At 43.5% G+C, this 72,089-nt stretch overlaps 2 protein-coding genes across 3 annotated transcripts; one reads left to right on the top strand and one right to left on the bottom strand.

The window, feature by feature from the left end:
* Positions 1-17,363: 17,363 nt before the first annotated feature.
* tmem74 (transmembrane protein 74) lies at positions 17,364-19,431 on the bottom strand. 2 transcript variants are annotated; one of them, XM_086217359.1, is made up of 2 exons: positions 19,211-19,431; positions 17,364-18,613 (listed from the first exon to the last, which is right to left on the bottom strand). In XM_086217359.1, exon 2 carries the CDS (start codon positions 18,551-18,553, stop codon positions 17,711-17,713), a length of 843 nt encoding a protein of 280 aa, XP_086073485.1. In that variant the 5' UTR covers positions 18,554-18,613; positions 19,211-19,431; the 3' UTR covers positions 17,364-17,710. The 2 variants fall into 2 exon arrangements, with proteins under 2 accessions (XP_086073485.1, XP_086073486.1); XM_086217360.1 differs by having other exon boundaries at positions 19,219-19,431.
* A 12,769-nt stretch (positions 19,432-32,200) lies between these two features.
* On the top strand, positions 32,201-44,372 carry trhra (thyrotropin-releasing hormone receptor a). The gene is made up of 2 exons (XM_086218937.1): positions 32,201-33,206; positions 41,096-44,372. Exons 1-2 carry the CDS (start codon positions 32,400-32,402, stop codon positions 41,519-41,521), a joined length of 1,233 nt encoding a protein of 410 aa, XP_086075063.1. The 5' UTR covers positions 32,201-32,399; the 3' UTR covers positions 41,522-44,372.
* Positions 44,373-72,089: the final 27,717 nt, after the last annotated feature.

Below are 72,089 nucleotides of genomic sequence, written 5' to 3'. Positions count from 1 at the left end.
GATGAGATCTGTAAAATTATATTTTGGACAGTTTTACTTTTTAAGCCATCACTCGTCATTAGCTTCAAGCTAAATATACGTAGCTGGCTCTTTCAGCATACTGGAGTCATTAAAAAAAAGTGATGCAACTGGGAGAAAAACAAAACAACCAAAAACGCCCTTGTGAGCTCCAGACACCTATTTGTGGAAAGCAAGGAACACTTTTTGGGTGAAGTATTGCTTTAATGTTGATGAGGGAGAATGAGACATGACACTCTCGCAATTACAGAGTTGTTTCAGCACTGGAAAACTGAGGCAACCCCTCTTTCTAATAGCATACCATTAATGAGTCATACCAAGATGGATTGCTAAAACCAAAATGCAGCCTGCGTCCCGGACTATATACTGTACACTGGAGTGAGGCTGTGGTCATCTTTTCAAGCCTTGTGGATAAACCGCCATAATATCACAGCTGAGGCTGAGGCTTTTCTTCCAGTCACGCCACTCAGTTTACCATTAGATGGATAGAAGGACTGCTATTGTGTATTGTGATTCATTTTTAGCCCATGCAAGGACTGTGGTCTAATTGTGTCCGGGAAACCTTTCTTGTGTGTAAACGCTCGGCCACTCTGACTGATCATTATGTTAAATGTCAGCTGGCTTTAAAGTTGTGGCCGAGGCAGCTGAGCAGCAAAGCCACCCTTCTTGTGTGGATTAATGCTCTCTGAAGTTTCATCTGTCCACGGATGAGGGGCCGGCAGCAGCAGCAGGCTGTAATCCTTCGGGCCACAACAGCAGTGCCTGATCCAAGGTGGAATGAAACGTCCAACTGTAAAACCCCAATCAGAATGAAAATCCCAGTAACTCTAGTGGACTGGGGCAGCAAGCTGATCCGGTGGCTGGTGATTACTAGAGTACATGAAGCAGATATACAATCCCTCTCTCTCTGTCCGGCTCTGCTCTTCCCTCCAGCCTTGGAGTAGAAAAGCGGGGTTTTGATGATGAGGTGTTTGGAAGAGCATTCCTGGTGTACCTTCTCTAAAGTGTGAGTCATGTTGGTCAGGGGGGAAAGGAGGGAGGAGGAGGAGGGAGGTCAGTGAGGGTGAGGAGGAGAGAATGATGAGGAGGAACTTGCTGGAGGAAGGGAAATTGAGAGTGCTCTGCCTTTAAAGCGGACGATGCTCTCAAAGCATTCATTATCACAATGACGTAGTCTGTCTGTACACCTTGTCTGTCCCCGGTCTGACCCTGAAATCACTGTGTCTTCTCACTGAAGGGGAGACAGAGGAGGAGCAGCCTGTACAGTAACGATCCTCCAACATACATGCAACATTCCTGATATTGGGAATGCCCCCTCCGGCGCTGCCATCTCCCACGACAAACATCCCTGTGGCTGGAGCTCCGACTCTCTGCTCCGCTGGTGGAGCCTCACGGAGGAGGCAGTGTGTAATGCAATTTGGTTGATTAAAAGAAAACATTAAAGCACTACCTTATTGAATTTGACAGCACGTACGGATCCGGATCTCACCGGCCACTCTGTTTTATTGGCCGGGATAAAGGGAATCACGTCATTCCCCATCACCCCCCTACCTCCGCGCCACCCTCCCCGCCCTCGAGCCCCGCCTTCCTTCATCCCTTCTAGCCCCAGACAAACCTTGGCAGTAGGACGTCCTGGCAGGACAGAGATTTGTTTAGGACACCCCCCCCCCCCCCCATTTCTGACTCGCCGCCCTTTCTTGTCACGCTTCTCTAACCTTGGCCACCACAAAAAAAAGAGAGAGTGACAGAGAGGAAGAGAAATGAGGAGAAACTCAGCATAACGGAAGACATTTTGATGCCAGTAAACTGACTGATAGGAGGTTAATCTCATGAGCTGATGGGTTAGCGACAGTTACCGCGTCACTCGCTGTTCAAGATGACTCATCCCTTGTTCCTGAGAGATTCTAGGTCTCCTAGTCTGTAATTTAGAGTCAGACATGCCTTTTTTTGGGGGGTGTGTGTGGAGGGGTGAATATCAAACACCTGCCAGTCTCCTCAGTGGAGGCCAAGTACACTCTTAGCTGACCATATCCAGTCCATTTATTAGAGTTATGGTGATGGGGCTGGGCCGCCCGGTCGTGTGTGGGAGCAACAAAACAACTCCTGAACAGAACTCCTGTATTTAGATGACATCATCTGTGGGCGCTTCAATTACGCTGCGAGAAATAAATAAAAGGGGTGACGTAATGCATCGGCTGCGTGCGGAGCCACTGAATTTAGACTTTTAATCAATATTGGCCTTAGGGGCATTGTTGACTCTGAAGACTTTATTACATCATGGAAAGAACAAAAAAACTTTTTGTCCACAGAAAGAATGACAGCAGACTTAGTTTGCTGAATTTGGGATTGATGTTCACTTTCACTCAAGGTGATCAATACTTTATTGAATAAAAGCATCATCGTGTTTCAAACTAAGTGCTTGTCAGATCTTTGAACAGCGTCTGTAAACAATGTTTTCAGTAAGAGAAATATTCCTTTGAAATTCAGTCATTCGATTATAGTTTGTCCCTGTAACAGCGTGACTTGACATTTTGGGGGCCAGTCAAGACTTTGATTGACGACCAGGATAACAGAATGAGATGACAGTCAGGATTCTGATTGACTGTCATGATGACGGACTGAGGTGACTGTTGGGATTCCGACTGAGCTATGGTGACAGAACGAGATGACAGTCGGGATTATAAATGACACAATAGCAGAATGAGATGACAGCATTTTGATTGACTGTCCCAGTGTCAGAGCGAGATGGGTGTCAGGATTATGAATGACTGTCAAAATGACAGAACAAGATGACAGTTGGGATTCTGACCAATCTGAGATCAAAGCCAGAGAATAAAGTCAAACCCCTGAGATCAGACCAAGAACTCTTAGACCAAAATCACAGATCAGGGAGAGATTTTGTGAAATCACAAAACCCATGACCCGGCCTTCAAGCAATGGATGCTATACACCAGGCCTTCGATCTTGTCTGTCCCTGCAGGTAGAGAAGGGGCAGGTCGCCTCTTTATTACCAGAGAGAAGTCAGTGATATATATGGTACTACATAAACCATGGCCTCACCCCTCAAACGATGGATGCTGCACTGGTGTATTTAAAATAGTTTATACAACAATAAATTTAAAAGCCTCGGCAGTAAGTGCGAAACACTTTCTTTTTGTAACAGAAGATTTGACAGCTGCTCCTGAGCAAACCCACATGTTCTGTATTGTCAGGGGGAAGGAGAGGAAACAGTATCAATTAGCAGAGGAGAAAAGCGTTATCAAAACAAAATTCCCTTATAATTATTACTCCGTTTGACAGATTTATGGACAACACGGGTGTCTTTTAGGTTAAATAAACAACTGCACAAGCATTATTTGAATTCCTCCATGTCACTTTTCCAATCTAATTTCCCCTGCATCATTGCAAGGTGGAGCATGAGGTGGGTGAATATTGGAAACATGAGTACAAAGTAGATGAGAGTTTCGGAAAATGGGGGGAAGATGTGGTGTTGGCGGGCGGTGGAGGAAAGCAAATTTGAAGGTTAGAATGATGCGAATGCACTGTCTTGCGTCGGTGTGCCACGCCATTGGGAAACTTGAGATGTGAACAGATACGATTGGATGCTAGTTTCCCGCAAAGAGCCCCCTTCACTACAGAGCATCCAGGGAGGGGGGTTAATAGGGTGGAGATGTTATTGCATTAAGACATCAGATCCAGGGCACCGTCATCTGTGTATCAGTTGCATAATACGTTCAGTGCCACGGAAGAAAGGTACAGTAGCAAAACAAAATGACGATAAAGAGGAGGAAAAGGTTGGAACGGTTTACCAAGAAGTGAAGCTGAAGGAGAAAGTGGAAGATCTTTGGAGGTAAAAGGGTGCTTGATAAGCTCACATCAACACAGACGGCTGGTGCTCTGAGGAGGCACGGGCCCAGATGAATTATTCAGTTTCTGGCTGCTTGATCTCCTTGGGGACACTCGCCCTCCTCGAGCTATAGAGCACCACTTGACGGTAAATGCGCACTGGGACAAACAAGAGGTCCTTAAAAAAGACCTGCGCACTTAACTTACACTACAGTACATCCCCCTCACTTAGCCCTCGACCTGACCTCAGCCAAGATCAATACACAGCTGGAGCCAGATGTTGCACAATACCACACTGGGGAAGGAAGGTTTCTAAGAGGAAACCTCCAGAGGAAGTTGTGTGCTTGCATTTATAAATGTACTCCTGGGCGAGCCAATGGATTGCAGGGGAGTAAATACATTGACGTGAGAGGGTAGCGTGGCTCGAATGAAACGTTCACAGCATTATTTCAAACCATTGCGCATTTTTAGAGAACCACAGTGATTTACAGAGCTCAGCGATGTAATCCAGGGATTTCACACAGCCTATTCTCCAAGCATTAGACTCTCAATGCTGACAGGGCAATAAGTGTTACGCTTTGGGTTCAGACAGCAGGCTGCATTGGGAGGTCTAATGCTGCCATCTTCTGGTTATCTGCACCAAGTAACTGGAACAAAGGTGACAACGCCACCACTGAATGAGGATTCTAGACGCCATGTATAAAAATCTAGAGGAGAAAGCAGAACAAAAGAAAAACACATTAATGGTTGACATCTTCATCTCGTTTTAGCCCAATAATTGGACTCCTACAGCTTCGATGTCACTGTATTCTCTCTCTGAAACTATAGCAGCTGAGGTCAAAAAGAAGAAGATCACATAAAACTCTCATTCTAACACATCTGTCAAGGCTTAGTATTCGTCTTATAGATATTCTTGTTCTTCTCTATTCAAGCTTGTTTATGTATTTCTTTCCTCATGGAAATGAATTTCCTCATGACTTTGGTGGATGTAATCTCGGTCTGTACTATTGGCACAAGTGTGTTTTTGCTGTTTTGTTTTTTTTAAATTTGATTGTCTGTGTTTACCTGAATTAATACAACATAGCTTAAACTTTTCTGTTATTTTGGATTCAGAAACATACACAGTTTTCTGACCAGGCCTAATGATTTCTACCTCATCCTTAAAACCTCAAAAGCCCCATCATTCAATTCAGTCAATGAAAAAAACATTAGCTGATGACTAGAGGAGTGATGGGCTATACTGAGGCAATCAAAGCAGGTCTGGGGATTTTCCAGTAAACTAACGATAACAAAAACCTCAATCTTTTTAAGACTTTTTCACAGTGAACGTTAAACACAACCCTAGTTCTGTCAATGCTCTCATGTTAGCATTTATTGCAGCTAAGCTAACTAGCAGTCAGCTGTCTGGTGGAGTTCTGGAGCTCTGCAACACATGTAGAGAGCAGGGAAAGGGATTTATTTGCTTCTTTGTTACTTAATATGACGAACAAAAAAAAATCTATTTCCCATAAAAGTTGCTGTGTTCCTTTGAATAAATATTTGAATCTTGTTTAACGACTGTGCTTTTCTTTTTATTTTAAGCAATATTTTGCAAGTATTTCCCAGCAAAATAACAGCTTCCAAATCATTTTGATGGTACACTGACTTGTAATAGGGAGGATGGCGGCTCCTTCATTCCCACAAGTCTCCTAAGCCTGTTTTTGCACTATGTAAAGTTGGGTAGAATCACCCACCAGAAATGGCGCACATCCATGAGCGGCCCAAACCAGGATCTTTCCCAAAACCACCAAGTGTTTTGTGCCTAATCAGACCTTAACAATGGTGTCGACATCATTATTTTCAACGGTTTTGGAAGGTGCTGTTGTTCCCCAATCTGAATATGCACACGTACGCCATGCTCGTACGTACGTCTGAGTTTAATCGAGCAATAACGTCAGCTATGGGTAAAATTTGACGAGGCAGCATGGTGACAGATGTCACAACAGTAAATCAAGAAAAACTGACCTCATCTGGAAAAAGTTCCTTTAATCATGTCTGTTCTGTAGGAAAAATATTGTTACTTATTTAGAACATAACAATAATAACAGTAATAACTGTTGGAAGCTGTTTCATAAAATCAAACTAAATGTTCAGGCCCATATAAATTTACTTAAGAGCTATGCAGGTAAAATATTTGTCTTTTGAATTTGTAATTGCATTTTCTTTTTTTCGAACATCATATAAAGAAAGAACATATAGAGGGAAAAATACAAATGGGAAAGATCAATAAAATAAATTCCTAAATAAACAAAAACACAAACAAGCCAACACAAATACATGTATAAAAAATACAAAATATTTTCATCATCTAGAATTAGGAGTTTCTTTTGCGTCATATGAAGATTTGCGTTTTTACTGTCATATATTGGCCTGAAAAAGTTCATCTAATGTTGTTGTTGTTGTTGTGTGTGTGTGTGTGTGTGTGTGTGTGTGTGTGTGTGTGGGTTGGGTGGTTGTGTAGTTGCACTTTCACCCTTTCAGTATCCTCCCTGTTCCCACTCTCTCCAGCCAGTATCATCTCTCAACAGCCAGATGCTTGCTGACAGCTTGCGCACAACACTGGAGGCAAATGAAATGTATCACAGACAATCAGCTCTGGAGCGCCCGCCTTGGGCCTCGGCCGCAGACCCAACATCAGTGCTGACTCCAGAGCTGATCCTCTATCTGCTGCCCAGCTCCTTGTCTAAACACAACTGATTGTCTAGAGCTGATTTCTGCTCCTCAACTCGAAGGCTTAAGTGTGCTGGAACTGCTGCAAACCGCAACGATACACATGTTAACACACGCAGATTGGATTTTGATTGCATTAGACCCCTAAACTGAATAAAAGAAGTGGATGTTGTTTCCTGTAAATGAGAGTGAAGCCAACAGATTAGCTGAACGCAAGTTAGCATCGTTGACCAGCCGATTCCCTCTTCCCAAAGTCAGTAGGTGTTTTGACGGGGCTTAAATTTAAATGTTTGAAATAAGTTCTGTAGTTAAAACTGCTTATTACTATGTCAGTACATACAACATGTGACTTTTGCAGCTTCTTAAAAACAACGCTTGCTGACAAGTAGTTAACAAGACTGCAGAAGTTGTAGAAGTAGAAGTAGGAAGCTGGTTGTCGTACATCTGCAGTGAAGTTCACTCTTTTCCCAAATCTAGCTTTGTTCTTCTAATGATTGCATTCATAAAAGCCATAAAACTGGTGTTTATTAATGAATATTATCTTGCTGACCAAAACACCCCCCCCCCCCCAAAAAAAAAGAGGCTCGGTGACACAGATGTTTGTGTGGGCTTTGTTTCCCCATTTTTATGTATCTGTGAAATGAAGCTTTTTTGCAGATGATTGTGTTGACATTAGCCAGCAACACAAAATGTGCATAAAGTCCTCACATGTCAGTCACACAGACTTCTGCTAGCTGAAGAGGCTGGTTAGCGCTTTGTTAATAAATGTGGATAAACACTTTCATCATGTTCAGATTTCCCAATGTTCCCAGACCAAATGGATTAAAAAGTGAAACGTCATTTTGTGTGGGTTGTGTGATGCTGAGAAACATTTAGTCACCATTTTACATCGAAAACATTGCAATTTTACTGAGCCACCGCAAAGCTATCTCGGTTAGCCCCCTGCTAATTTGATTAGGAATAAATAATTTTATCGTGTTGCTCCTTTGACTTTGCAAGTGGACCACATGGATGGTCTGAGTTGTAAGTTTCATGTCTTCTTCAATACAAGAGGTTATTTGATTCATATTGTCACATTGAAAGTAGAACAGATGATGAAGCAGGGTGTGGTGTGGTTATTTGAGTGCATTTATCTACTTCTTTTCTTCAGGCCTCACTCACCCATTCCCACACTGACACCATGCAGGTTGCCACTTACTCATCAGGAGCTGCTCTGGGACACTTTGACACACTGTCCAAGGTGAAGTGGGAACAGAGGGCCAAAACTGAGGCTTCAAAACAGGAATCCATAAACTGATGTGTTAGTGGTTGCATCCACGTCTGTTATACAGCTGATGCCTGGACTACATGAAACCATTGCTTAGTTTCTTTTTTTCATCTGAGCAGAGGCTGGATAAATGGAAAAGCACTCTGATCAAAGCATAAACCAAATTATGATGGCGGTGGCATTTGTCACTGTCTGTGGCATTCATGATTTTGCAAAGGTCAGCAACAGCTCGGCCATTGTGGCTAATTTGAGCTTTGAAGGTCAGTTTTTTTGTTAGCTTTTTTTTCTGACTGTATTCTGTGTAGCTCTAACAATGGCGATGTCAGTCTTTCAGTCCTCGGCTGGATGGATGGATGGATTCGGTTAGGAACCCGAGTATTGGTCCTGGTGACTGTTCTGTATCATCGTTTAGTTGATGATTCAGAAATTCGACTGCAAAATCCATCCATCCATCCATCCATTTTCTACATCTTATTTTATCAAGGGTTGCGGGGGGGCTGGAGCCTATCCCAGCAGACTTCAGGTGAGAGGCGGGGTTCACCCTGGACAGGTCACCAGTCCATCACAGGGCCAACATAGAGACAGACAACCATTCACACTCACAGTCACACCTACAGTCAATTTAGAGTATCAATCAGCCTCGTCCTCTCTTGATGTCTTTGGACTGTGGGAAGAAGCTGGAGTACCAGAGAGAACCCACGCAGGAACAGGGAGAACATCAGAATCAGAATCAGAATCAGAATCAGCTTTATGGGCCAAGTTTATAGGACAAATACAGAATTTGACTCCGGTATATTAAGTTCTCTTGAAAACAAAGTTATGTAGAGGTTTATACAGAGTAAAGATCATAGAATAAGAAGATAAAATAAAAATAAAGATGTCATACAAGCCAACCTATGTATAACATATAAATAGTAAGTAAGTTTGTATATGAGTGAATAGTGCAAATCCAACCGTGTCCAAGCGAGGTGGTGCAAATGTGCATAGAGGTGTTCTTCGTGCAGAGGTTCTTCTGACACTGTGACTGTTAAGAGTTCATCAGAGCGACAGCTTGGGGAAGGAAACTGGCCCTGTGTCAGCTGGTTTTGGTGAACAGTGCTCTGTAACGCCTGCCAGAGGTGAGGAGCTTGAACCGTCTATGTCCAGAAAGTGAGGGGTCTGCGGAGATGTTGGCTGCCCGTTTCCTGACCCTGGACTTTAAGTCCTGGATGGAGGGGAGGTTAGCACCGATGATCCTCTCTGCAGATCTGATTGTCCTTTGCAGTCTGGACCTGTCCTTTTTAGTGGCTGATCCAAACCAGACAGTGATGGAGGTGCAGAGGAAAGACGGGATAATGGCAGTGTAGCAGATGGTCAGCAGCTCCTGTAGTAGGTTGTACTTCCTGAGTTGTCGTAGGAAGTACAACCTCTGCTGGGCCTTCTTCCAGACAGTGTCAATGTGGGAAGTCCATTTCAGGTCCCGAGAGAGAGTGCATCCAAGAAACCTGAAGGTATCCACAGTTGACACCATGTTGTTGAGGATGGTGAGAGGGGAGAGTGTCAGGGGGCTTCTCCTAAAGTCCACTGTCATCTTCACAGTTTTGAGCGGACTAAGCTCCAGGCGGTTCTGACTACACCAGTGGACCAGCTGTTCCACCTTCCGTTTGTAAGCAGACTCGTCACCGTCCCAGATCAGACCAATCACAGCGGTGTCATGCACAAACTTCAAGAGTTTCACACAAGGGTCCCCTGATGTGCAGTCATTTGTGTAGAGGGAGAAGAGCCGTGGGGAGAGTACACACCCCTGGGGGGCGCCAGTGCAATGCACCATGCAAACTCCACACAGAAAGATCCACTGCACCACTGTGCCGCCCTACTGCAAATAATAAAAATTTACAGTTCATATTTTAAGATGTGGATGTCCCAAGATGACTTATTATGATGGCCCAAGGCCCACCACAAGAGCACTGACATTTGTATTAGTGTTTCCTGCTTTTCATACCAGTTTGCCTGGTCCTGCCACCTCATCACTGCAGATTTCTCTCTGACTCTGCAGTTAAATATTCAAACATCTACTGGATGGATTGGTGCAGACATTCAGTTTTCTGAGGCAACATGTGCAATTTAATTCTATGATCCCTTTCCACCCCCCCAGCACCCCAAGTATGGGTTTATTTTGTTTTTTGAGCTCCCTGATTGTTTTCGCAGAACTGAGCGATCATCCACTGTCCTCGCTTACCCTTTAACTTGTCATGTAGCGCCATCATCAGATCAAATTTTGATCTAGCATCAGGAAAAATTAGCGTACAAAGCGTACAACATCCTCATGTTCACACTGTCCCCGGAGGCATATCAGCACGGGCTCACATAGCTGCTAGCTTCACTCTAGACACTTACTGTTCTTTACTTGCTGTCTGTCTTTGGCTGAGTTCTACTGAATCAGTGAGGCAAATGAAAGAATAAAGCATCTACACATACTCATATGTACACATAATGTACTTGTGTAAAGTATGGACATACCAGGTTGCTTAATATGCAAGAATGTTATTGAGATGTTGCAGGAGGAGATAAACACTCTGTTTTCTTGGCTCACTGATCACTCACTGATGGCCACACTTATTTACAGCAAGAAACTAGCAAGCAGTCATTATTTACTGTAATTAGAGGTAAATGCATCGGCATAATGGGGGGAAACAAGCATACAAGAGAGGCCATGCATGACTAATAACTGCATTAGCAATTTGATACAAATTAAATCAATGGAGCCCTGAAAGACTGTGATTTACAGGACAGGAGGCTCAATGGGGAGGTGATCAAGAGGTGAAGTGAGCTGGTGATTTGTTTGTGCAATATGTCTGCATTAGCCGTCTCCCCTAAGCCGAGGAGACATTCAGCTCATTGAAAATATGATGGTAATGATATTGTTCAAGCAGCCACTGTGTAACCGCATCACTGGCGAGGCCGGGGCCTCTGCCTCAACACACAGTCCATTAAAAGCGCGGCTGATCAGAGAGGCTGAGAGATGTAACCTGTATTGCCTCCCGGCAGCGGTTGAGTGGTTTCACTGGAAGATTGCTCCAACCGATCACCTCATTTCCTTTCTCATCCAGCATAGCAGCCAAAACGCCGATAGTTTATCCGTTTGAGAAAGTGATGTGAAGGTGCCAAGTACAACACAGGAAACAGCTTCGCAGACGTTGTAGGGTCTGGTTATGACAGGCCCGTGTGCCGGCTGCACGATGAGGCAGCTAAGAGACAGCGGTGAGGTCGACCAGCGCGACAAAGGACTGTTTCGGAGTCAGCCATGCAGAACGAGGCTGACCAGAAACGTAAATTGATTTGCCACAGAGCTGGAGTTCTGATTACTTTTTGTAAAAATGGAAGTTTGTTTAATCTTTCTATACAGAGCAGGAAACTGGTGAACAGATGAGGATTTCAAAATAATATGACAAAAGAGAATGGAAAGAACTGATGAGGAGGGGGCATCTAATAATACACTGAATGAACTGAACACACAGGCAGCAAAAACCTTTTATTCATGAGCTTTGATGTGTAAAAATAAAACGCTGGCCAAAAAAACCTAGAAGAGGCTGAACAAGGATGTTCTTGCAGGATAAATGTAAAACAGTCTGGCTAAGTGCATCCCAGGCAATGAGATTTGTAGACTACATTTACAATACAATGAGCTTTCCCAAGATCCAATATGCACATTGACTAAAAATATCCTGAGTAAGGCTGTGGAGGGAGCAACCAAGAGTGAAGTCATATCCCCCAGGACTTTGGCTTTAGTCTTGACTTCTAAAGCAATCAGTTGAAGTGGAAACTTTTTGGCCTCACTGTTCACTGATAGATGGACTCAGAACTCCCTGCAGATCGAATATGCATGACAAAAGCAAGGTAGTTCTCGCTACATTAGCTAAAAGGCTAAAGCTGTGTTTACACTGACCATAACTCAGCAAAAACCTCATAAAACATTATGCAAAAGCAATTTTTATAGCATACTTAAATGGTTCATTGTTTACTGGCTGGCAGTCTTCATCATCCTGTTGATGTTGCATTTCTTGGTGCTTCATAGCCACTTGTAGATCATAGCGGTGCTGCTAGTCACGAGAATGAAACGCCAGGGTAGCGCTAACGGCTAATGACTCCCTGACAAATGAATTTTCCTCAAACTTAAGATGAATATCCCTTTGACAACATAATGTGTTTGTATAATGCAAAAGAAAACAATCTAAATTAGAAAACCTTCGCAGTTTAAACTGGCATCTCCAATGTGATGAAAATAAATAAAATGATTTGCATGGATGATAGATTGCACCAACAACTGGAGCCACCTGAGTTATTGAAATCGAAAAAGGTTTCGCACAAATGCGTCTATCTAAACTATTGGTCCATTTTTCAGTGTTGTCATAGCAACTCCACTCCTGAGCATTGCGGGAGGTCAGATACTCCACATGGTACCATTAATATGCTACATTAACTCGACATGTTGCGTTTTTTTTTTTTGCGGTGAGAATTATCTCTGGGCTGCAAGCTCAGTGATAGGACAGGAAGGCCCTGCACACAACCAAGGTCTGTTACATTCCCAGGGCATCTTCAGTATTACGGTAATATGGGAATTTGCTACAGATTTCTTCCTTCTTTCTTTCTATCTTCATCGTTGTTGGATGAACTTTATTCATGAATCATGCATTTTTTTTCTGTTTAGTCATTTCAGCACGTCAGAACCCAATTTCAAGTCATCTGCAATGATATTTTGACAAGACAGATGAAAATGAAAGAGTTATATAAGTTATATAAGTACAGATAACCGCGCATTGAGGACGTCTGTCATTGAATTAAACACATCTGTAACGTGAGACCACTTAAACATGAATGGAGGAAGAGTATTCATCGCAGGAACGGCGCAGGAACATCAGAACGTCGTCTCTTACAAGAAAGTCTGGAGTTGAATACGATCGCGGCTTTGACCTGGAAGGCTCGGGTTTCTGACCCACGATGATATACTGGAAATGTTTTTGTGCTATATTTAATAGGTTTAAGTGTTTTGTTTGGACGTAGCTATTTCTTGCCAGTTGCATTTTAATCAAATTAGTTTTGTTTTGTTTGATTAGTGTCTTATGTGTTTCTTCTCCTCTGCGATCGTTCAGTAAGCAGCAGAATCCAAGTGCAAGGTTTTTTTTGTGTCTTTTGTTTCTTCAGTGACTTGTAAAACAATTTTTGACTGTGAAATATGCTATAAATTCCATAATAATAATCTCAGTCACGATCATTTCTTCACAGTAGAATAACATGCCTTTACATTAATAGTTTGGTGGTAAAATATGATTAAAAAAATTGAAAATTACCTGAATATTATGCCACTATGCATTATTTTTAAAACAGCCCAGGGTTCGTGTTTGCTACAACGAATCTTTTACCTGCAACATTCTGGCAATATTTTAGGGACATTTTATGAATCATAAATTCTACTGTTGATCTGATTACCATGACAACGCCCTCAAAAGTCTGTTGCAGTTTTAGGTTTTGTCAGAGTATAAATGTAATCTTGCTGGAATATTATTTCAAACATCCTAAAAATGCTCATTTGAAATAATATTCAAAATTAATGTGACAATATGAATTAAATATTCAATATAAACATGTTTTCCCCCAAAGCATAATTATAACTTATAGGAAAAAAAATCTTTTGTTGGGGGAAAGTTCCAGCTACTGGGGTGTTAAACCAGCTGGTTAGCTTAGCTTCTGGCTAAACTGCTGGCTGTAGCATCCTGATGTGTAAATCAGCGTATGAGTGGTATAGATTATCCGATCAGATTTTAGGCCAAAATTATACATTACAATTTTAAGCCTATTTTCCAAAATGTCCAACCATTCCTTTAATTCCCACTTATCTCTGTGTGAGGTGTTTTTATTTCCAGGGTCTTTCTCTGTTTTTGTTGCGGTAGAAAATCCTGTTTGGATCATAAATGTATCACAGAAACCAGCTGACGTTCGAGGGGGTCAGCAGCTCTTCAATGTGGCACGCAACCCCTGCAAATTCCTAAATATACACACATAAGCCTAAAAAGATACAGGAGTGTTGTTACACCTTTGGGAAATTAGCTGATGGCAGCCGCTCAGCCGAGCCTGGGCCTTACCTGAAGGGATCGACTTACAGAGGGGCCAAGCAAATACCAATAAGGGTGATTTAGCCATACACTGCTCAAAGATAAAGAGCTTGTGCATGAAACCACTGGAAACACACTTGAGCTTGCTGTGTAAAATACTGTCGCTTCAAGCAAATCCCTCATTAAATCCCCTGAACACGTTTAGATGGCTGTATGAGGGGAAGCTTGGTGCTGGCTCTGAGGCACTGTGCCAACCACAGGGGGAGGAAAGACTGACAAGAGGGAGGGGGATAAAGGAGAGGAGAGGAAGGTGAGAAAGGGAGGAATGGCATGTAGTTTATAGTGCAGATGAGTGTGTGCACTATTAGTGCCCCACCCCCGGCTTTTATGCTCCTCTGTGTTACGCGAGTGACATTCTCAAAGATGATGGCGCCACGGAATGTCTCTCTCTGACACTGGAGGGGGTGGGGGGTGGGGGGGTCCAGGGTGGAGATGGGATATCAGATCTGGTGTCAATGGATGTTATTCACAGAGCGGCTGACTTCATTCACTGGTCAGATATCGGTATAGTGCCGATCCACGAACTGTTCTATTCCATAGCTGAGTCTTGACCATGAAACAGCCACTACATAACCCGCGAGACGTCACCGATCCGCACAGTTACAGCACAGTAACTTACATTCAGTACATTTAAATATAATGCTTTGTGTTTATTGTTTTCTTTTTTAATAAGAAGCACTGTTTGTTTACAACAGTGTCATAATAAAACCATAAACATGTCAAAAACAACAAAACTAATGATCCTATTGCTGAAAACAGGCTCTGGCATCGGAATCCCTATTGGTACCAGTGATGTGTATGTGGACTGGTTCATCTCTGCTCCAAGGTGGTACTGACCACCCCTCATTTTTGACTTGCCAGCCCGGGTGCAAACATAGCTGTGTACATAATTTGCAAACATTTGGATGTTAATTCACATTTTGGCCTTATTTATAGATTTTGGATGGAGACGTGATCGTGGTTGGGCTCAGAAAAAGCTTGACAAGCCCAGAACTCCCCCAGTATAAAACTGGAGTTCCACAGCTGCGTGTCCCTTATGTAGCCATTATTCTGCTGGGGTTGTTCTTGGCTGCCCTTTAACAGTTTGACAATTTTTTTTTTTTGTATGTGTCCAGAACTCGAACACCATAAGCCATTTCTGAAACAAATGCCAGGAAAACTCGTAGTATTACATCTTGTGGATTTACAACTTCACGGAAGAGAACAGGACAACGTTGCCTCATTTGGATCATTAAGTTTTATTACCTTTACTGGAAACCTCTTGATTTTAGCATTTTATTGTCATTTCAGATGGTTTTCAAGGATGCACCTGTCATCTCTGCGGCCACGGACAGAAAATATAAGCATGAGATCATCGCTGCAATTAACATGCCTTCAACCAAACGGTTTTCGAAAGAATGCCTCATTAGATTCAAACCATCAGTTGACTTAATTGACTTTACACTGACAATATACAGAGAAGCAATGAGACTGAGAGAAGGATTGACTTGGCCTCTAGCTGTTTACCATTGAGTCATCAACCTATGCATCTCATGCGCACAGGCTGACTCATGTCATTTTGAATGTGATCCATCAAATAAGGCCACGCAGCCATGAAGATAAAAGGACAGAAACCCCAGTCTGTACAGCAGAATGCCACGGCATGAGAATCACTGACGCTCCGAACTCACTTCAAAAACAACTGTGTGGCAGTCTTAATGTTATAAAGGCCTACAGTTATAACGACAGCGGAGAAAGTTGCATAGATTCAAACACATTTTCGTTTTCCCCTCGAAGTGGTTTAGAAAAAAACCCTTCCTTTGCAATTTTTTTTTACGGTCATAAAATCAACGTCTTTCAAACAAAATGTTACTGTGGAATAATTTGGAGTTGTTGTGGGAGGGTTTTGGGAGTTTGAAAGTTCTTACACGTAAAATTAGACATTCTTACGTTTTTCTCACCCAAAGAGAGTATTGTATGAGCGCACAAAGGTTTTCCCTCCTGCATCACTTCCTTGTGACCTCAGAATGCAGAGAGCCAGTGGCGTATATTTAGCCAGGGCAGTCTCATCCCTATTCGTCAAAGACCGACGTTTGGTCAACGCCCCTGTGACAGCCACAGCTGATGTTGTGAGGGTACCCCTCCGCGTCGCTTGACAACGTAGACGGAAAATCAGTCATTTTTGGATTTTGACACAAGGAGATTATCCATCTAGGCAACATAATATTGCCTGTATTCCCTAACCCCAACCCTAAGCCTAACTAAAGACAGAATATTAGATAAGTTAGCAAATTGGACCAGACAGAATACAAAAGGACAGAGTCCTGCATTGCCGGTTGAAATGGATAAGAACACTAGAAAGACAACCATGTGACGCAGAGGGGGTACCCTCAATGTCGTCTGTGGACGCCAAGGGGAGTTGACCAAATGTCGGTCTTTGACAAACAGGGATGAGACTCTGTCCGTTTAGCTCGAAGCTAATGTGACTGAATGCATACAACAGCAAACTGTCTAAAAACACAAGTTCAGAAATCTATGCAAGTGCATCATCTGATACATTCACGTTCTCTATCCAGATGTTTCTTCAGCATTCCATAAATCCTTTGATTCGAGTTAAAAACAAACTGTAGCCCCTCTGGTTCACCACTCACTCACTGGAGCACGGGAGTAAGAGTTATGATCTGTTTGTTCCAGTTGAAAATAGACATTTTTTGACAGTTTTACAGTTGTTTTGCTGCCGTACCTGTAAGCAGTCAGTCACCATTAGCTACAAGCTAATTATACATGGCTGGGTCTGTCTGCATTCTGGACTCAAAAAGAATTTATGTACCAGGGGAAAAAGACACCAATTTGTGAGTACTTTTTATAGCAAAATACACTTTTGGGGTGAAGTATCACTTTGAACCATTCTCAAGTAGTTGGAGAAAAATCAGTACAAGAGTTTGCTAAGAAAATCTATCATCAGCCTTGAAATCTCACAGGCACTTGGCTATCAAGACCCCCCCCCCCCCACACACACACACACACACAGACACACACCCTCATTATTGAAGTATAGCTATACAGTGCTCATAGGCTGAAGGGAGCTCTCCAGGAGGGAGAAAGAGCTGAAGACACAATAGCAAAGAGGAGGTGAGGGAGGGAGGGAGAGAAGGAGGAGAAGAGAGAACAGAGTATGTCAGCAATGCTGAATGCACTCAAAACGTTCAGTACAATCAAACCGACTTGGAGCTTTGGCTCAGCTGCTACACGAGCTGGGCTTGCTGGCTTACCTCAGCACTGCACCAGAGAGCGACTGTCACTAGATATTACTTCGTGGATCACTGAGCTGATTCCCCCACATCAGAGTGGACAGCTTTACATCCCTCCTTATCCCCCCCCCCCCCGCTCCCCCTCCCTGGGGACCCACACTTCCCTACTTCCTGAAATCTTTCGCTGTTGGAAACATTCACATTAAATATGAATAGCCTTGATAATAGCTCTTAGAGATTTCATCCAGGAGACAGAAAATGCAATCCAGTGTGAGTGACATTCTCCCTGTTCGTTTATGGTTTATATAGAACAAACCTGACACTACGTCTACCGCCCTCGATGCCTTGCAGCGCTCTCGTGTCCATTAGGTTTGCAATGTGGATATAAATATTTCTACTGTGTAAGCAAAAATGTTGCGGACCATGTTAGAGAAAGTGTGTGAAGAGCAAAATCCTCTGGTTTACACACATAGTTGTCAGTGCAGCAGTATTTAAGTCAAAGTCTCCACCATCTCCTCCTGCAAGGACAAGTGTGCAGAGGAGGGACTGGGACTGGATCGAGTTTTCAGGCTGATGGAGCCATACAGCTTAGCAGAGCGCTTAGAGTAAGCAATGACCTTTCTCCTGTACATCTCCCCCTTCCACATGGAGATCATCAGCAGCGTGGAGAGCACCACACCGCCAAGCGTCAGCAGGCACAAACCAGCTATGACGCACCGGTCCAGGTGGGCGCCTATCCGAGCGCTCTCCATCTCCAGTCTCTCCATCTCCCTCGCCGACACGCTTTCACGGTCCACCACCACATCCCGAGGCACGGCGTAGGAGATGATCACAAGGGAGATGCCGGTCACCAAAAACGTGACTGCACTTATAAAGCCGTAGTCTACAGAGGTCCCGGGGCCCTCAACGAAGGAGAGATCATCCTCGGACATGAAGGAAAGTTCTGGTAAAGTGTCGGGACAGGGCTCGCCGGCGCGCACGGGTCTGTGAGTACTTTTAGAAGTCGCCTCCGGGCTGGCGAGTGTCAGGTTAACATTCTCATCAATATAGGTGAAAGATGTCTCCAATTCCTCGTCGCAGCAAACTCGCACTTTCTCCTCGCCCAGTGTGCACAGTTTAACCTCCGCGCCCGATTTGCGCGGTGCCGTCCTTGATGCTGCTGAATGACACCGGCCATGGCAGCTCCGGGCTGGGTTACAGCAGCCCTCCCCGGGGGGCCCTCCTCCTGTTGATCCGCCTGACTTGCGGACATGCAGCGCACTGGCGAGACGCTCAAGGACGTTGGGAGGCTGTTTGCCTGCTTCAGTTGCAGTGAGCATCACCGGAGAAGCCATTCGTCCTCGCCACCTGCCGGTTCGCTCTTCCTCCCACGACGTTTTCACTCCACAGCATCCCTAATGAGATGACACGTAGCAGCCAAGATCAACGTTGAATCTTAATGAGATTAGCCTGATTGCCTAGCCCGAAACTTCACTGCGCAACGTGTGCGTAATATGGAAGGTTGCGCAAAATACACCTGAATACCAATGCTGAATTCAAGAGCAATTTAAAGTTGATCGGATTGTTTGAGGGAAATCCTCGGACCCTTCTTCAAAGGCGCTTACAGTGGCCGAGATGAGCCAAATACCTCTGTATCCAATTAGGAGAACAATCCGTGTGTAAACCGAGATTAAACTATATTCTAATTGTGTTTTAACACGGACACCGTATATAGAATACACATATAGTACAAGACTAAAAACATCGATCATAGAGAAGAGATTTTCGTTCGCCTTCAAGAATTTAACACAAAGTACTTTATTTCCAATCTGCAGCAGATGAGAACTGCAAGATACAGCCTATCGGAGAATGTCCCCATCATTTACATTCAGAGAATATGTGTTGCTGCTCTGCATAAGGGTGGACCAGCCATGCACAATCCGCTTTATTCCTCCCCCTTAATCTCCTTCAAAACCCTCTCACACTGCGCAAATAACACAGCATAAACTCACCGCGCTACCTCAGCATCCCTTCCGCTTCCCTCCCTTCGTAGAGCGGCTCACACAGCATCACTGACACAGATTTGTTTCCATAACGCCTCATCGACGAAGATGCCTTGAATGCTCCGTGGCTGCTCGATGCTGCACGCAGGGAGCTCTGCTCTGCGCTAGTCCCTCCCACTCGCACACAACCTCGGCTGCCCGAGCTGTGGCGCTGAGAGGAGCGCTGCTATCTGAGATTACCACCAGTCAGTCAACACAGAGGGAGAGAGGGTTGAATCCCTCAGTGTCCTCCCCTTTCGGAAAGATTTAAGGAGAACGTCACATCGGAGTATAAGCTCTTATGGAGGTCCTATCAGAAATGGCATTATCCCACAAAACAGAAAATAATTCTCCTTTTATAGGAACCCAGAGCCATAAAGTCAACAACAGATCCTATAAAAATATTTAAGAGGCCTCATTAATAATAGATTGATGCCAGGAGAAATAAAAATGCGTAATGTACAATGGAGCTCCTTTCACAATTGCTGGGAATACCGAAAGGAACAATGGTGATCTTTATTATTCACAAGTGCAGCTTTATTTCAGAATCAACAGTGAATTGATTATAGAAAAAAAAAACACGAAAAATATGTACAATTAATCAAGCCCCCGACCCTGGACCCCTTGTGTACTAAAAGTGGAGCACTGCAGTAACCGGAGGCAGGCAGCGAGACGCCTGGGCTGCTCCACTTTAATCAGCTGGAGATGAAAAGAATATTGAAAAGACCCCACTTGTCTCTGAGCACCCTCGCTGTTTCAGTAAAACAGTAAGAGAAACAGATGTTGTTCTTACTGACTGTCGAATTCTGGCCTGAGATGCTCTGGGGGTCATATTCTTGATGGTTGGACCATCCTTGCTAAAAAAACAAAACAAAAAACAACAACAAATACCCCTAAATTTGATCATATTTACAATTTATATATATATATATATATATATATATATATATATATATATATATATATATATATACACATTTACTCAAGAAATTTGAAATTGGCACATTTTAAATACTTGTCACAGATAAAATGGATAGATATGATTAATTTTGATTAATTAATTACAAACATGTCTAATTTAATATTTTAGTCTCCCCATAGCACTTATTCCAGAACATTCTTGGCTTGTGATTGTTCAAATGCACAATACATGGCAGTGCCAATCAGGGGTGAGGGAAGATGTCCCAGTAATCTTCCTGCTTTCATTCACACCACAGCATTCCCAGCATATTTCTTGTAACGTAACCCCCCCCCCCCTCATGATCAAGTCGCAAGTCGCATGCAAGTTCTGGGCTATTTTAGTGATGCATAAACAAATAAAATAAATACATATAGCAGCATTCTTCATAGAATCATGTCAGTGCCATCATCGTATCAGGATATGCAGCAGTGTGTTGTGTGAACACAACTGTTAAATAGTGTGTAACACGCTCCAGCTGGTGCCCCCGGCTCTCAGAAGATTACTGATTATGTCAAAGGCTTCCACCATTTTTAATCTAGAGCTCTAAAAGTTCATTTGAGCTTTGACCTCCATGTGTACCTCTCATCTGATGCATTAAATACCTTCAGAGTCTGGTATTTTTGAGGTGACAGATCATGATAAATGCCCCCCTTTTTTACTTGGAAAGTTGCATTTCACTAACAATCATCATCATCATCATCGCCATCAACGGTTTAGCTCTTAATCCCACTTTGAACTGAATATTCAGCTGCTTACTGTTTCACCTTATTTAGCACAAAGCGGACAGCAGCTATAAATATAGAAGCCTCTTTTCCTGGAGCCCTAGTGGCTGGGTGAACGCTTTTGGCTTGATTCCCAAAAAGACTTAATTTAAAAGACGAGTAAAGAAGGAGAGAGCGAGACAGAGACAGGACAAGAGAGGGAAGATTTAGCACCATTTTGTTCCAGATATTACTTTACAGCAGGAGGGTAGCAGAAATACTCCAGGATTATTGGCTGATAGATCACACTGGTTTATGGTTTGTTTGGTCATATTTTAGTCCGTCTCTTGCTGGGAGGCCGAGATAGGAAGCTGAAATCTGACTGTGAGCTTCTCCGTGGGGCAACAACAGCTAACTATCAGATGCTATCTCTCTGCAACAGTACACCACTTTTCCTGCTGGCAAGGACACCAGGCTTCATAAAGGAGGGGTGTCGGGGGGGGGGGGTGCTGCCTCTAATGGCAATAAATCCTCATCGCGTGTCTCCAGCCACACAAACACACACACACACACACACACACACACACACACACACACACACACACACACACACACACACACACACAAGAGATTATGAAACATGGGTGTGGATCTGCTTTTTCAGTAGCAGACATCAGGAGGTGAGGCGAGGTGGGTGGGTTCTTTTAAGTAAAGCAGTAGATGCAAGGTGGAAGGAATATGTCAGGAAGTGAAGTCATGAAGGAGGGAGTGACTGAGTTCACTTCACCCTCCAACTGCTGCTGGAGTTGTGTGACACGAGTAGCCGACTGTGGCAAAATTGGGGAGTGCGAATGTGAAATAAGGTCCTGCTGGGAAGAAGCATCATAAATTCAAGCCTAGCCGAGTGGGTGTGTCAGTCCTTTCAACTTCAGACACCCTCACCAATGCGACCCCTCCATGAGTGATCAGGTCCTGGGCCTGCCTCCAGCAGACATTAGCTCATGGCTCGTCCCCAGGGGTGTAGCAACAGAATTCTGGGCCCTCTGTAAGCACTCACCCAGGGCACCTTGATTCAGACAGAAATTGGAAAGATTATCGTGAGACCAGTAAGTAACATTTTCCCCCTCCTGTTAACGAACCTGCTCGTCCCGCCTGAGCCACACCTGTTCTGAAGCTTTCTCTGTTGCTGACTCATTTTCATGCAGCACTGATATTCAGGAGCTTAGCTTGGGCCTCTGAGGTAGTCCGTCAGCTTCACCAAGTTCCCTCCTCGATCCTCCGAAGTAAAATTCAGCAGGTTAATGTTTGATGTTTGATCTAAGTGTGATGTTGCATCTACAACGTCAGAATCCCAGTCCCTTTCACGTTCATCTGCCACTCATATTCTGCTCCATATAGCTGGCCTTTCAGTTGTGGAGTAGCATGCTGGGTAGCTCTCACAAACTAGATCAAGCATCTTTGCCTGATCTAGCTGCCCCCCTCCCTTGGTGGACTGACTTGTCTTGACATACATTCTGGATGCAGAAGGGTTCAGTCTTCCATAGCTCAGACTGAAATCTTGTTCATCCGCCCTGCTGCTGCATCCCCACCGTCTGGCAAGTCAGCTTGTCACTCCTCTCACTTCCTTCTGGACCAGGTACCAACTCTCTTTAATCTTCCCAGATCCCACCAGTATCAGAGATTCCTTCCCCTCCACTTCCTTCTGATCCTCAGGTCTCTGACTTTCTTATATTGGTGAATCGTCCCTCCACAGAAACTTGCTGAGGATTTTGATTGAGCCTTTTTTCCCTGTTTCTACACTGAAGGAAGGCGATGATGCTCAGGCTTGCTACCATCGTTTGGAGGTATGGTATTTATCCTCCTATCAAACCTCTCAACAGAGGGCAGTGAGATTTCTGCAGTGGTCATAAGGTCCTTGGTAGGATGCCACGCTGGCATAGCCAGGCTCCATTTGAAGCTCAATCTGTGTCAAAGAAGTAGCAGAGCTCCAAAGATCTGGGGAAGGTAAGAATTTCATGAAAACCAGCTGCTGATGCTGCAGTGACTCCCTGCTGACATTGTTGATAGCCTTTGATTGGATGATGTTCTCCATCAGTAGAGTGGATTTGGGGAAATGAAGGCCGTCATGAAGTGTCATTATGCATAAATGAGTTCTTGCACACTCTGGGATGGCCTACCATCAATTTGGTCTTCCAGCCGATGTGACTGTCGGCTACAAGAAATACACAATAACTATCAGGAGCGAGGAGTCCTCATCCAGCCACCTGGCTTTGCTTCCTGTCCGTAAATCGAAACTGAGCATTGAAAATAGGGTGTCGGAGCAGGTTTGTGTGGAAGGAGTTTTCAGTTTTAGGAACAAGAAAAAAAAAAAAAGAAAGTCAAAAGATACAAGCAGCAGGTCAAAGTAAGCCATCATTCCAGGCGGTAGCAGCAGCTTGAGAGCATCTGGAGGTCTGTGACAGGGTAGTGTGTCAGGAACAGAAGGGAACAGTAGATTATTAATAAGCAGGTGTAGACTGTCCCCTGGGTTAGTTTGGAGAAGTCTGGCACGCAAGCCCTCCACTTGCTCTTAAAATACCTCTCAGAGAAGAAGCAAACAGCAGACAGCAGCATGACAAGGGAGTTAAGAGAAAGGCAGAGTGGGATTTTTTTTTTTCTCGTGTTGGTGGCAGACACTTTCATGAAACATTTAGCACTTGGACCTTCAAGTTAATTCATAGCGACTGTGCTAATTGAAGCAGTGTGGCTGGCCTCAACAAAGACACTGAGGGATAATGGAAGGATTCTTGATGACCCACCGAGAGAGAAAGAAAAAGAAAAAAAAAGCCTTTTGGTGATAAAGCGAGCCGACTCGGATAATTCATTCCACCATTTCTTTCTTCTCTCCACCATAATTAAGGTGATGGTATCCCCTCATGACACGGCCGCTTTGATATCACAATGCTCTCAGTGGCTCTTGGTGATAATCTTCAGTCCTGTCTTCTGCTTCTCCCATTATCTCTCACATCGTTATCGAACAGTGCCCTAATTGTAACACCACAGACATTTTGTTTTAGCCATTTGATCACAAATATCCTTTCAAACTTCACTTGAGCTCTGGTATCTGCCTGAACCAAGAGCAACATCAGAGGTTAAATACGGCCAAGGCAAACATTTTGACCAGCAGGATGAGTTTCTTTCATTAAGTCAATGGGAAAGTCTTGACTTATGGCCAAAAACGTCATTTATATTTGGTGAAATAGTGAGCCAAGCACTGAGTAGTCTGCTGGCACTGCTGCCATCGGTAAAACAGAATTTCCGTTGGATTGTTTACCTTGAATTTTCAAGTTGGAACAAAAAAGACCTCTCTGCAGGAGATGAATAATGCATCGTATTACCGCAGAAGTCTCTGTGGGGAAGTTGTGAATGTGTCAAATTATTAAGAAATTCATGCATCTGTTGTCACGCACATGACTTTTTTTTTTTCTTCTCTTTAGTCAGGGAATATTCAGCTCTGGTTCATATCCTCCAATAGTCATTTAGCAATGGAAGAAACTCCCTGAGGGTAAAATAACAGCCTAGAGAAACTCTCAAGGAATCCATTTCATAAATATAAATCAACCTGGAGGCAACGAGGGGAAAATATTCTCTACAAACCTGGGCCAAGAATTCAGCAGCACAAATTATTGCAGGTTTTGCATGTTAAAGAAGGAGTAATATTTTGCATTTGTATGAAATGTCGCAAAGTCTGTATAAAAGCTGATAGGAGGCTTTGTGGATACTGGGGCTAACACGAACACACACCCTGGGCGAGTAAATGCATCATTGCTGAATAGGTCATGGGAGAAATAATGTGGCTATACTGCAGTAGCAAGGTTTCACCATGAGGTGGCAGTGATGACCCACTGTAAGCGCTATGGGGAAAAAAAAGATGTAGTGACAGAATAAAGACCCCACAGAAAAACCTGTTTCTGTTCTATAGAACTTTTTGGCACTTTGTCATACTTTCAGAGTAACATGTACTTGTACTATTAACACCTGCGACTTTCCACTACCCAACAAAATGGAGTAGCTATCAAACACCTGCAGCAATCCGCTAATTCCACAGGAACAGTTTACCAATATTGGAAGTCACTGATAAGAGGTATCATAGGAAGAATTCTTTGCATTTGCTGCAGATAATTATAGATGATTTGTGTATACCTTTAAAGTAAAATGAGGAAATGTTTTGTATTGATGTATTTCTGGTGAGAAGTAGATGGGAGGTTTGACAGCACTCGCAGCTTTCGGTTGAATATGAAGTTAGAAACAGTTGTTAATTTTGTATCTTTACAAAAGCTTTCTTTGAAAGGACAAACATCAATTTTTCATCAAAATAATAAGGCAAGTTAAACATATAGTTCAAAATGATTTGATCCTAATATTTTGTTTGCAATTTAAAAAGCTTATTTACATCTATTCTCAAACTCATAAGATTTTGTTGTTGGCTCAGCTTTTATGATGAAAGGTGTCTTTTATACTATTGTTTCAGGAAATGACCTGTGTCGTTTATGGGTTTGTATTCTATTTCAGTGTGCTTGCAACAATGTATTGCAACATAATGCAAAGACGTTTTCTTTAGATTGTCAAAGGTTCTGGAAAGGACAGGATGAAGGTCGTGAGAGGAGGGACGGTGAGAGCGCTCAGGATCGATTGTTAAGGGAGTAGGGTGAGAATCAAGGGTCGATACGAGATACTGCGATGGGGGGAAATCGATCCATTTGGTGAAAACGCCTACAAAACACGAGGCAAAAGGATCTCCTCAGCGAGAGGTCAGGACGACTGGGATCTACTTGAACGGGAACAGAAGAGAAGGGGCGTTTTGGTTGAGAGAGCTGAGACGCCTCCTTCCTGAACATTAATAATAATAATAATAATAATAATAATTTCATTAAATTAAACTAATGACTAGAGTTTTCAAGTCAGTGAGGTGCAAAAACGGATGTTTTTGTCACATTCCTGCTCTAATACGATCAACATACATGTGGAAATTTCCTGGCAAAACTCCAATTACTGACACCTTTCCAGGATTTAGTCCTCAGGCAGCAATAACAACATTTCTCAGCAATTTGGGAGGTGTATGATTTTACCTTAAGCCCCCCTCCCCAGCGGTGAGAACTGATGGCCTGTCATCACCTCACACCTGAAGCAAACACTTCATTTAACCATCCTCTGCTCAGGTGTAATAGGCAGGGAGACGATCGATACAGCTGTGACAATGAATTATACCACACAGACAGACAAGGTGAATGATGTGGCATTCTAATATAAAACCTCTGGTCCTCATCAGAGAATCGACCAACAGGGGACTCGAAAACTCCCGCAATTAACAGTCACAGTGTGAACACTAGGATCTAACAGCAGAACAGACAGTAGTCAGACAGTTGTTGAGCAGAGTGCAGAGCTCTCATCGCTCCCCAGCCTCCTGGTGAGGACAGTAATATAAACAGCTGCATCCCTGTCTGTTCTCAGATCGGAGTAATTTCCACTCTGTCTCTTTCACACACTCCAGCCTTCCCGGGGAATAAAATCACACGAATCTGGGCGAGTGACGAGTGAGTGTCTGAAACCTGAGCCAGGTTTTTTTTTTTTTTTATCTTTTTGACTGCACGGGGCCTAAAACACCAGGAGGAGAATGGTGATCATGAACTGTTAAATCATGTACGTCAGTTTCCCAATCTCCTCTGGATGTGGAGCCCTCACAGTGGAGTTGCTTGGCCTCTCACAGAGAGGAAGCTCCACCAGACACCTCTGTGAGGGGTCAGGTGTTTACCCTAAGGAGGGGAATGGGAGCTCTGATAACCCGTATATAAAAATACTGAGGGTCCATTCTGTATAAAGCTTTTCTCCGTCTGTACTTTGATATGTTTATTTATCTATTTTATTTCAAATTTATTTGATAGGAGCAGAATATCTCATTCAGCGTTAATGGCATACGGCTTGAATGCAAGCCTCAGGGTGTTTTCACGCTGCTCAGACTCCTCTGTTGCTGTGAATATGGTTCACTGGTTTGGCTCTAGTCCACTAATTTGTGCAATGTAAACACAAAGTGCACAAAGTGGTGCAAGTTCACTTCGCCCCCTGCTGTTGTATTATAGTCCTCTAGGCTTGCCGTAGACAGATCACATGCAAAGGGAAGCTCAGGGCGAATATCTATCTATCTATATACTGTATATCTATATACATAGATATACATACACCCATAATTCAAAGCAGTAAATTTCAGAGCTGTATACAGAGTGAACAGATAGAGGAGCTAAAGTGAACCAGACAGAGAACCGGTTACTATTTCAATGAACAGATAATGTGAACACAAAAAGTCAGTTTGTTGTTCCACTGTTAGAGGACTGAGTTTGGTTCTTTCATCGAGGACGGAACATGAAAACTCCCTAAATGTGTTAGAATAGAATAGAATAGAAAAGAATAGAATAGAATAGAATAGAATGCCTTTTTTGTCATTATACCAGGTACAATGAGATGCAACGCTGCTCCTTAGGATGTGCACATATACAGTAAATAGAAAAATATACATAGACAAATATTTACACTACTATACCTACTATAGGACTAATACTGACATAACTGTACATAGACTCTGCAAAGACATAAGGACATATACTTATACATATAAGACATATACATAGACTGTACAACTGTAAACAGGCTTGTGCAAGTCCCACTGTGGATACATGTGGGAGTGGATAGCAGCTTTAAGTGGGGCTGTGGTGCATCCAGGTGCACAGGCACATTATAGTTACAGATTCATCAACAGATGCTGTGTCATCAACAGATTGAGGTGACATAGCATTTGCAGTGCAAATATGGCAGAACAGGGCTGCACGGTGGTGCAGCAGTTAGCACTGTGGCCTCACAGCAAGAAGGTTCTGGGTTCGAGTCCCGGCTCGGGCGCGGGATCTTTCTGTGTGAGTCTCCATGTTCTCCCTGTTCCTGTGTGGGTTCTCTCTGGTACTCCAGCTTCCTCCCAACGTCCAAAGACATCAAGAGGGGACGAGGCTGATTGATACTCTAAATTGACCGTAGGTGTGTTTGGTTGTTCGTCTCTGTATGTTGGCCCTGCGATGGACTGGCGACCTGTCCAGGGTGAACCCCGCTTCTCGCCCGTAGATGCTGGGATAGGCTCCAGCCCCCCCGCGACCCTTACTAGTAAGGAATAAGCGGAAGATGACGATGGATATGGCAGAACAGTCCTGGTGATAGTGCAAAACATATAGAGGTACTTATACAGTTCAGTCTTCATCCTGAGCTGCTTTTGTGTTGGAGGCTGGCAAATTTGGTGGTGGAAAAGAAAAGATAGTGCCGGTAAATGTGCGAAGGCACTTCAGCTCCTTAGTGCAAGCTTGCGTTGAGCACGGTGACAGCTTTGGGAAAGAAGCTGTCTCTGAGTCTGTTTGTCTTTGCTGGGATGGACCTGTAGCACCTGCCAGAGGGCAACAGGTTGAATAGGTGGAATGCGGGATGAGTGCTGTCCTTGATGATGTTCTTGGCTTTGTAAAGGCTGCGTGAGGTGTAGATGGTGGTTAGGTTAGGCAGGGGGCATCCGATGATCTTTTGTGCTGTGTTGGTCACTCTCTGCAGACTCTTCCTGTCAGCTTCAGTGCAGCTGGAGTGCCACACTGACACAGCGTACGTCAGCAGGCTCTCAATGGTTGAGCAGTAGAAGGTCACCTGCAGGTTGGTGTCAAGCTGTTCTTTCCTGAGCACCCTCAGGAAGTGGAGTTGCTGCTGGGCCTTCTTAACCAGTGCTGACGTGTTGGCTGTCCAGGAGAGATCGGCAGAGATGTGGACCCCGAGGAATTTGAAGGTCTCTACTCGCTCCACGCTTTCCCATTGATGTAAAGGGGTGTAGGGGGGGTTCTGTTCCGACGGAAGTCCAGGATGAGCTCCTTAGTCTTTGAGATGTTCAGCGCCAGGTTGTTGCCTGCACACCACTGGCTGAGTCTAAGGACCTCATCTCTGTAGGCTGCCTCGTTCCCCCCTGTGACCATGCCCATCACCGTCGTGTCGTCCGCAAATTTGACGATGATGTTCTCAGGGTGAGTGGATCTGCAGTCATGCATGTAGAGTGAGTAGAGCAGTGGACTCAGCACACACCCCTGGGGTGAGCCGGTGCTGATGCTGATGATAGGTGGGGGCCTAGCTTCACATGCTGGGGTCTGTTGACCAGGAAGTCTTTGATCCAGGAACAGGTGGATGGTGGGAGCCCCAGGTCAGCTAGCTTGGGGATTAGAATGTCCGGTAATATTGTATTGAAGGCTGAGCTGTAGTCTACGAAGAGCATCCTGACATTGCTTCCTCGTTTCTCCAGGTGGCTCAGTGCAGAGTGGATGGCTGTGGCTATCGCGTCTTCAGTGGATCTGTTTGACCGGTATGCAAAATGATGCGGGTCCAGGGTGGAGGGGAGACAGGCTTTGATGTGTCTCAGCACCAATTTCTCAAAGCATTTTGTGATGATTGGTGTGAGCGCTACTGGGCGACAGTCATTGAGGGTGGTTGTAGGTGACTTTTTAGGGACTGGGATGATGGTGGCCGATTTCAGGCAGGCTGGGATGTTGGCTCGTATCAATGACGTGTTGAAAATGTCAGTGAATACTGGTGCTAGCTGGTCTGCAGCAGTCTGTTAGGCAGACAGATGTACTAAAGACTCTAGAAAGCACTCAAAGGCTACGTGGCTCCACCAGTAGGCTACATGGATCCGTACGATCAACATAATGTCACCAAAATCAGCTCATTCATTTTCCTCCAAACCACCAACAAAAGCAACCCTTTCTTGGTCAAGTATTTTTCTGAGATTTCAAATGTTACCCAAAATGTAGATGATTTTTGACAGCCATTTCACATTGCACTAATCTATTTGGTCACAGTCCTGAAGCAGTCCTCAGGATCCAGTGTCTACATTTCATACTGTATCTCCTCCAAAAAATATTGCCTCTCTTTCCATTGAGTTTCATCAACATTTGCCCAAGTGTATATTTATGTAATAGATGAATAATAGATTAAAATGTTGAATAGTAGATCAGGGAACCCACTGTCCCATTTGGACAGTTGATTTCTACTTTAATATTCCCTCTTTGTTCTCCTGTACTCTGCTCTGTACTACATTTATTATGTTCTGTTTGTATCCTCATGTTGCTCCTAATCCCGTATATTTCTCCCTGTTTTCTCTCTCGTCGGTTCTCCTGCCTCTCCTTGTGTGACTTCATCTTGGTCTTGGAGCGTTTTCTCCTCCTTTTTTCTGTGCTCACCTGCGTCTCATCTGTTAATCAGTCCTCGTCAGCCTCAGCTCTGACACCGGAGTCTCTTATCCAATCAACTCCTTCCCCGCCCTCGTGTCCTCCGCCCTTTTCCTGTTCTGCCATTAGTTTAGGATTTTAGTTTGCTGTCGTAATCTTGGTCAGATCTTCTCTTCTGTTCCTTTGCTCGCTGTCTATGTTGTGTGTGATGATTTTTGTACTCTTTGTTTATTTTTGGTTAAATAATCCTCTGAGTCTTTAGGTGCCGTCGTCCTGCATTTGGGTCCCGCCTCCATGACAACACACCTACTACCTGAAGGCAGGACCTCACCTGAAATGGACCCAGAGGATATGGGATCACTCCGTCTGAATATTTCCAGATGCAGGCTGAAAATACTTCTTTAATGTTGCAGCATTTAAGGTAAGGCACACGTAGGTAGACTTTAGCACATTACACACCAACTGAAAGGGTTTAACAGAACACAAAAGAGAATAATAAATGAAAACAAAGCATTTACAGACAAACCCTACATTTGAAAAACAAACAAACAGCGTTTATATACCAATAAAATACTGCTGAATAAAAGTTAGTTTACACTCTTGGAATGACTCATAGTCCAGAGCCAGCTGACCTCAGAGGTCTGGAGGACTCGTACTGCATCAGGAGATCTGTTAATTGTCTTGGACCTGAACCACTAAGGGATTTGTGGACTACCACTAATATGTTGTTTATTCTTGGGGAGATTGCAGTTTAGTAATCTGCATATTGGCAGACCCTTTTACTCCTTACCATATAACTACTCTGTCATTATTCCTGGACCTCCTGATGGTTCAGGAGACTGAGGTCACCATAGCTCTCGACACCACAGGCCGTCCCAGCTGCCAGGCCCTCAAGCGACTCCTTGCATCCCTCCATTGCCATCAGCTGCAAGAGGGTTTCCACCTTTGCTGCAGGGGATTTCTATCTCTGCCACCAGCGGGTTTCTATCTTTGCTGCCAGGTCCAGAGGGGATCCTCCTTTGCCACCAGACACCAGATCACTTTCTTCCTTCACCACTGGCCACAGCAGGGTTTCCGCCTTTGCTGCCAGCCTTCAGAGGTGTTCTGCCTCAATCTCCAGCACTGAAACTGTCCTCCTGAGGGCTTCCGTCTTTGCCCCTAGCCTTCTAAGGGGTTCCACCTCAGTCTCCAGAGTTGGGACTGCTCCCTCCTCCTTTTCCAGAGGCGGTGCTGCAGCTGCCCTTCAGCCAGCAGAGTCACAACAGTGACAGTTTAAGCCTTCAGATCTGCAACAACTCGAGTGACTGGAGCTCCAGATGATTCAGTTTTAGGAGTGGAGGGAAACTCTGTAGTCCAGATTGGATCCACCTTTGCCCTTGGTGACTGTAGAGTTTCCGCTTTTCCAATGGCTACAAAAGGTTTCTCTCTGTCTCCAGTGCCATGCTATCCTCCAGAGGGGCTCTGCTGGGACCATCCTTCAGAGTGACTCTGCCCCAGACTCCACCCCTATCCCCCAGAGCAACTTCCCTGCAGTTGCATGCCTCTGAGACATCCCCCAGAGTGGTTCTGTATTCATTGCTGGTTTCATGGCTCTCCTCCGGAGCTGCACGTCCCCAGTCCCCTGCGTCAGGGCCGTCTTCCTGAGCAGCTCCTGCTTCCACGCACTGTCATCACTTTTCCTCAAATGGGACCATGATTAAGAAAATCCGTCTGCATCAAGCTTATACTGCCTTATGAAGACCAGCTAGCGTGGAGTTATCATGCAATCATCACCGAAACGGCTTAATTACTTATTACATTTCGTTATGAACCATTTATTGTTGCGCCACTTGCAGCACCCAAGTCTCTCCCTCGAAATGCGCGCGCGCGTGCGCGTGTGCCGGCTCCAGCCGCGGTGTCAGCTGTGACTTCAGCGGGAGGCTCTCAGGAGCGGAGGAAGCTCAGTCATGTGCTTGTGAGGAGTGAGACAGGGGCAGGGCGCGGAGCTCTCCTCTCTCTGACAACTTCAACCCACCACAGAGCTCTTAACTCTACTTTTTAATGATGTTTTATGGAAAATATACTGGAGACGTATTTGACAGCGTTGTCATGTCAGATGTTGGATTTGATGGAGAAGAGAGCGCACTTTGGCTGGATTTCGTGTGGCTGAAGTGAAGTTTTTCTTACTGGACTTTTAATAGCCGGGCCCCGCAGTTTCATGACACTGAACTGAACGTGGTCTGCCTGTCATGGAGAACCTCACCCTGGATAACATGACTGCGGGGAATGACACGTCGCTGCAGGACAATCACACCCTGGGCGTGTGGACGGACTACACTGTTGAGTACAAAGTGGTCAGCGTGTTTCTCGTGTCCCTCATATGCGGGGTGGGGATCGTGGGGAACGTCATGGTCATCCTGGTGGTGCTGACCACCAAACACATGCGCACCCCCACTAACTGTTACCTGGTGAGTCTGGCCGCGGCTGACCTGATGGTGCTGACCGCCGCCGGGCTGCCCAACATCACCGACGCCCTGTACGGGCAGTGGGTGTACGGCTACGCGGGCTGCCTGGGGATCACCTACTTCCAGTACCTGGGGATAAACGCGTCCTCCTGCTCCATCACTGCCTTCACCGTGGAGCGCTACATCGCCATCTGCCACCCCATCAAAGCGCAGTTCCTGTGCACTTTATCCAGGGCGAAGAAGATCATCATGCTGGTGTGGACCCTCACCTCCGTCTACTGCGTCATGTGGCTCTTCCTGTCAGACACGAAAAAGTTGGTGTACGACAACGTGGTTCTGCTCAGCTGCGCCTACAAAGTGTCCAGGAGTCACTACCTGCCCATCTACTTCATCGACTTCGCCGTGTTTTACGTGCTGCCCCTCATGCTCGCCACGGTTCTGTACGGATTGATCGCCAGGATACTTTTCCTCAACCCGCTGCCCTCAGACCCCAAAGACAGCACCAAGAAGTGGAAGAGGCAGATGAGTCAGGGAGGGAGGATGATCAGCACCTGCTCCTCCAGCAGCACCACGGCTGCCTCCCGCAGACAGGTAGGGAGGGAAGGGGCGCCCCAAACTACACTAATAAAAGCAAATAAAATAAATGGGCCTGTTTTAAATCCAGAGAGAAGTGTGATGAAGGCAGATTTCTGACGTCAAATGTTTTCTCAATGATGTTGAGATGTTTTTTGTTGTTGTTTTGAATCCCGTTCGACAAAACATTTCATTGTGAATTCATTTTAATAGGCAGCGTCTGCTTGAACGTGGTAGATCCATGACTCGGAGTCGGCAGATTTGTGGACGTCCAACACCTGCCATAAAAAAAGGAAAAGCCAATATCCCTTTTACTCCACCTTAGCTGAACCCAACGTGTTTCAAAATGCTGAAGCCTTCATCGTTCAGAAGGAGCTGGGGGGCTGTCAAGGCCCTTAACTCACACGTAATCTTTAAAACATGAATTATATTTAAAAATAAAAACCCAGATTTTATAAACAACATTAAAAATGCATTCAGGAAAAGTGGCAAGGTAACAAGATGTGGTCATAAAGGATCAGGAACGTTTGAGACATTTTCAGCTGTGTCTGACACGGATGTTCGGCATGTAGCTCAGTGACTTGGTTAGAAACCAGTGAATTTGATTATTAGGTTGTTGTTGTTTTTTTTAAGTTCAAGTGCTGTACTCCAGATGGCTGCAGTCCACTCCAAGTGTTTAGAAATATTCCATTATTGAGCTGATGAAGACATCATCCTAAAAGGACTTTCCCTTCAAAAAGGTCAGTCAGAGTAAACACAATCAGATCAAGCCAAGTATTCTCATCTCAGTCAGCTCATGAGGTGCCCTGTAGACATGAAGACCAGACCTTAATCATGTTAAGAAGCCATTCTGGAGTGTTGTTTTTTTTTTTTTTTTTTGCAGTATTTTGAGACACACAGTCCAGCGACCAGCGAGAGATGAACTGGGCTCTAAGCACAGTGTTTTGCATTATTGGCAAGAAAACAATCCAAATATACCAAAGTGACAACATGTCAGCGGTGGTTTGAGCTTGGATTCCAAAAGGAAACTGTCAGGACAGTAATGAGGACGTTCGTCTTCAGTCATTAGCTGGACTTTTCCACCAGAAGCTCATGTAAACGCCTTAATGAAAAATATTGACTCATTTGAGATAAGTCGGATTATTGCTGGTCCTGTCAACGTCATCAGTGTCTGTAACCTGTAGGCTTCATCACAGTTGTGGACCAAAACTGGCTCCAGAGTGGTGATGTCACCACTTTTGGATATGCACCTTAAGGCCACAGAGAAACTCTGCTGAATTTCATAAAAGCCTCATAATTTTGCACAGTTTGAAGCTCTAATAAATAACTTACTGGAGTGTAGAGAGACTTGTGTTGAGCTCCATCGGTCTCTAGGATCCTAAAGAGAGCAATTGGTACATACAGCTAGAATTTATGATCTGGAATACTTCTTTGTTCTTTTGTTTTCAAGAAATATTGCTGACAGGAAGGCACCTAATGTGTTTACTCTTTTGATTCACAGTACATCAATACGCCGCCAGCCTTTATTTCCTTTAATACGGGACCCAGTGAGGTGAAACCCACTAACAGCTCAGTTTCTGTATCTGTATTATTTATAACTGGTGCATAAATTCAATGCAAAGCTCCCGGTAAAAAGTCACACTGGTACAGTTGTATGTATCAAACACTGATGTAGCCTTCCCTTGGTTTAGCTCGCTGGCTGTGTGTGTGTGTGTGTGTGTGTGTGTGTGTTTATGCACTTGTTGGAAGCAGGAAGCTCGGGCTCATCACACGTGTAAACGATCCTCTCCCTGATATCATCTGTACTCCGCACACAAATTTCTACTTCCAAAGAGTCACCTCAGGTTTTAAAAAAAATAAACGCACAAGTCTCTGAAGACACGACCACAGGCGTGCAGGTATAGATACCGAGTGCGCTGTTTGTTTATCAGATCAAGGGAAGAAGCTTTCCTGGAATGACAGGAGGTGTGGCACCCCGAGGGTGCTCTAATCAGTTAACCTCAACTCAAACAGGATTTTATCTCCATCAGCAGGGCTTCTCTTTAATCTTTGACAAATACACAAATTCACATGTGGATCAGGGAGTCGGCGTTACCCACTTCAGTGTGAAAACAAGGAACAATTTTAAACTGTCTTTAATTAGGTAAAGGTGAAAAGGTAGTGGAGAGGTGCTTGGTAGTCTGCTGACTCTGGCACCGCCTCTGTCTGATGCAGTAGATGCTTCTTGGAGTGTGTTACTGTTGAACTGCTCCTGATATTTTGTCAATATTCTGTCAATCTCATTTTCAGGAAATATGGTTAAAGCATCCCAGCTAGCAGGGAAGGTTCCCAAAGTCCCTAAAGCTCTCATTAGGTTGTGGAAATAAGCCTGTTTTTATCTAACGTTTAAAGAAATTTTCAAAAGATAATAATTTGACATGTCCTGGGCTGGGCAGGGCCATGGACTTCCAGATGCTTCTTCCAACCCATATGGAGTTGCCATCTGCTTCTTTTCATCTGATACTGAGGGTTTGACCAGGGTGATGTAAGTGTGGGAGGATCACATGACCCCGAATTCCCAAACACGCACCCTAACCCTGCCAGAGGAGGCACTAATGCAGCATCCAGGACAAATAGAACATCCAGCCCCCACCGCAGAGACACGGCTGAGTGTACCTGTAGCGACGCCCAACCACGCGGGCGCTAACAGGGAGCCCCTGTGATGGAAGGCAACGTTAACGGGCTGCTTCACTTCCTGCCCATTTCAAATGTTTTATCTCAAATATTGTTCCTATGTTGTAAATTCCTAATCCAAAAATATTGATTTTATTGGTATCTTTGGGATTTTTTTTCTTGGTAAACACAGAATCTAATGGGAATGTTTAAAACATTAAAAAAAAAATTGAAAATTTTCTTTCAAACTTTTTCCTCAATGCACTGTCAGAACTGGTAGGAAACAAAATTCTTCTTTTGAAGATTTTTATAGAACAATTTTAGAATGTTTTTAGAGAGTTACTTTTTTTTACTAAGTACATGGGAACTAAATGATAAAGAATCCAGGGGAAAAAAAACAAAAACTTTGCCGGTACAGTGGAGGAAATATTTCCACGATGGTTTTTAGAACAATAACATTCCTTCTGGGAGATGTCTTAATATAATCTCGTAAAGTTCAACATCATCACAAATTACAGCCTCTGAAATGATCAGTAAAATAGATGAACCGCCCTCTCAGAGCAGATTCAGTAAAACTAAACTCATTAATCCTGATGAAGAGAGGATTTATTGCCGGCCTGTTCGATTATAGAGCATCAGCATTAGCCGTGTTTACAGTTATACAGATTCTATCAGCCTCACTGGAAATGAATCAACATCATCTGAATAAATGTGGACTGAAATATGAGAAACAGCTTGGATTGTTTGTCGCTGTTGTTGTTTAATTTATTTGCAGGCTGAACCCACAGATCTTTTGCATAAAAGTTTGCTGTTTGATGACGACTGATGAATGCAAACACAAAGTTTGTAATGTAAAGTCTCTAGAGGACAGAGCTGAGCAGTCCATTTCTGCAGCGACAAAAGCAGAACGTCAACCTACATCCGAATACTTTTTGTGGTCATTTTATCGAAAACTGACAAAACTCCTGCCGTGTTACAGTGAGAACTATCGTCACAATCAGCAATCAACAGGAAAACAATTACGCCTCTGATTATGTCGGTCAATCCAATCCTGAGAAAATTAATGGATTCAATTAAAATGAAAAGACTCTTCATCTGTAATGAATATCGGACCACAGTGACGACGTATTTAAAACTTAATATGTCTTTGAGTCAGAAGCTTCAATAGACACTGGTTGTCACTCATGATGTGTTTCAGGATTTAAACCCACTGGAGCTTTTCTCTGGGGAGTTTGCATGTTCTCCGCGTGCAAAAACATGCAAGTCAGGTTAATTAGAAACTGCAAATTGCCTGTCGGTGTGGATGTGAGTGCCTATGGTTGTCAGCACTGTGACATAATCCCAGTGTCAGCTGGGACCACTTCCAGCTCCCCTGATAAGCAGTATTGATAAAGGAGGGAGGGCGAGTTGACAGGGTTTAGCTGTCCCGTGTTTGTTTCTCTTCTTTTCTGAAGGGGGGGATTGTTCCTCTGTCTGTTTACAGGATGAGCATCTATTCACCGTCAGATAACCGCCTCACTGGTATAGTAGCCAAATATAAGAAAGCCACTGCCAGTTATGAACCGGAAACTGCCAACCAGAACATTAGTCTGGTTTACTAGAACAACATTACACATATAAAATTAGTCGTGGGTGATTGTTTTAGTCAGTGCTTCTGACGCCTTCAAATCTCCCTTTCTACCATAAATATCAACAAACAGAGCTAATAGCTAACCTACGCACTGAAAAGGGCTTCATTTTGACAAAGACTTGGTCAAAGAAGGCAGATCTGTTGGGTTATCATTAGAGGTTGAGAAATATAGATTCTTTTTTTCAAATAATTCACGTTTTGGATGAATTATAAATTCAACAGGACATCTGCCCCTCCACTGCTGGTAGTTTTGTTTGAGTCCATGCTGGTTGATCAGCCCATGCTGATCTAGTAGTCCATGCTGGTGTATCGTAGTGCAAAAGGAGCAATGCGTGTTGTGAGTAAATAGGTTCTTATTCCTTCAAGTTAATCAGGGAGTCGGAGCTTGTTTGAGCTGCATGAAGCCAGCAGATTAGCTAATGAGCTAGTTTAAGGAAAATAACATTAGGATAATACGATTTCATTGCACTCACCAGTGTTACCAGGTGGGAAAAATCATTTCAAAAACTTGAAGTTATAATATTTTGAGGGGTCTTATCATGTCATAGCAAGAGATAAATGTGAGTGTGTAATTTCAGATAAACATTTGGTTGAAGCTATCAGAAAGCGTCCCTCCCTCTGTTGTGAACAGCTATGCGAGCGCTTTGCTCTCGACAACATAGCTGCATTCACCCTGGAGTGAGACGTGACGTGAGGGTTGGGAATCAACAGATCATTGTTTCCAATGCTAAATTCCAAACGCTATGATGCGTATACCATTTTATTGTATTTTTTTTATGTTGATGTATCCAGTGAAAAAGCTATTTTTTGAGTTTCTGGGTATGAGAATGTGCTGGTGCTATTACCCTAATGTGTTTGCAACGGCCTGATCTGATGGTACGTGGCTTCCCAGGTGCTAATTCAGACTCTCGCTCCCTGATGAGGTGCACCTAACGGCCAGATCATGCCGCTGTCCTACTGGACGAATCCCAGAGAGTGTTCTCAGATGGGATTGCGGCAGGGTGTGGCGACCTCGCAGAGCTAATGAAGCAGGCTTGTCAGCATGAAGGTAAAAGGAAAGAGAGAATACAAGCTGATAAGCAGTACAAGCAGGCGGTCATGAGAGGAGCAGCAAACCATTGCTGGCTCAAACATTCCCTCCTCCTGAAAAGTCCTGACTCAGTCCATTTCCAATGAATGGAATTGGCCCTAATAGGATCTATAGGAAGCCAACCAGAACACAATGCATTGTGGGCTGAAAATGGATGCTGGTTGGCGGGGAGAGGAGGGTCTCTTACTGTGTATATTTATGAAGGAGCTTTGCACCACCACAGAGGGTAGAGAAGAGAACAGAAGCAGCAGCGGCGTGATAATTAATTACATTCCAAAGAACCAATAAAAGAGACGACTATATCCGCCCTTATCAATAGTGCTGCTCCACTGGCTCGTTTATCTTTTTGTAGTATAATGTGACAATAACTTCTACTGAGGCATCACCATACGTCGCTCGTGCTCCATTACTGTCAATGTCACTGTGATTGACAGAAAGTAAGGGTTTCTTGCATACTAATGGTGTTGATCGTTTACAACTGTGACAATGACTGGACCTGATGCTAAAGAAATACACCAAAGCCCTCTTAGAGTGCTTTTACGCCATCGTGCGGTCAATGCCAACCGTATATAAAGGATACAAATCACACAATGAACACAAATTGTCTGATGTGTCTTTTTATGATTCTTTGATAATTCATATGTATATTTTTTTAATTCTAAGACTGTGCCCTGGACAACTGTTCCCACAGGAGAGTGAAGTTGTCTTCCTGACCTACGTATACGCTGACTCGACGAGCATTACACCTTTTGCTCTGAGGAAGGTCTACTAAGTGCACTTGTCCTCTTCATTTCACCCACAAGCTAAACTAGTTTCCTCTCTACTCACTAACATGGATTTTGGAGCATTAGCAAGAAACTACAGAAACTACTATGACAAGTCGGGGGTAGTTTTGGGGCCACAACAGTCAAAACTGTAATTTCCAAATACAAATGTGGAAAGATCATTATCATTTGTCCCTTTTTGGGAATGCAGTTATTCATTAACACCATGAGGAAATTTGGGAGCAACCTTCACCTGGACTCAAGGGTGAATTAAGTCAACATTTTTCTTTTCTTTTTTTTTGTGCCTAAAACAACTCTTTATGATGTTTTGTCTCCAGCTTTTTTGTGTTTTCTGACAAACCTGACAAAAAAGAAAAAAAAAATTTTACAAATAGAACTTGTACCTCGGACTAATAGGGGATCTGCAGGAGTCTGTTACAAGAATCAAGAGTCTCTTCAGGAAGTTCATTCTGTTCCTTCCTGTTTAGCATGTCTCCGTCATGGTCCAGTGACTCCTCCCTCTTCACTTCCTCATCCTGGATCATGACCAGGACAGGGAGTCTCCTGTGTCTTTGGTAGAAGCATCACAAGCATTGGTTGACACGGACAGTAGTGGGTTTCAGAAGATCCTCTCAGGACTAAGAGTGCAAAGCGTGTTTGTCAAAGAGTTTTTGCTGGGTGTTTTTAAAAACTGGAACCGGGATGTGTTGTCAATACAGTTAGCACTTATACTATTTCAGAGATGTGGGAAACTCAGAGCAAATCTATAGAGAAACAAACTGTGGACAGATTGGGAACTTCTGACTCAGAGACATTCTGGGTTTGTCCCCAACAGAAGAAGAGGGTCAAAGTTTGTTCTACATTGTAGTGACAGCTGTCCGTTACAGTCGTGGCGTCTCTGCTTCTCCTTTCAAAGTCTGTTTTTTGTTTGGGGGGCGGGGGGGGATGGATTATGTTTTGTGTCATTTGGCTGAAAAGCTTGCAGCAGTGGAGGTCTTTGTTCCTTTTAATTAACCTTTTAAATGGTGTTATATATGCATGGAGTTTTGTTTGTGGTGTTTTGGTGGATCTTCACGATCTGATCTGAGCTCTTTGCGGACCTTGATTACGTCCCACTGCGACTCCACAGGTGTCGTTGTTTTCCTGCTGATTAGTCCTTGTTTAGCGGGGTGCAGCCAGACACTTCTCCTGTGCATCATCATTAGGCCAGAAGAACCTCAGCGTCTTTGTATTTCTGCTCATAATCACGGTGGGCTGTGCTAAGCCCTGGATGCAGTGACAGTGACCCTGCAAATTAACATCAGGGAGAAACCACGTTCGCAGTTGTTCAAACGTTCCTGTTCGTCGTCAGTCACATTTCCAGTGGATTGGTTGCTAAAGCTCGCTAGATACGAGTTTGTAGTTTCACACGGAGAGGGGGCCTGCTCATCTTGTGAGGACGTCAAACTAAAAGAAAAAAACAAAACTAAATGCAGCTTTTTAGAAATAAGACGACCACAAAATATCTCAGTGGTACTTTTCCCTAGGTGCTTACACCTTACTTTGAGATTTCATGTTTATCTTGTGGAGGCACCATTTTCATTTCATTTCATATTTTAAACAGAATAAAGTGCCGCGATCCTTACCGGATCAGCAGTATAGAAAATGGAAGGATGGATGCAATACTAAAGTGAGAAACGTGATGTTGTACTCTGAGTCTTAAGAAATAAAGCATTGGCGTACATCTCCTGATATTTTCTGGAACCTTTTTAACAAAGTTTGATTTTACCAGGTGACCAAGATGCTGGCTGTGGTCGTGATCCTCTTCGCCTTACTCTGGATGCCCTATCGGACCCTAGTGGTGGTCAACTCCTTCCTGGACAAGGCCTACCTGGACACCTGGTTCCTGCTCTTCTGTCGCCTCTGCATCTATTTGAACAGCGCCATCAACCCGGTCATCTACAACGCCATGTCCCAGAAGTTCCGCACAGCTTTCAAAAAGCTGTGCCACTGTGGCCCTCAGCGTATGGAGAAACCTGCCTCGTACAGTGTGGCACTCACCTACAGTGTCATCAAGGAGATGTCCAACGGGGAAAGTCCAGACCATTTCACCACAGAAATGGATGAGCTAAACACACCCAACGACCAGTTTGCACCAACCGCCAAAAAGATGCCATTTACAGAGCCTTGTCTCCTAGGGAGTGATGTCAAAGCTTAGCTAGAAACTCCACTTAATGAGGGTGGCACAGATTCACCCATCGGAAACTTCCGAGATGGATTCATTAAAAGTACGCAGACACCTCTAGTCTTAGTATTCTTTCATGGAAATGTTTCTTTTTCTTCGACAAAACCATTTCTCAGAAGCTGGAAGGGATTCGGTGAGATGAGCTGCCATGCGGGTTTTAAGGTTTTGTAAAACAAAAGTGAACTAGTGTGACGAGATGGGCCAAACATCACGGCAGCGTATAAATGAATGACAACACCTGTACAAGTGCATCTGAACAAGACTGTCAGAGCCCAGTTTGTAGCTGGACCATGCAGGAGGGGAGTCACAGGGACGATGCATCTATAATGTGAATTCTCGGACATAGCAGGCACCGTCTTATTTACAGGACGACTCAGTTACAGGACAAAACCTCCAGGTGTCAAGTTCCACCTGCGTGTTGAGAAGTGCAGCGTGCTGAGGGAGATTGGACACTTGGCTGTAATTTAGTTTTAGGATTCTTACGAAGGCTACATTCTTCTTTCTAAGGTTCGTCAGTGATTATTGAGTTCTTTTTTTGCTCAACAATGTGAATTTCATCCATTTAAAAAAAAAAAAGCTTTGGGGTCAGGGGGGTGCAGATTTCTGCGGGTCAAAAACCAAACACCTTTTGTTGGAAAAAACAATCAATCCGAATTGTAAATTTATTTCTGGAAATCCATGTGAGAAGAGTTATTCGTTTTATCCGTTTTGTGCAACAGTAGAAGACTCACCTGGTCTGAGAAAGGGGAGGTGCAGTCGTCACTCCGGAAAACAATTTCTGAGCTTTATCAATATTTTGTCTATTTCAAAAAAATATCTTTTTGGTTCACCTCTGTGTTCTGTAGGAACAAATGGTCATGAATCAGCACTTTATTTTACACTTTTAAACACAAGGACAATGTAAAGATGTGTCAAATATTTAACGATTATTTAAGGAAACCATCTTTCAAGGAAATGTTGTAAGCGAGTGTTTAGATTGTTTACCACCAGAGATGAAAGTAAGGGAAGGAGACTGTTCCCTCTCCGGTTGTGCACCTCGCTCTCAGCAGACAGGCGGAACTCAACATTAGACCTGCAAGACGCGCATCGCTGCACGTCAGTTTGCGCTGACCCATTTTGTACTCAACAACCACACACCGGACGGGACGCTCAGGCGTTCCAGCCCAAACCAGGGAACTGACATCATTCGCACATCATTAATTAGAACTTAATCAAACCTCTGCAGAGAAAACATTACGAGAAGAGTTTCTATCATCTGGACTATCAGAGGAGATGGCTCCCTCCTCTGAACGCTAAATGGAAATAAACATTACAATATGTCACGCAGCAGCAGCAGCAGCAGCAGCAGGGAATGTGCGGTAATGGTCATGATCTAAAAACCTCTCATTAGGGTTGTGTGATGTGACCAGAATCTCACTTTCTTCTAATGATTCTCCACTGTATGTAACACATTTTCTGCACATTTATTTCATTAACTCCTAAATGGAAGGGCCTTTTTCTTCAGATTGTATTCTCCGCAAATGAGTGTTTACTCAAATTTGATAACTTTTGCACAAATTTTCAATTTTGCAACAACTATAAAGTGCTTGAAAGAAATGATTCAAAATTGAAAACATTTCAAAAATCCAGTTGCAAACAAATACATTTAAAATGTGAGTATCGTTCAAACAATCAAAACCAAACCTATGTGATATTGTAGATTTCCTCCCCTACTGTGGCCCCTAAAGTGTTTCTCAACCGTGTGAATCAGGATCATGTCTATGTACAGTAGATCTAAGTCGTAATGGCTGCCGTCATCTCCTTCCGTCACTGAGATTCCTCTGCAGCTTAAAGTCACTTGCAGCATCTGAGTCGAGGGTCTTGCTTAAAACCGTTAATGTTATCTTGCGAATGTCATCTGCAGAATTTCCATAATCTTTGACATGATTCATGTGGAGATGGTGGTGGTTTTCAGGGAACCGCTTTGAGGCTACTGGGGCAAATGTTACTCTGTAAAGTTTGTTCCAGTTTTCAAGGTTTTCAAAACCAAACCCCGATGGAGACTCTTCAGGAACAAGCTTGTTCGCTGTTTGCTGACGTTGCAGTGGCATCAGACAAGCTTTGTGGTAGAATGTAAAGTGCTGTCTAATGATAACAAATAATGAGATTAATAACAGATATAATATTGAGTTGTTTTCCCGATTGTGAATATAATAGTCGTATCACACAGCCTTACCTCTAGTTATTCATGCACCGTCCTACCAGAAACCATGTAACTCAACCTTGAGCTCAAATGCACAACACTGACATTTGTATCCCTCACCCAGAGAGAAAGTGCATGGGAAATTACACAGAATCGCTTTCTTCAGAGACATCTTGGAAGCGAAAGGGTAGTAACAGGAATGTCACCCCAACCTGCTGTGTCCATTTAAAATGACCTGATCTCTTAAGGTTTTCGACTGGGGCTTTTGGCGAACACGCCAAAGCTGTTGGTCGCTTTGGTTGCGGGATCATTGTGGGCTCCCCGTGCAGTGGCCGGTGAAGGTCAGTTGCAATTGTATAATGAGAAAGAAATAGGTGGCCCCTGGAGTGCAGAGAGATGGGATGTTAGCCACAGGGTCAGATAACTGGGGCAGTAATTCAGTGATATTGGTGGAGACTGCAGAGAGCAGCACTCCTCTGTGATTTATCTGCTCGGCAAAGCCCGTGGAGCAATGATGGAATATGTAAATAGATCACGACAAAGTGCCATACTTAAGGGAGGAGGTGAAGTCTCCAGCATGTATATAGCTCACCTTGCTATTAAAAGAGCTACTGTTTAATCGAGGTGCATATATATATATATATATATATATATATATATATATATATATATATATATATATATATATAAATTGAAAAGCACTCAAGTGGGAAGGAATACAGAGTTTCTAAATTTAATGGGATGGTTTTAAGTTGGGTTTTTGTTTTTTTTTGTCCTGTAAAGTTGCTTGAAATTGATTGTGCAGTGCAATGTGAAATTAATACAATGTTGTGTCTTTCAAACATATGCCAGGGAGTCCATTTTAAAAAATAATGGCTTGTTTTGATCCATTGTTCCACTGGTGTGTTTTCTATCATTCCGAACCCAGCCGGTGGAAGCCTATAAGCTTCAGAGCAGAAAGACAAAAAAAAAAAAGAAAAAAAAAAAGAGATTGTTGTGTGTTCTGTGTCGTAGCTTTGAGTGTAAAGTGCACTTTAAATTGTTTTCAGTTTCATTTTTTGGAACTACCAAACTATTGTGTTGGAGATGTTTTTTTGTAAATCATAGTGCACAGCATGAACACAAGAGTCTATTAGGGGTTAAAAAAGTTGATACACATCTGATAGCTGATGGTTTTCCATCAGAGGCAACAGGCATTTGTGTTTGGGGGTAGCCGTTTCTGCACTCGCTGTTAGATGGATTGTTTTCTTTTTTTGTATTGTTCTTGGTCTATAATAAACAGACAAAAATTGCAGGGCTGGTGGATGATGCATTCTTGCAATATTTTTGATTTCATGTAAGATGTGCTCTTCTGTCCCTCATTCAAGATGCTGCCATTAATCAGACACGGCTTCATTATGAGCCACAGAGAGGACGTCGATCTGAGGGGCTGATGGCTTCATTCCAAAGTCATTGAACTACAACGGGACCTCTAATACAAACGGTGACGCCTCCTCGCAATTCATCCTCAGCCTCAGTAGCTAAAATGCAGTAATTACACCTGTGTTGATACGGCTGTAGATGCAGCTGTCTGAATGAGACACCTGGCCTTTGCCATGAACCGGAACACTGGGTCACATTCCCTGTTGGGCAAGTTACTTTGAAAAAGAAGTCATACTTACTAGTTACTTCTCCCAAAAAGTAACTGAGTTAGTAACTGGGTTACTTCACTATGAAAGTAACTCGTTACCAGGGAAAGTAACTATTGCGTTACTCTTTTTTTCTTTTAAGTTTTAAAATGCCAAAGAATTTGGATTTAAAAAAAAATTAAAATCCAGCTTTGGCTGCTGGGACAGCGTGTCTCTGTGTCCTCCTTTGTTAGCAGAGCTCCGGTTAACAGCACCTGCTTGCCATCCCCATTAGCGGTGTCAACGGTGTTTCCAGCCACTAGTTTAGTAAAAACATGGGCCGTCGAGAGGCGCTTCATTAAACTGGAGTTGCTATCATTGGACGTTGACATCCTCTTTGTTCTCGCTCTGGGACGACATAACCTACACTCAACATGTACATTTTTACCTTTAACCTCCATGAAGTACTGCCTATATTCCCATCTTGAAAACACCGTCTTTTTCCGCGATTCCGGACTCGCCATCTCTGATAGTTTGTGTGTGTGTGGTGCTACGTGCTGGGTTTGTGTGTGAACACCCGCCAACCTGATGTCTCTGGTTGGCTCTTATTCTCTCTTAGCCAATCATCATTACTTAGGCGGTTATCTCACCCAGGCAGCACGGAGGTGCAGTGGTCAGCACTGTCGCCTCACAGCAAGAAGGTTCCGGGTTTGAGCCTCGGCTCGAGCACAGGATCTTTCTGTGTTGAGTCTCCATGTTCTCCTGTTCCTGTGTGGGTTCTCTCTGGTACTCCAGCTTCCTCCCACAGTCCAAAGACATCAAGAGAGGACGAGGCTGATTGATACTCTAAATTGACTGTAGGTGTGACTGTGAGTGTGAATGGTTGTCTGTCTCTATGTGATGGTCCTGTGATGGACTGGTGACCTGTCCAGGGTGAACCCCGCCTCTCACCAGAAAGTTGCTGGGATAGGCTCCAGCCTCCCTGCTACCCTTAACAGGATAAGTGGAAGAAAATGGATGGATGGATGGATGGATGGATGGATGGGTGGATGGGTGGGTGGGTTATCTCACCCCTCACCAAAAGAGAAAAAAACATGCATCAGCGGCTCCTGTGTCTGTGTGAGCCAAATCTGATGACAGCTTCAATGAGTAGCTTCAGTAACGGGTAGTAGCGGCGTGTTGGTAATGGTAACGGCATTGTAACGATAGAGAAAGTAATTAGTTAGAGTACCCGTTACTGACAAAAGTAACGGCGTTAGTAACGGCGTTTATTTTATTTCCCATCACTGGTCACATCAACATGATAACTGCAAAATGCCCCTTGACAGAATATTAACATTTTCAAACCTGTGGAGGACATGGAGACGGTGTAGCTGCCTCTGTTAAGAGCAATATGTTAACATGTTGTCATGACAACACAGAGGTCGATGAGGGCAATTCGAATACATTTGTGAAGTAGTGGGTGCGTAAATATGTTACATTTGCTTACTGTTTTTCAGACTATTTGTTGGGTGTTTTTAATGCGATGACTTTGTGTTTTTGTTCATGAAAAAAGTGAAACAGAACTATCGCGAACGGGACGTTTAGCGAGGTTGCCTAGCAACAAACCAGAAGAATGATGGCCTCACTGTTAATGCAATTTTCCAGAAAGTAGTTTACTCAGAATGTACCTAAACATGTAAGTAGGAATATTTCCAAATCTGTGGGGTATTTAAACACCTTATTCAGAATATTACCTTCAAAAGTATATACACCTTAATTGGAATGTGGTGCAGGTGTTACCGTAATCTTTGAATCAGACTTTTGAACTGTACCGATAGTCAGGCGACGATGCATTATTTTACAATGTTTGTTGGGTTTTTTTAAATCACCAATATATGATGTGAACTTAAACTCTTGGAAATGGAATTAATGTAAACAATGATTACTGTTCCAGATGAAATGGTAAAACACACAATCAGCCCAACCTGACACACATGGATGGAAATTGGCGCTGGCACAATGAACGCATCTGTGTCAAAGTAGTGTTGCCTTTGCTTGTCTCAAGTGATAACCTCTCCGGCGGGTTGTGTTACGGTGACTAACAGAAGTACATGGTGCTTTTCTGTTCACAAGATTAGGTGTTATCACATTTCTGTGAACCTGCCCATGTTAATCACACCTGGCTTCGCACTCTGTAAATACGCGCCGGGTGCAATCAACCTCTATCTCCTGATGGGGAAAAAAGCCACACAAAATATATGTCGGACGAGCTGTGACGCACTGGAAGCTATATTTGACCGAGGTAACAAGTGTACACCTGCAATGTCTCTCAGTCGTATCTCTCAGTGATTGCAACCACCTCAAAAGAACAAGATGATGTTCTAAAATGAGATTCAGATCCCAAGTGGTCTTTTTTTTTTCCCATTCAAGTTTTCTGTTTGCATATTGACAGAGTTAGAAGGTGATCGGCTTTGCTATTCATTTAAAGTCCCTGATCCTTCTCATGCGCTGCAACGTATGGTTTCATGCAATGGATTTATTTATCATGTGTTCGACCTTTACAGTCAAACATCCATCATTCTTGTCTGCTGCCTTGCATTGAAATATGATCGATGCATTAGGAGAAACGGCTGAGCAAGAAAATAGTAGCTAGTTGGAAGGGGAATTACAAAAAAAAAATAGTCAGAATTCATTTAATGCCGTGCATTGAAGGATCCTAGGTTGTGGCTGTTCACAAGTTAAGGCTGCATTCGAACACCAGTTTTATTAGGTGTTCCTCAATGCAGAAGGGGTGATACAGAAAAAGCTTTAGCGGCCCCGGGAGCCCCACTGATTTGGAATCAACAAGTGAAAATGAGACACTGAGCAGGGTTGAAGTGGCCGAGAGGGTGACACATCAGAATAAAAGCACCAGTGAAATGGCCCTGGCTCTGTGGAGCTTATTCATGTGCCTGCGTCTGCCTTCCAGTCCTTGGGGTATTGAATGTTTTCCTGAATAGGCTGACGATGAAGGAAGACGCTACTTTGCCATCGGCAGAATGCCAACTGGTTTGCGTGAGCCTAGAAGATTGATCTTGTACAGGATTAAAGTTGTCAGCTTGGATTCTGGTTCTTCTTGATTATCTATTTTTATAACTTCATTTACATGCTTGTCAGTTAATTCAATTCTCCATTTTATATTTTTCTGGCCTTTTGTTTGATGGTTTTTCCACCAACACATTTCATATTATGTTTTTTTTTTTTTCCTCAGAATTGTTGGAACCCTTGCAGTGCTGTTGTTCGAGGGTTCCGAGGGTTGTGGCGTCACAAAATTTCCCAATGTCTGACTTTGATCCCAGAGTTTTCACTTTGATCTTGAGATTGTGACTTTAATCTGTGATGATCACCGATTTACTATGACACAGTACACAGTAGTCTGCCTGTCATGTCTGTCAGCAGTCTCTTAACTGTGTCCTCCAGTCAGCTTTGATCTTCTAAGTGCTGTAATCACCACGTACTGTAAATGGCATCACAGCTGTCATCTTAGTGGCTCTGTCATGTCAGACCCAACAACTCTGCACCTGCACTTCCTTGGGCCACCAGCGATGCACACCCATTTGACATAGATTGGATTAACAGTTCTTGAGATAATCTGCCCGCACACATGCAGACAGCCAAAGACTTCCCTTTCCTGCAATAACAGATGGGCATCTTTTTAACGGTGCCTTCTACAAGTGTCCATGTCTGTTCAGGTGTCCACTGCTGCCGTAGCATCATCTTAAGAATATAATAGCTGACCATGCAGGAGCACATAATAAATGCTCAACTGCACTCATTGATGTTAGTCATTCTAACACTTGTGTGTGTGTGTGTGTGTGTGTGTGGGGGGGGTGCTGACCCTCTCCCACTAGTAATGCATGTCCATACCTGTGTCATGACAGCAGGGACATCAGTCACAGGGGCTACAAAGCCATGAGTTAGTTGTACCACACGCAGGTCACAACTGGATGTCGTCCTGCCGTGACTCAGGATCCTTCCTGACAACGAGTTAGAAGAACACTGACATCATTCAAGATGACAGCCACTCAGACGACGTCTCAGAGACTCCGACTGGATGACCGGCTGAAGTCTACTGTAAATGCATGCAGTGTCAATGTGCCGTTGATACATGCGTAAGATCAATGAACTGAAACCGGAAGCTGGCCTTCACTGATATCTGTGACTGACTGTGATGTTTCAATATCATCAATGAAACTATAACTCAGAGAAAAACTATGGCTCTTGTTTGATTCTGTCATCAAAATGGATGGAAGTGGGGATCATCTTGGCCGAATTCTGATTCCACCTTTTATAGCCCATGACATTGTTCCGTTCCAGCCTTTTCCAGATGGAGTTCCACTTGGGATGAGATTCATGCTTGTTGATTTAAACCCACAAGAACTTCTCAACATTGCAAATATTGAGGATAATAATTTTGATGTTGAAAACAATATCAATATTATTGTTCTTGATGAGGCTGACATTTACCAGGACGTCATACCAGAGTACCTCGAGGAGGTCATAGAGATGCAAAATGAGGAGTACGAAGAGGAGTTTCAGTGGTGGGACGAATACGCTGACACAGATTCAGAATACGACTCTGAAGAAGACCGCGCGGATGACAATATCAGTCCATCATAGTGACGCTGAGACTGACACAAAGTCAGCCCTCAACCTCGAAGCGAAAGAACTTGTACAGGAAATCCAACAACTTACTGTTATACGAATGATTACAACTGTAAAAACAAGACCTTTATTCCTGAATAGAATAAATCAGTGCAGGGTTACATTTATTAAGTCAAATCAAGCAGTTGATTTGTGCAGCACATTATAAAACAGCCAATGTTTGCTAAAGTGCTGTTCAACAAAATCCAGTAAAAAAAAAAACAAAGAAGATTAAACATTACAAGTGGGAAAAATACCTAAGGAAACTCCAAGTCTGGAGAGGATAAATTACATTAGGTGGAGACCTAGGCAGCAGGAGAACAGGTGGATCCTGAGTCCGGCCTGAAAAGCGCCCACTGAGACGGAACGTGATGTGTGATTATTAATTTCGGAGCGACAGTTCAAATTAAGGAACACTTCTGGTGTCAGACAAAATGATGTCAACAAGCTAGTGGAGTCAGAGGCGAACCTCCATCCATTGCACTTTGGTAGATGTTACTAAGTACCATCATACAAATACAAAAACGATATGAAAAGTAATGCAATGTCACGCAACAAAGTACATCGTGTGGAGCTCGTACACAGGAGGGGGCTGGAGACTCGACTGGAAGTCTACAGCGACGATGAGGACGACTGAGCGAAGGAAAGGCGACGGGTGTAGCGCGGGGGGAAGGGGGAGCGGACGTCTGAGTCAGCACGCTGACATAGCAAACGCTTATAAAGTCTATTACCCTGTGCACACCTGGGATTAAGATCCGTCCTGATGTGATCCGATCATGGGTGGACAGATCTGTTGAGTGTGTTCACGCAAGCGTCCCCGCATGTTTAACTTCCCTGCTCTGTATGCCAATAAACACATACAATACTTCCATTTGCAATGTTACGAATCTGCAAATTTACCCGCGATATTTCAGATTTAATACAGGAAGCACGCATATGAATATGTCTTGAGTACGGATGAGTGCTCTTTTCTTTTTTAACTTCTACTTATTTCTGTGGTTTGGAACTCCCAGCGGTTCAACGCGTTGATTTGTTTATCTGTTTCTAGTAGATCAACACACCGCATCCAGTTCGGCACTGACATTTTTGATAAAAACAGAAACGCTATCATGTTCTGAATGACGTCTGGTGTTCGAGCTGAGAGAGTGAGCGTTTACACTCTGAGAGCTGTCCGTTGGCGTTAATACCAGGTGAGCACAGGGGCTTTGCCTGCCTGCTATTGGACGGTAATTCGGCCGCTGCCAATCATACAGCTGAGTTTGTTTTATCTCCCTGAGACTTTTCATTCTCAAGAAGGACCTGTTTTGGCCACACACGTTTTGGACCGTTTCCATTGGTGCTTTCTCGAGTGCCCCAGTAATACATTTAAAACTGACCTACACCAATAAACTTTGGTGGATCAGTGAGGGACAAAAAGCAGCAGTATGAATACATTTAATAGTTTTTTTTTTCACTCGACATAACTTTTTAAACCATTCGAAGCCGAGATGTAGGAGGAAGTCAGCTCTGCCTCGACCGCTCCTCGCATCAGCGCTGCACACAGCGACCCGAGGTGAGGAGTGACGTAAAACAGACGCGGCAAGAGAGCTGTCCAAGTTAGAGATTTCAAACGGAATCCCTCAGGTTAGCGGGTTCACGAGTTAGCAAAATTTCTAATGTCATCGCTTTTACCGTCATTTTCTGTTTTGATTGATTGTCAACACGTTAAGCTTCATTACACACAAAGTTTCCTTGACAGCCGTAAAATTAATGTTCCTTAATTTTGAGTAAAGCTAACTCCCAAAATAGTGTTAATACGTGTTAAACACGTACGTTCAGCCGAATGACAAGGGAATACAGTGGGATCGAATTTTTCAAGACAGTAAAAAACCTTTTTAAATCCATCCATTTTGCTCATCCTGATTAGGGGGGGGGGGGGGGGGGGGGGGCTGGAGCCTATCCCAGCGGCTTTCGAGCGAGAGGCGGGGTTCACCCTGTTTTGAATCACAATTATGAATCTATAACCTCAGCTGTAGGTTCCTGACATCTTCAGTATCAGCAGAGTGGAGCTTGTTTGCGTACAAAGTTCTCGAAAGTAACCTCCTCCTGAATCTTTTATGAACATTTTAAGCCGTTTTGATGTCGAGCGCTCGTCTTTAAAACTTCTTCTGTAGTTGTGTGACTCAGAGTCATTTTTCAATCTGATATTTTCTAATGAAGAAGTAGAATTTCAACACAAAATAATGCCCACCGGAGTACCGCCAGCTTCACCTATGCTGCAGGTTTTCTCCGTGGCAGTTTGATGTCGTTGGTTTGTGGTTGAAAGGCCCATCAATCTTGATGAGTGGGATCAAGCCATCTCTGCAAAACAGCTTGAAGTCAAACGCTACAAACCCTGATGGGGCACACAACTACCAAGTGAGAGATGAAAAACCCAGATTGTGGAGCGGGTAAATAAGACCATGTAGACTGATACGGCACCACCTCAGCCAATCAAATTGTCTGTTGCCTGTAGCATGAAAGAAGCCATGTAATGACAGCTTGTTTCTCAGGCAGCCCAGGACATCGCTCACAGCAAGACAAGCTTTATGAAAAATGTTAGGAATCGATTAATCCTGCAGGGGAAGAAAACTGAGAACAATTTGTTCGGATGACTCACATAATGAGGAGCAGGAAAGGCACTGTGTCGTTCATACAACATTATTGATATCTTAATTGACATGAATAGAATCATGCACAAAAAAGGGTTTCCCACACCTCCATTTGTTTGCTCATATCCGTTTTATTTTTTTAAGGCGTACACGTGCCAGAGAATTTATGTATTCATATCTGCTATTTATCAGATCATATTTACATATCCAGCAGTAGACGCTCAAAATTCTTTTTCCCTCCTGTGTTTCATCAGCTGCTGCTCCAGAATTCTGTTCCATACATGTGAAAAGTGTCATATGGATGCGTAGTGAGTCTCGGCTTATTTAACGCCTCTCTGCTAGGATGCTCGTGATGTGTACACACAGCAGGTCTTTGGCTTATCAACATGATTTGTGGGTATTTGCTGAACTCTGTAGCTGGCAGTGAGTCTGAATGTGCTGACTCCAATTTCCATCCCCCGGAGATACCAATATGCTGTAAACATACGCAAACAATCAATACAAGCGAACGTGCTTGTGTTGGACGTTCAAAACTACAGCAAATGATAAACCAGGAAGGAAAAAGTGCCCTTCTAGTTTCAAGCGGCCCTGTCAGTTCTTTGTCACGCCTGTCGTAAGTTCAGGATCTATGACAAATAATTAATTATAAAGCATTTGCCTTTCAGTGCTTTCACACTGAGGAAAGCTAAACGTGTAACATGAAAGCAAACAGTACATAGGATTAAAAGGAATCTATCATATCAGTGTTTGTAGAGTACTAAGTTACTAATTACACTACTTTTCCATTGCTTTGAGGAGTATGAGCAGACATTAAAAAGTGGCAGCACGTAATTTTCTTACGTGTTTATGTACATGTAAATATTTTGGCAACATTCAGGGGCTCAATGAAATGACAAGATATTATTTAGTAACTCCATATCATCACCGAAGACTCGTTCCTCTCAAGCCAGGATTCCTGGAAAAGCTCTGATTGGTTGACCGTGTCATGTGATACAATATGGCAGCATCAGCAATAACCAGATCAGAATCGGGGTCATTGCCAGCGCAAAAAGTTTGGATTAAAACTCACAAAAGACATTTGATACCATTATGGATTTATGGGGTAAGACTGTCAGTGAGGTTTCAGGTTAGTAAATTATTATTGTAACGGCTGACTGCTGTTACACGTTACCCCAAACGCTACTGCATCATTTAGATATTTGCAGCTGGATAAGCATCCAACAATGGCTTCCAAACAAAGACAGATGTGAACCATAAAAATACAAGAGCGAGAGGAGAGCTGACTAGATCTGCTATTGATTTAATGGGAGAAGGATCAGATGTGTGTGTGTGTGTGTGTGTGTGTGTGTGTGTGTGTGTGTGTGTGTGTGTGTGTGTGTGCAAAGCGCAGCACAACTGACAGTCCTGCCATGTTGCTGATAGGATGAGCAGCATGGCAGCCCGTTGACCTTGGTCCAGGGATGGAGACGTTGCTGAGCAACAACGGTTACTTGCACCATCCAGCCTTCCGAACTGCTCTTTCTAGGAATAAATACTCATTAATAAAAGAAAATTAATCTGAAGACACAGTAATTATTACAGTCATTTTGCATTGGGACGAATAATTGGATTACAAAGTGTAATGAAAGGAATTTCTACACAGCATAGAGAATTGTCTAATGCAAATCTGCAGGGGGCATATCGGAAGTAATCCATCTATGAGTCTGTCATTCTTTTGGTGCTATCGGCAAGTGATGGATGGCCGTCCTCAGGGTTGCACCACAAATCCAGTCCAACATCCACCTTAGATCTAATCTTTGGCGTTAGCCCCTCCCTCAACCAACTCTTCCCTCTTCTCAGCTCTGCCCAGCCAACACTGTTTCCATTCTAATGGCAAGGAAAACTTGCAAATGCAGCAAAAGAGGAAATCTATTTCTATCAGCCGTTTCTATCAAGTGCTTGGGAGTGAACGGGCCAGGTTATATAGGTTATATTTCTATCAGAGGATGGCGGTACAGGTAACTTTACTGATGGGTGGAACCATGAAGAAGAAGTGGGCACAACCTCGGAAACACAACAAGCTGGTGAATTGCTTTGGCCATCAACAACCACTGGCGAACTAGCAGTTGAGATTTTACAGCTGGTATAGGATATATGGCCATCTTAATTTACACAAAATATGGATGTTCTAAAGTCGAAAGCCTCGACAGATTCTTAAATATACTCGTCAGTAGAAGTCTAGGTCTCTACTGAAGCTTGGTCAAAGACTTGAACGGTGTAGACTGTCCCCTGGGTTATTGACTGATGTATCTGTCTATCTATCCATCTATTTATCTATCCATACACAGTGTATATATGAATCTTGTATCTTTTTAGCACGATATTAAGGTTATTAATGAAAATTTTGATTTGAATGTTATTTGTTTGCATTATATTCAGGTTTAATGTCCTTCTGCTGTCTTTTAAAGGATGCTATATAATATGGTGCTCCATTAATAAACATGCCAACTGGAACTAAACAAAATAATTCAGACCACTCCTCCAGACATGATGAACCTGAGAGTGAATCACGTTTTGGTTATTTTGAATTGCCTCCAGATGATGCACAGATGATTCGGAGGATATTGTCCCTATTTAACAAAGAGGTACTGTAATAAAATCGGGCATACTTTGGAAATTCTTCTTTCCCGTTATATGTTGTGAACCTGTGGGACATTTTGTGTGTGACATACTGAGGAATATTTCCTCATGTTCAATTCCCCGTGTGGCATTGTTGCTCACCTCTGCCCAGCAACACGAGCGAGCTCTGCCCATATTCACTGTTGGTGAGAGTCACTGGCGCCTCACACTGAGCCTTGCTGGACACCTGGGTAAAGAGTGTGAGACAGAGCTCCCATCAAGAAACAGTCCTAGCCAATCAGAAGACGAGTAGGGTGTGTCTTCCTAGAATGTGGGAGGGGAAAAGAAAAGACAGCACTTCTACCAGTTCAGGTCAGCAATAAAGTTATTTTAGTCATACTTGAATGGAGCAGTCTACTTCTAAAATAATTTATTGCCATTTATTGGTTGTTCAGACTTTGAGCCTGAATGGTAGGTACTCTTGATGTACTGCTACTCCTGAATTTGAAGACTGACAGCATCTTTGCTCAATCAAACAAACAAACAATACATGCAGTTGAGCAATAAAAAACCAGCAAGAGTTTAGTTTGGATTTGAATGTAGTCTTGAGTCTCATAGCTGTTCATTCCACATTCACAGGAAGTGGCCATGAAAGAAAACACAGTTTCACCATTTGTAGTTTTAATCCATTTATCCATCCATTTTCTTCCACTTATCCTGGTAATGGTAGCGGGGGGTTGGGGGCTGGAGTCTATCCCAGCAGCTTTCAGGCTGAGAGGCGGGGTTCACCCTGGACAGGTCACCAGTCCATCACAGGACCAACACATAGAGACAGACAACCATTCACACTCACAGTCACACCTACGGTCAATTTAGAGTATCAATCAGCCTCGTCCCCTCTTGATGTCTTTGGACTGTGGGAGGAAGCTGGAGTACCAGAGAGAACCCACACAGGAACAGGGAGAACATGGAGACTCACACAGAAAGATCCTGTGCTGGAGCCGGGACTTGAACCTGGAACCTTCTTGATGTGAGGCAACAGTGCTAACCACTTATACTTTGGTCAGATAATGGAAGAAGTAGCTTGGACTTAAGCTGTAAGCAATTTAAACACTAGACAAGAACTAGATTTATAAAAGGCTGAAGTAAACTTAGTTGTAACAAGTCTGGCAGCAACAGTCTACAATCCAGCCTGCTTCATCTAAACACATGTATGTTGCCATGCACAGACTTTATATTTTGTGTAATTCCGGAACTTATTAAGGTCTATGTTTTAAAGGAGGACCCTGGAGGGTCAGGCGTGACAGCGATCAAGTGAAGATGGCTTGTAAGTCATGAGAATAAGGGGTGTCACTTTTTACTCGCAGTTTGAAGTCAAAGACAAGGTGAAGAGTTTGTTCCATGAACTCTTAACAACCTGTTCAAAGTACAGTCTTTTTGAGCTCGAACACTTTTGAAGTAGTTCCTCTGGTATCCAGCAGAAGGTGCTCTATAACTTCAGATAGCATCACCCTGTTGAATGACCTTTGACGGATCAGTTAACTTTGCTAATGTTTCAATACCCAATCGAGGACAATAGAAAACAAAGCTGTTCAGACAGACACCAATGAAACATTGGGGAAGGAGTGCATGAAAGTATGGCAGGTTCTACACTGCAAGCACACTTTGTTAAAGGCAGCAGTCTTGACGTTACTCCTCCAAGACGAGTACTTAGGCTAATGTTAGCTTACCACTGGATGGTGGAGGCTCCAAGGACAAGCAGAGAAACAGGGAGTATCCACCCTCATTTCACTGCATAATCAGGAACACTCAGCTTCATCTAGCACTCACCAGAGGCTTGTAAAGTAAGGGTGCCACAAATTTCCCGTGCAGTGTCTGGAACTGGCTGGTTTTCAGCATGACCAGCCTGACCGGTAAACCAGCCAGTCAGTAACATGTGTTTTCAATTCTTCTGTCACTTGCCATGACACACCTCTATTTTTTTGAGGGAGGTATCAATGGTTTATTTTCAAAATAAAACCCCATACAGATCGTAAAAGCAGACCTGAAAAAGACACAATATAAACACATGGTTGGGTTAGGCTCAGCCCCCTCACGACCCTGAATAGAATAAGCTGTAGGAAATGGATGGATGGGGTCAAGGTGGAAATTATTCACGTTGAGTGATGAGCACATAAAGCTCTGGATTTCTAAAATATGAGAGTCCAGAATTAACTTTGGTGGAACAATAAAGAACAATAAGCCTCATCAGACACTTCAAACTCCATCGACCCGCTGAGCCTGCCAGGTTTTAGGACGCTACCAGGGGGGAGTGGCTACGGTAAGTAGGCAGAGCTCAGAGCAAAGAACCAGCCTGCAGCCTCTTCTGTCCTTCATTGGCTGCTGCATTCAACTGCTTTTGTTCCATCAGTAAACGATATGTCAGACACATCTGGATATTCAGACACTCACTTACAGCAGGACTTTATTTGTTCTTCTTTCCAGCAGGAGGGCACTTTATGTATTATGTGTAAAGATTGTTCAAAAAAACAAAACAAAACAGTAACCCAGTGCAACTTGGGGGGAACTGTAAGAGATATATTTGCAGTAATTACGAAAATAAGTTTCCACTGACGAAAAGTAGATTTTTATGTTTTTATATTCTGTCCAGTAAATTACTAAGACAGAATTCTATTTACTCAGTCAGGCTCTTTGGATGAAGTATGGTTGGTGAAGCTGGGTGTTTTCATTGATACCTCAAATCACATTGAGAGATGACAACAACCCCATTTTCTCAACAATGGCTGAACTCTGCCTGTGTCAACTGCACTTCAATGTGTCATTGGGGATTCTGAGGACGACCGAAGACCTCAGATCCTGACACGCCGACTCCATCACAGACGAACGAGAAGCCTCCCAACCATCCACTCATTACACCAAGTTCATGGGTGTGGGAGACTCATCTCATTCACAGTGAAACAAAATGGGATTCTTCAAATGTGAGATAAGCGGTATAGAAAATGGGTTGATAAAAAAGTAGGGCCAGGACTGGCTGGGGTGAACACTGCCTCTCACTTGACGGCAGCTGCGATAGGCTCCAGCCCCCCCGCCACGACCCTTAACAGGATAAGCAATTTGCGATTTAAAGCCCTGATCAATATTACTGAATTAATTGAATTAAAATAATATCATAACAGAACCACAAAAACATTGGTTTGGCTCATATATATCTTTTGGCACTCTCCACTTTATAATCTTGACTCTGTAAATTAAAATCTCAGGTGAAATAAGTCTTTTATGGAGCACCGTGACTGAAATGTTTCAAACTTCATATCCATATTGAGTTCACTAAAATCCTAATCAGACTGTCTGGATCACAAATGGCTCCATCCTGTGAATTCTTTTAGACTCACCTCTCCATTCAAGGTCTCTCTCCTCGAGTCCTACAGGTCAAGAGGGGTGGTGGAGTGAGTATTAGTAGATTACTACTACTTCCACTGATGATAATCATACAGGAATGACTTCAGCTCCCTTTTTGCAGAGCTAAAACAAGTGACAGAAATCAACACCATGCAAACAATTTAACTTTGTGTGCTAGCCAGCTGTTTATTTATCCAAATGGGGAGCACCTGGTTCATTAAGTACATGGGACCGTCAGCTGTCAGCTGGAGCTAGTTGTTACTACCAGCAGAAATAAAGTCGTTCTTTCTTGAAAAACGTGCGTATATTCATTATTGTTGTTCTCTGAACGCTTCCCTCTGGCTGTGTGCAGCATGTAGGCTGTAGGTACCGCAGGTGCAGCTGTGGCAGAGTGTAAGGCGACAGTGAAAGCGTGGACTGGGTTTGTCAGTAATGTGGACGTTCTCTGTATGAACACATGGAACGTGTTAACCAAGAGCTGACGAAGGCTCTCCACCTCACACTGTGAAGGGAAGGGAAGCCAAATGTTCAACGATTCTATTGAAGTGAATAATGACACGTTATATCATCATTTAGTAAAACTCATATTCTTGCATCGGGCGGCACGGTGGTGCAGTGGTTAGCGCTGATCGATGGATATATTTATTTATTTATATAAATACTACACTCCGCTGAGAAAAACTGTAGTTTCGAGATGTTTGTCGTTTGTCTGATCACGCCATAGCTAGATTTGAGGAAGCGATCCCATTGGCGCTACATTCAGTGTCATGTCCTGTTATAGCAGAGGTTACCAGCCTCAGTCCCTCCCAAATTGATCATTTTATCAATAGTGGGACAGGCACCTTACGAGCAACTTTGGACTCTTTTCCCCATTAAAAGGAAAACTGAAACAAAGGAAACAAGCACCGTGGTACAATTCTGAAACCCGACAGCCCGCACAAAAAAATTCAGAGGCTGGAGATGATGATGGTGCCGCTCCAAACTAGAAGAGTCACATGCTGTCTGGCAGGATGGCCTTAAAACTCAAAGAAAAGCTTTCGAAAAACTACAGCCGCCTACTACACAGCATTAGTAGAGGAAAATAAGCACATCCTCAGCGCTGTAGCCAGACTGACAAAGAACCACAGCTCTGAGAAGTATTCCTGTTTCCCCGAGTAGCAATGAATTCATCAACATTTTTCATGATAAATTCTACGAATTAGAGATAAAATTCTTCTCCTCCGGCAAGCAGTTGGCACCACGTCATTTATAAACTCCAAAACTTCGAGGCAACTGGAGGCCCACACAAATAGCTTTTCTAACATTGACCTTCACAAACAGTACAACAATTTTCCTCCTCTACGCCATGCACCTGTCTCCTGGACCCCTTCCCAGAGTCAGCACCTCTCTCTTAGATAGGATCAATGTGTCACTTCTATCTGGTTACTATCTGAACTATGTGTGTTCTTCAAATCATCCATGGAGTACTTAGGTCACGTGATTGATGCTAAAGGCCTACAGTACAAACTGCACCATCAAAAATCACCGCATTTGTGGCCGCTCCTCCACTACAAAATGTCTGTCAGTTGAAGTCTTTTTTAGGACTGTTGAACTATTTTGGATGGTTTATACCCAACTTAGCGTCGTGACTGAAACTACTGCACAACCTGCTACACAAAAAGAGGAAGCATAGAAGTGGGCAGCAATCTGTCAGGAGGTTGTTTTTTTTTTCAGGATGTGAAGGATCTGTTGACTGCATCAGAGGTTCTAACTCGCATCAGGCCTTCATTTCCAATTCAGCTTGCCCGCGACGCCTCTCCTTATAGTGTAGGGGCAGTGATTTCCTATATATCGCCAGACGGCGAGGAAAAGCCCATTGCTTTTGTCTTAAAAACAATGAATAACTGAGAGTCAGAGTATCATTGCTATGCAGACAGGTTACCCAGGTTACCACTTCCTGTCATAAAGTCTGACTTGAACACTGTGGACATTCTCTACTTCAGGGAGGTAGAAACAGCACATCTTTCGGCTGTGCAGGTAAAAAAAGGCAACCAGAAACGACCCTTTGATGTCTGCGGTCTTGGACTTAATCATTCAAGGTCAACCTGCAGGTGATGATGCAGATATGAAGCCCTTCCTTGGAAGGCGGGCAGAGCTGTCTCTTCAATCAGGGTGATTGGTGTGGGGGAGGAGAGCTATTATTCCCCTGTCACTCCAAACAAAAGCGTTACAACAGCTTCATGCAGGACACAGTGGGATCCCCCTGGGGTCAGATCCAGTAACCCAGGGCAATTTGGGGTAAACTGTGAGAGCTATATTTTCAGTGATTATGAAAATGAGAGTTTCCACTGAAGATAAGTCGATTTTCATGTTTTTATATTTTGTCAAGTAAATTTCTTAGACATGGGTCACACCAAAAAAAAAAATTGAATTGATTCTTCAAATGTGTTTTTCTGTGTGTACTTGTATGCAGTAACTGCCTGGATTACCTGAAGGAACTGACAAGCACAGTTGGTCTCAACCCCCGCAGTATCTCAGCGTACATGAAGTATATTTCTTTAGTATACAAGCCTGACGTACGTAAGGCTGGACTCTTCTATTATATTTCCTCTAAATAATACCAAACAGAAGATGAATTAAATCTCATATAAACAAAACACTCACTTAGCACGAGACCAGAGTTATTAAACAATAAAACAGCTTCACTGGAAATGAGGTTTCTCTCATATCAGAAGCTCAGGAGTAAAATGACCAGCACAACCTCGGACAAAACAAAACAAAAAAACAACCTTTAATAACTGCAGAATCCAATCAGCACAATTAATTTCAGGGTTTTGACCGTGAATGCCATGAAATACTTGAGAAGGGACTCCCTGCCCTGTAGCCATGGACAGGACCTTGCTGTCTCGGACTTCTATTAATGCTACTGGTTCTACTGGTCTAACTGGTTTTGATCATAAATATCAAAGCATAGCTTCTATTTTATGTTACCGTAAGGTGGTAACATACTGGAAAATCTGATACGTATAAATGTAACGATTGGCAGAGTACCACACTGACTGTACTGATGATCTGAACAGAGAGGAGGTAAAAAGACTCGACAGGAGAAACTAGATAAATGATATCTCCATTTGGGTGTGGAAGGCATCTCTCTCTAAATGATGTTTTCTTTTTCTTTACATGAATCATATCTGGGGCAGTAATCATGGTCATTAATCATTCATTGTGGGACAAATACAGACGGCTCCCTCCATTTCACTGTCTTACATTCAATAATATCAAAGTGATGATTTGCCAAGGACTCTGAATGAAAGGCATAAAAGTATGACTCCGGGCTGCTTTTCCTTTGGTGTTTTCAAGGAACTTTTAAGGCTTGTTTCTTTTAATCATTCAACTAATTCAAAGGCCAATGTATTTAATGAGTCTTATCACCAAGGCAACAGCTGGGAACAACAGCCAGTTCCATCATTAGTGATGATGTCTTTGTCAAACTCCACTGAAACGCACATTAGTCAGCAAAACAGACACAACACAGAAGCAGGACTGATGCATTCAGCATTATTTTTAACATATGAAAGGTGTTTTAGACAAGAAATGAAAGCATGGCCCTCAGCGTCTGTGCCTATCCCAAATGCACATGGAACAAACTACAAAGGACTTGAACACTCTCTTCGCCTGATATCAGGGTTTGCTGATTTAACAGTTTTTTTTTGGGGGGGGGGGGACTCTTAAGTTTGTTGGAGGGTTTTTTTTTTCTGATGGATTGCTTTTTTTGTACATTCAGGTTTCAAGAAGACAAATGAGAGAATGGTGGTGGCGGTGGTATGAAGTGTCATTTCTGAATAATGTTTTGGGAAATATTAATTTTCGAATTGGCAGAAAATAAATGTATTTCCACCAGCCACGGCAGTACTTCTTTCACCAAAACTTCAAATGTCTCTGTGCTGAATACTATTTGTGCTAATCATCAAAGCAGCTAATGCGGCTGCAGGCTTTTTTCGAACCTGACCTCCTAATCATCGGTAAACCTTCAGAATATTCAAGCTAAACTGATGATGAAGCTCATGTGTAAGAAATATATTAGCTTGTAGCACCTAAAACAACCTACAAGTAGGTTCAGTGTTTGTATCCACACATTAATGAGAGGCTGTTCCCATAAAACTCGTGACTGCGTGAAGTTCTTGTGGGTTTCATTCACAAAACTGTTTGTTTAGGTGTTAATTAAATAAAGACTAAATAATTAAGAGGATCCATAACCCACAGCCCTGTATCTGCCACTTTACCACAACTGAGCATGAATAAATTACCACTGTTTGCTAATCCTGCAGTAATCTGTGTGTGTGAGTGTGTGTGCAATGATACATGTAGATATTCATAAACCTATTCATTGTTCACCCCTGAACTCTTTCTGCATCCCCACCCTCCCTCACACACTTGTCCCATCCCTAATTGTGAGTCGACTTCATTAATCTTAGAAAATTCGCTTTTCTATTAATTAGCAACATTCCGTCCAGCAATACCAGTACCGGTGTGCGTTCCACACCTTTGTGTGTTTATTCGTTCAGTTGAGCTCTCCTTAAACTGGCCGCTGCAACTACGTGCTTTATAACTGTTTGAAATACTCACCTCTTGCTTTGCAGGCCAGCTCCCTCAGTTTTCACTTTTTGGCTCCAGTTATATTTTTTCTATTTTCATTGTTCACATTCAATAACCAGGCAGATTGCAGTTGCTAATCTACTAAAGCAGAACAAAAGCTACATTGTTTGTTTGATCAAAGAAAGAGGAAAAACAAAAAAGTTTGTCGCTGCTTTCTTTTTGTTTTGGTAAATTTTTTTTTTTATAAAAGACACTGTTGAATTGAAGTGACTGACATTTTTCAATGTACCATGAGAACAACTTTGGGCGAGTTATACTTGGTACACAGACTGAGGGGAACCTCAGAGGGTGTTTTTTTTTTTTTTTGACAGGCTTCAGGATATTCTGATGTTGAACATTTGGTTGGAGATTGTTTTTTATTGGCAGTTGCAAACAGGACATGAACAGAAAGCTAACGACTCAAACATCTCCTTGACTGGAGGGAAACAGGAATTGAGGAGCACTCTGCTAATGCGGTCCAGCGTTTGGTTCATCAGTCTCCTCCTGGTACGTGGTTTTTGGCCCATTTATATTTTGTTGTCCTCTGGTCCATAAGAGGACGCCTGTCACAGCAGGTCGACATGTTCCATTGACCCGAATCCAAATCCCAATTTCTGTGAAGGGGGATGATGTAATATGAGCAATATCTCGATATCTCTCGCGATATTCCGCGGTCGAGCTACCAGGCTACACAGCGCAGCGTCACGACAGAACAGAAAACTCCGGTAGGAAAACAGGAGGAGGACTCTGTATGTACGTCCATAACAACTGGTGTACCAACACAGTGACTGTTGACACTCATTGCTGCCCAAATCTGGAGTTTATGACTGTTAAATGCAGGCCGTTCTACCTCCCCAGAGAGTTTACTGTTGTCATGACGACTGTTGTTTACATCCCACCGGAAGCCAATGCTAAGGTGGCTATTGGACAGTTGCATGGCAGCATTAGCAGCCAAATGAGCAAATATCCCGACGCTGTGTTCATCGTTGCAGGGGACTTTAACCATGCAGACTTAAAAGCTGCCCTCCCCAAATTCCATCAGCATGTGAAATGTGCTACTAGGGGAGATAACACACTGGACAAGGTCTACACTAACATCAAGCTTGGCTACAGGGCAATACAACAACCGCACCTGGGCAAGTCTGACCATATGTCCCTGCTTTTAATTCCCGCATATGCCCCCCTCAGGAAAACCGCTCCCACCATCATAAAAACTGTAAAAACCTGGCCTGATGATGCCTCACTGCAGCTGCAGGACTGCTTTAATAGGACAAACTGGGATGTTTTCGAACATCACGACCTGGATGTGTTCACTGACAGTGTTCTGTGTTACATCAAGAACTGCACAGACAATGTCACAGTGGACAAACGCATTCGGGTCTATCCCAACCATAAGCCCTGGATGACTCGGGAGGTCCGGCGGTTGCTGAGAGTGAGGAACACCGCTTTTAGGTCTGGTGACAGGGCTCAGTACAACATAGCCCGAACGAACCTGACAAGAGGCATCAGAGAGGCCAAGTCCAACTACAGGAGGAGGATAGAGGACCAGCTGGACAGCAATAACAGCAGGCAGGTGTGGCAGGGAGTCCAACATCTCACCAACTTCAGGACAACCATCGGAGTTGTCGAAGGTGACGCCTCGCTAGCAGAGGAGTTAAACAACTTCTTTGCCCGTTTCGAGGCAGAGCCACCAGAGGCAGCCACGTCACACCCCTCGGTCCACAACAGCTTCACCTTCACAGTCGGGGAACATGAGGTGAGGCGCACGCTGCGGGCCATCAACACAAGGAAGGCAGCGGGTCCCGACGGCGTCACAGGGCGTGTTCTGAAGGACTGCGCGGACCAGCTGGCGGGGGTCCTCACCAGGATCTTCAACCAGTCCCTTGCCCAGTCTGCTGTCCCATCTTGTCTCAAATCCTCCATTATAGTCCCCCTTCCAAAAAACCCCACATCTCCAGTCTTAATGACTACCGACCTGTCACTCTTACCCCAGTGGTAATGAAGTGTTTTGAGAAGCTAGTCCGGGGGCACATCACATCACTCCTGCCCCGAGGCTTTGACCCCCACCAGTTTGCCTACAGGGCAAACAGGTCCACAGAGGATGCCGTAGCCACAGCCCTCCATGCTGCACTTTCCCACCTCGAGCAGCCAGAGAGCTATGTGAGGATGCTCTTTGTGGATTTTAGCTCTGCTTTTAATACCATCCTTCCCAACAGACTGGTGGATGTACTGGGGGACTTGGGATTCCCACACAACACCTGCATGTGGATTAAGAGCTTCCTGTCCGGACGCAGCCAGAGAGTGAGAGTGGGTCGTCACACATCCACCTCCCTCAGCCTCAGTACTGGCTCCCCACAGGGTTGTGTGCTGAGCCCGCTGCTTTACACTCTCTTCACACACAACTGCACCCCCGTCCACCACAGCAACACCTTGGTCAAGTTTGCTGACGACACCACAACAGTAGGGCTCATCTCCAAAGGGAATGAGTCTGCCTACAGGGACGAGGTGGTGCAGCTGTCAGAGTGGTGCAGAGAGAACAACTTGCTTCTGAACACATTGAAGACCCAGGAACTGGTCATAGACTTCAGGAGGAACAGGTCAGACATTGCACCTCTGATCATAAATGGGGAGTGTGTGGAGAGAGTGGCCTCTTTCCGTTTCCTGGGAGTTCACATTGAGGAGGGCTTGACTTGGGGCATGAACACCTCTGAGCTGCTCAAGAAGGCCCAACAGAGACAGTACTTCCTGAGGGTGCTCAGGGGGAACAACATCACTCAGAGACTGCTGGTGACCTTCTATTGGTGCTCCATTGAGAGCACACTGACGCACTGTATATGTGTGTGGTACACAAGCTGCACAGCAGAACAGAGGAAAAAGCTCCAGAGGGTCATTAACACCGCACAGAAGATTGTTGGGTGCCCCCTCCCCCCCCTGGATGAGCTGTACAGATCCCGCTCATCCAAAAAAACACAGAACATTATAAAGGACACTTCCCACCCCGGTCACTCCCTGTTTGAACTGTTGCCGTCAGGCGAACGGTACAGATCAATCAAGACAAGGACCAGCAGACTCAGGAATAGCTTCTACCCCACTGCGGTAGTCGCACTAAACGCTGCTATGTAAATGTAATAAGGGTCCTGTGCAATACCAGTCCTTTTAGCTCTTTAGGTTTTTATGTTTTATGTTTTTATGCTTTTAGTTCTCTTAGCTCTTTTTAGTTTTTATGATTGTTGCACTGATTGGTCGGCACTTTTAATTTCGTTGTACATGTTACAATGACCAAATAAAGATCTATCTATCTATCTATCAAGGGTAATGTAAGGGTATGCTTGTTTTTGGCTGCACCTCAGGACAATTTCCAATTACTGTTTTGAAATCAATCAATCAATAATAATAATGATTAAAGTCAGGAGTATGTCCTTGTGGTGCATGACCCTTTTTAGATTTAAACATTTTACAAACCCCTCCATTCTATTTCACTTTTGTATTACATTATAAAATTACGGCGGCACGGTGGTGCAGTGGTCGGCACTGTTGCCTCACAGCAAGAAGATTCCAGGTTCGAGTCCCGGCTCCAGCACAGGATCTTTCTGTGTGAGTCTCCATGTTCTCCCTGTTCCTGCGTGGGTTCTCTCTGGTACTCCAGCTTCCTCCCACAGTCCAAAGACATCAAGAGGGGACGAGGCTGATTGATACTCTAAATTGACCGTAGGTGTGACTGTGAGTGTGAATGGTTGTCTGTCTCTATGTGTTGGTCCTGAGATGGACTGGTGACCTGTCCAGGGTGAACCCTGCCTCTCAGGCTGCTGGGATAGGCTCCAGTCCCCCCGCAACCCTTAATAGGAATAAGTGAAAGACAATGGATGGATGGATGGATTATAAAATTACACATATCCTTCCTTACCTGAAATGGACCAAGATAAATAACCCGAGAATTATAATGTCAACTCTGAAATTTTATGTTGCAGCAAATCCTATTTGGGAGACTTTTGGGTGAAAGCTCTTCCTTTGATAAAGGAAGCATTCACACCTATTTTAGCAAACTCCATTTAGAATGATTAAGAACGTTTCAGACGAGCAGCAACACAATCTCTTCAATTTAAAGATGCAGCAGCTGCATCAGTTCTTCTCTCCCTCCCATCGCAGCTTCCCAGAGGAGCCGCCTGTCTGCTCAATGCTGCCGTTTCTTAGGCATTCGGACGGAAGCAACAAGTGGTACTTGGCTTTTATGAAAAGAACATTACTGGATGCTGTATCATAAAAAAACGACTAGTCAAACTGAAGCTACCGGCCACACTAGTTTTGGTCTGGTGTTTGTTATTTGTGACAAAAGTAAAAACTGTAAAATCTTTAACTTACCGTACGCTCGGATGCTTTATTGTGATAGTCCTGTAAATCTACTGAATTAATTAACATTAAATTAACATTTCCAAAATAAAGTGATAGTTCACCCAAAAAGTGTAACTTGCCTTTAATTATTTACCCTTTTACTCTTCTGGTTTTCCTCCTGTGTGACTTCTATCCGCCTCCAGAATGCAAAAAGAGACGGTCAAGTATTTCTAGCCTTAAGATAATTGTTATTGTCTGTATTTGCTAGCCACGTTGACGTAAAACCCCTTAACAAAAAGGTAGTTTAGCTAGCTAACTCAGACAAAAGTATGACCCCCCCCCCCCTTAGGTTGCTGTGAAAAATTCAGTCAGGAACTCTTCATTCATCATCGTGCAACTTGAGTCTCTCAAGATCATTTTGATTACATTGTTATAGAATGTTTTTATTCATACTTATGTCAAGTTACTGCCAGTTTTAATCAGTTTACTAGAATCACCTCAATCTTTTTCTTTTCATTTGGACTTACAAAGTGCTGACACCATGAGAAAAATAGTTCCTTCCCTAGATACCCGAATATTCAATGTTTCATTATGCCTCACAAATACTGCTTATCTTGTAAGCACATGCTCACTTATCTTATTGAAACAAGGAGCTGCTTTCACTTCAACAATGGTTTGTTATTATAAGAGGGAAAAGAAAAACTCAGTGCCCTGAAACACAGTAGTCGTAGTAGAGAGCAACCACACAACGGGACTGATTTATGCAACAGGATGTTTTTATGTGTAAGACGTCATTCAGACTGAAAAAGTGCAAGGGGCTGCATCTTAGGTGGTGTTTTACTTCAGGCAAGGTTAGGAGATTAAATATTATCCAGGATATCCAGTTTGAGGAACAGATATGCGAGTCTTAATCTTATCAGGCTCCAAAACTCCCCAGTTTTTAATCCTGAGACAGAATTTTTCAACTCTAGGAAGTTTTGACAAAACAAAAACTTGTAATGTCTTTACAACCTTAAGGGAATGTGCCTTTTTCTTAAAGAAAAGAAATATGCTTCATTGCCATCATCCTAGTTATGTTTCTTTCTTCTGTGTGTGCATAGCTGAGACCCTGAGAGACCAGCTTACTGCTAGTTAGCTTAGCACAAGGAAGAGAGTAATAAATGTTAGCATACCTCAGTCAAAAGTCATCATTACATTTGACTCTAAAGCAGACTTTAATTGCATTAATATAACAAGGGTTGTATATGACATTTCTTATGTAGAATCCATCAGAACTACCTTCCAGAAGAAAATCGCTTGGCGCATAGATTCACACCGTTTAACGGGTGTAACCTCAGCCAGCGTGACTTAACGACAACTACAAGAGCGTCTGCTGCTACTAATCACGGCTGACTTTGTAAGACAGGATGAGGATGATTACTGTTGGGAAAACCTGGATCCTGAACCTGAACTATTTGATGACTTTTGACAGGTATGCTAAGTCTTACCATCCACCACCATTCATTATGCTAAGCTAACTAGCAGCTAGTCTCAGCACACAGATAGAAGAGAGGGTGATCTATCTTCTTACCCTGGTCTGTGGAGGATGACAAATAAGAGGATTTCCCAAAATGTCGGCAGGTTCCTTTGAGGAATGGCTGCGTCTGATCCAAACAATTAGAGAAAACATAATTAAAAAATCATTAATCATGTTTCCCAGCTGATCCTTTGCCATTGCTCCATCACCATTCTCGTTTCTTTCAAAGTTTCACATTTTTTCTTAACTTTTCATAATTTGTCTTTGAGATAGGAGCATTTTGTCGAAGAAGATAATTTGAAATGTTATGTCAGTGACACACTTCTCGGTAGTGCCCTGAGTGTTACAGCTTGGCATCCGATATGAACGACTTCAGATACAAATGAGTTTAATGAGATGAAATTCCCTTATTGTTTTGTTGTTTTTTTGTTTGTTTGTTTTTACCAAATAAGGCAAGCAATTAAAACTGATACTGCTCAAACCACGTAATGACAAGTTCAAATTGACAAAGCTTCTTTCATTGAGAGTCCAGACAACACAGACTTTTACGTAAGGCTGCTTTTCTGAAACCATATGTCAGCGTGAGAGCTTGAAAAATGTCCTAACCTTTTAGAAAAGCACTCTCTTAATAGACACCTGTGGCTTAACACGGAAGTCTCTTAGGTTCAGCGCATCCTGCTGTGATCAGAGAGACCCTCGTGTGGTGAACACAGTCCTGCAAGGTCAGTGAATGTATTGAATTAAGGAAAATCTCTCTAAATGAAATAGGTTTAAGACTGTATGTGTAGGGTCTGCAACTAGTTCTCTGACCGATTTGTTCTCTGTGATGAACAAAAGAGAGCAGGACCTCAGGGTGCAATGCCATTCTCTTTCAAGACAGTGACCAACATGAGAAAGTGAAATCAAGCTTGACAGCTCAGGCAGGGAGGGGGGAGGGGGTGCAGAAAGTCTTGGTTTCCACTCAGCACTCCGCCTGAGTCTTTATGCCCAGAGCGGCTGGGACTTACCTCACCACTTCATTCGTTTCAGTAGCTCCACTGGTGCTTGTGGAGGTGAGGAGAGTTATTTGGAGTAATATGGGCTTCTACTAGAGGTGCGAAACTGTCTGATTGCATACATTGATCTTTCAAAACCTCGAGAGGATGTTAACCTGTTCCATTCTCTGGCGCTCAGGCACCTCATAAGCTGCTGTCTCCCTCTCATTGATTGCATGTGACACATTGCAGATTGTCAGTTTGATACGTGTCACTTATGATTAGCGCATCGACAAGGTTAAGATTGGGGTGAGCAGGCAAGCCAGGAGGCCAGAGCACGGCTGCGTGTGTGTTTGCAGGTGTAACATAAACAGACAGCAAAGCTCCCTGTTACACCTTTGTCCTTTACAGTTCATTAAACCTCACTGGGGCATGGCCACCTACAGTCAGACTGGCAGACACGAGGGGAGGCGGATAGCGAGGCAGGGAAACTAGCAGGTAAGGAGAGGAGTAAGCACGCAGGTCTGCATGAGTACGGTGCAGCCGGCTCCTGACAGAGAACATTAACATACTCGTGTTCTTCCTGCTGCCTACACGTCTGATTAATGATGACAGGCCTGCTGGATGGCTGAGTGAGGTGTTGAGTAGAGGCTGAGTGGGATGAGTACAGGAGAGATGGGAAAAAAAGAGAAATTAGGGACAGAGGGAAAGAGTGATATAAACTACATGTGGCTGAGGAGATACGGCAGACATAGCAAAGCCCTCATTTTGGAATTTTGAATAAGCCAAGTCTTAATCCAGCAATAGCCTCCTTTCCATAAATAATCCAATTATAGCTTCTGCCTGTTGATTTTTTTTTATACTGTAGCTTTTGACCTCAGCGATGGTGAAACCGTCGAGTTCTGCTTTGTGATCATGCCAGTCACGGTCATTACATGTCGGTATAATCACACGATTTAATTTCCCCCAAACAACCTCTCATTAAAATAAATTACCTACATTGTATCACATAAAAGAAAGCCTACTAAGCACATTTATTTATATATGCGTTGTGATATGCTGTCACCCAAGAGAAAAGATGGTAGACTGCAATTTGTACATTTATGATTAATCATAAATTTTATACTTATAGCTCTTAGAAACGTGGAGAAAGTGACTCAACGGTTGAATCGGTGAGCTGTTCTCCAACTTCCACAGACTGGCTCTACGCGCTCCAACATTCAGGTAATTCTAGTGGCTCAAACGTAGATACATCTAAATTTCAACTGAGCTGCAACACACTTGAAAGCCCCAGAAACTGGTTTAACACAACAGCTGATCAAAATATTGGTAATGTATCAGATCATAACGACGTCCGATTAATTTGGATCAATTAGACTCATGAGGCGAAGCTCCTTGAAGAGAATGAAATGATCCGTGGGTCTCTCTCTGCTCACATTTAACCTTTTAGGTTGTGTTTATCCTCTGTGTCACTAAGCATTAACACTCTGAAGGCTCTCCTCCTCTTCATGGGGACAGACGGTAAGAAAAAAGGAGTAAATCATTGCAAGAGAAAAAAGCAGGACTGGATATGAGCTACCCACTTAGAAAATGATCTAAATCAGATAAGATGGAAATCTAGAGTTAAAATGACGCTGCTTGCTTGAGAATTGAGCTCTAATCCACAAAGAAAACAATACTAAATAGTAAAAAAATATATACAAAAACAAATCTCGTTGCATGAGGCTGATTGTGTATTGCATTCAATTTGCAGTAGAAAGCCGGCCAAAGTGTTTGTTCCTCTCTTGCTCTCCGAGTCAGTGACCCTGAGAAGTCTATTTTTGTCCAGGTTAACAAGAATGACAGTCATTGAGACATTTTGCCAGGCTGTCTAACATTCAGATAAGTAAATCAGAAAGACGTCACCTCACCAGATGATGATAGAATTATAATAGAAAGCACAGTGTGGCCTCCTGCCACCTCTGTCATCAGGTGCCGCTTGCTAGTGATTAAAAACTGCTACCAGGCCAAAAAGCATTTTCCCCATC

Source organism: Aulostomus chinensis, chromosome 11 (assembly GCF_037954235.1).
Source record: "Aulostomus chinensis isolate RoL2024-O1b breed Wild chromosome 11, RoL_Achi_v1.0, whole genome shotgun sequence".
In the NCBI taxonomy this organism is placed as follows: domain Eukaryota; kingdom Metazoa; phylum Chordata; class Actinopteri; order Syngnathiformes; family Aulostomidae; genus Aulostomus; species Aulostomus chinensis.
This window is presented reverse-complemented; position numbering and strand designations above follow the sequence as displayed.

Coding starts and splice junctions, on each gene's coding strand:
- trhra (XM_086218937.1), top strand. CDS start 32,400: ATGGAGAACCTCACCCTGGATAACATGACTGCGGGGAATGACACGTCG. Junction 33,207..41,095: donor CGGCTGCCTCCCGCAGACAG/GTAGGGAGGGAA, acceptor TGATTTTACCAG/GTGACCAAGATGCTGGCTGT.
- tmem74 (XM_086217359.1), bottom strand. CDS start 18,553: ATGGCTTCTCCGGTGATGCTCACTGCAACTGAAGCAGGCAAACAGCCT.